Source organism: Castor canadensis, chromosome 17 (assembly GCF_047511655.1).
Source record: "Castor canadensis chromosome 17, mCasCan1.hap1v2, whole genome shotgun sequence".
NCBI lineage: Eukaryota > Metazoa > Chordata > Mammalia > Rodentia > Castoridae > Castor > Castor canadensis.
Genome location: NC_133402.1, coordinates 20588065 through 20660153, shown reverse-complemented (window position 1 = coordinate 20660153; position 72089 = coordinate 20588065). Strand labels below are relative to the sequence as shown.

General features: G+C 44.0%; 1 long non-coding RNA gene across 1 annotated transcript; it reads right to left on the bottom strand.

The window, feature by feature from the left end:
* Positions 1 to 35921: 35921 nt before the first annotated feature.
* On the bottom strand, positions 35922 to 59702 carry LOC141418531 (uncharacterized). The gene is made up of 3 exons (XR_012443159.1): positions 59162 to 59702; positions 58046 to 58288; positions 35922 to 36708 (listed from the first exon to the last, which is right to left on the bottom strand). It is a non-coding gene; the product is annotated as an uncharacterized lncRNA (long non-coding RNA).
* Positions 59703 to 72089: the final 12387 nt, after the last annotated feature.

Sequence of the window (72089 nt, the reverse complement as noted above, 5' to 3'; positions counted from 1 at the left end):
CCTTATTCTGAGACTCAGGTCAAGCCTTACCTCTACTGAAAGTTGCTCCCTGACTCTCCCAGGCAAGCTAGGTACATCTGTGTTCCCATAACACTGGGTGAAACCCCCCTACCCCCTTTTTTCAGTCTTATAAAGCTGTTGTATAATCTTGAAAGACTGTCCCACTGGATTATGGGCTCCCCCAAGTGTTCGCATCCCAATGCACAGTGCCTAATAGTGTTTGTTGGTAGAGTGATACAGTACGAATGTCCCCTCCAACATCCTGTAGAAATGTAACTGCTACTAGGATTATACTAAGAGGTGCACTCTGGGGTTGGTGGGGTAGCTCAAGCAATAAGAGCACCTGCCTAGCAAGTGTGAGACCCTGAGTTCAAACCCCAGTGCCACCAAAAAATAAAAAAGAGAGAGATGCACTCTTAAGAGGTGATTAGGTTTGGGGGGCACTGTCCTGGTGAGTATATTAAGGTTATTACAAAGGAGTGGGTATGTTATCATGCTAATGGATTGGTTATAAAAGGGGGGAATTCAGTTTCCTTTCCTTTCTCTCTAGCATCTTCAATGCCATGTGTCTTCTGCCATGTTATGATGCAGCAGGAAGGCTCTACCAGATGCTGGTTCCTTGATCTTCCCAGCCTCTAGAACAATAAGAAGGAAACTTTTTTAATAAATTATTCAGTCTGTGGTATTTTGTTATAGTCACAGCAAATGTACTAAGAAATAAAATATGTAAAAATCCTGTATGCTGGGTAGTCTGTGACAATCCTGTCAGGAAATGTCATCGGTTTGTAGCAACATATGTGATCTATACTAGAGGTAGAATACAGGGAGTGACACACTGGAGCTTCCAGGTCTTATGGGATAAGTACCTTGACTAACCTCAGGGCTACTGAATGAAAATGTCATGTCTTCCTTGTACCCTTGTGAAGACAATATCCTATGAACATCTCTACATTGAATTCAGCCCCCATCATCATTCCTTCTTAAAGCCAGGCCATCTCTCATTCGCCCAGCTCCAGTCATAAGACCAGAAGATATGAGGCTTTCCCTCCATGGAGGATAATAAGAAAGATAATGTCTGCCAATCAGCAATGGGAAATTGCCCAGGGAATAACTCCCTGCAAAAGATACGTGCAAGAGCATCTGTTAGCACCTGATTTGGATCTTAAAATGCCCCCAAAGGCCCATTAAGCATTGGTCACCAGCCTAGGAGCTATAGGAAGGTGGTGGAACCTTTGAGAGGGTGGGGCCTCGGAGAGGGAATTTAGGTCATTGAGAATAACCTCTTTGCTTCCTGGCCACTGTGAAATAAATAGACCTCTGCCATGTGCCTCCTGCCATGACGTACTGTGTTGCCACTGGGCCAAAGAGATATGTCCAAACAACCAGGGACTGAAACGTCTGAGACCATGAGCGAAAATAAATCTTTACTCAATAAGTTTATTTTCTCAGGTATTTTGTCATAACAATGGAAGGACAACTAATGAAACATCATTGCTATAAGCCTGGTAACGGTGGCATTCATGAAATCAGCCATTATCAGAGATCCATGGAATTGAATTTATGAACATCCCTTCTTCTCTCTGGTGCAAACAATTGCACCAGGCATTTACACCATCTCTGGGCTTCTGAGGAGCTGACAAAAGTGCTTTGAAAGAGACAAGTGATGCCCACTGAGCTTCCTGTCTGAAGATACCAACCTGTTATAACCCATGCTGAGCAAATAGCTATCATGCCCCAAAACATCCACAGAGCCTCCTGTGTGCTTGGAGACCATGTGTGCTGGTCAGCTTTCTAAAACTATAACAAAATACCCAAGATAATCAACTTAAAAGAGGAAAAGTTTGTTTTGGCTCACAACTTTGGAGATTTCAGTCCATGGTCAGTTAGCCCCATTGTTTTGGCCTATGGCAAGGCACCACATATGGCAGGAGGATGTGGAAAATGAAAACTTTCACCTTATGTCAGCTGGGAAGCAAAGACAGAGGAAGAAGAGACCCAGGTCATAGGTGTGCCCCCAATGACCTAACTTCCTTCCTCTAGACTCCACCTCTTAATGAGTCCATCACCCCCAATAGTGCCATGAGCTGGGGACCAAACCTTTAAACACATGGGCCTTTGGGGGACACTTGTCCAAACCATAGTACCAGGCTTAAGTTCTACCACTACAAGAACCATTCCCTGCATGAGCAAATAAAAATACCTTTGGCTGTCATTGAAAATCTGAATGTAATACTATTTTTCCCTGAGAGGATAAAAGCAATCTTAGTATATGACAGAGAATGGAAAAATAGGAGACAGAAATAGATATTGACAAGATTTCTTTCTTGCCATTTTTATTTGTGCAGAGATTTTTAAAGCAATACAAGGACGTAAATCATCCATGCAAGCCAAAATAGTGATTAACTCTATAATAATCCTAAATACGATTCTAAATGCTATACCATGTCAGCATTTATACCATTTTAAACAGGTACATTTTTTCCTTGATGAGGAGTAAATGATGTTTGTGGCGTATTAATTTTCATTCACTTAAACAAAAAGGCAAATTATCCTATATGTAAGTGTGTGTTTTTAATGTATTTCTGTGTTGTTTCTGTGAATTTGTTATCCAAATGCACTTAACTGGATTGTTTGCTTGTTAGTAAGTCAGTTTATTTTGCAGAGTTGGGGAAGGACCCCAGAGCCTCATGCGGGTGCCGTTTCACTGAGTTGCACCCCAGCCCTGAGCTATTCACTCTTAATGCTATAGAAGGGCTGGACAGTTCTCATTTTATCAATAAACTAAACCTGTAAGGCCTAGGATGGTGCTCCACAAATGTAACGTGGGTGCCACTTGACTGGGAGTTTTATTAAAATTCAGGTCCTTGGTCAGCAGGTCTGGTGGGGCCTGACAAACTGTTAGTTGAGACGGTCCATGCTTCTGGTCTGAGGACCCGACTGTGAGAATGAAGATTTGTAATCATCAAACCCACATAGCCAGCGTGTGGCTCAGCTGGAATGAGGATCCAAGTCCAAATCATCTATCATTCATCTACATGGCACAGACTTTGATAAGGTAGTCATAAAACTCGTCATCCAAACCAGGACTTTTTTCTTGCTGTTGTTTTGTTTGAGACAGGGTCTCATTATATGCAGTCTGGCCTGGAATGTGCTATGTATGTAGCCCAGGCTGGTCTGGAACTCATGATCCTCTTGCCGCCACCTCCCAAGTACTGGGATTACAGGCCTGCACTTCCACACCCATCCAGCAACTTTTATTTTTTTTAAATAAAAAGAAATTCCAATAATGATTACCAGGCATAAAGCAGACTATCTGAGGCAAACAGGCATTTGTGGTTACATTGAAGATTATCTTCAAATGAACAAAATATTTGTCATTATTTATTTTTTTTATTTAAAAAAATCTTTTGGGGAAATGTGCAGTGCTCAATCCAAGAGGAAGTTAGTCATGAATATTTTGCAGTTGCTGGAGATGTTTTGAAGTGGTAAATAAAGCATGGGTTGAGAGGGATAGATTTAATTTATGGAGTTGCTCAAAAGGCTATTGATAAGGTTCTCCAGGAAAGGATCATAAAAGATGAGTCAGGGGAGGATGGAAGGAATGTTTCCTGGTGATAGCAAACTGAGTTGGTGCCCAGAAACAAAAGTGGAGGATTAATAGGCACTTATCTACACTAGCTGGGGTGGGTGGCAAGCTGACTAGGAGGAAATCAGAAAGGATGAGCTGCAAGAAGCCAGGACTGTGCGCTCGCCTTAAACTGAGGAAATAAGTATGCGTGGAAGGGCAGCCTCAAGATATAGTAGCTTAGCAGCATGAATGGGACACTGTCACACGTGCCAGATGAGAAAGCACCTTGAAGAGGACCCTACTTTTCCACTCAAAGAAAAACTAGCTTCAAGGCAAATGTAATTAAAATGAAAATGCTTACGTTGTCAGTTTGGATGCTATTGGAGCAAAGTGGGTGACTGGGGAAATAGCACAGCAGAAATTGCAACCAGATAGCACCTTGTAAAGGAGAGGTTGCCTGGGTAGTGTCTTCATGCTACCTAGATTAACCAGGCTTTCCACCTGGATCTAGTCCTAGGAAGATGGGCACAGGCATCTGAGTTTGGGGTTGAATGCTCTCCTAAAGATGCTGCTGCCCAACTAAGATGAACTATCAATGAGCTGACTACCAAGAAGAATGTGGCCAGGCATCTTGGCTCACACCTGCAATCCTAGCTAATTGGGAGGCTGAGATCAGGAGGATCATGGTTTCAGGCCAGCCTGAGCGATTCCCATCTCCAAAATAACCAGAGCAAAATGGACTGGTGGAGTGGGTCAAGTGGTAGAGGGCCTGCTTTGCAAGCATGAGGCCCTGAGTTCAAACCCCAGTTCCACCAAAAATAAAGACACACACACAGAAAAATCCAACCCAAGCTACTTGCCAGCTCTTCAAGAGCACCCCCAAGAGTCCAATTACACCCCCATTCAGGGGTGACCACAGTCCTGCCCTCTTAAAGAATTGACTCCCTGTTTTCCCTTAAGTTTCACCATCTCTTGGTATCCCCCAATGACACGTGTTCATTTTCCGTGCTATTGAGCTTGTGTGTGAATGGGACCATGTATTCTTTTATGTCTGACTTCTTTCATTCGATATCCGTTGTTGCTTGAGGTTGTGCCCTTTCATTCTCCACACTGTAGAGCACATGTCAGAAAACACCAGGCCCAGGCACCTTGTCATAAATGAAGCTGAACTGGAGCATGATTAGATCTGTTTGTCTCCATATTGTCCATGGCTACTTACACACAACAGCTGAGTTCTGTGTGTGTGTGGTGTAGGGTCTTGGATATGCTTGTTGGCCCTTGTGAAAAGTTTGAGAAGCCCTGCTACACAATATTTTATCATACGACTATACCACAAGTGATTCCTACTCCCTTACTGATGAAGAGGTGGACGGTTTGCAACTTGAAGCTATCACAGACATCGCTGCTGTTAACATTCATGTGCATCACTCCTGGTATAGGATATGTGTCCAGAAGTGGAGCTGCCAGTCCTAGAACACACAAAGTTTTAAGGTTATAGATACTGCCACCTGGTTTCGCAAAGTGGTTTTACCACTTTCCACCTCTGCTAGTAAGTTATGAGTTACCATGCTCCACGACCTTACCAACATTACGTATGCTGCTTAGTGTTATCCTGGTGTACTTAGTTTTATCTCACTGTATTTGTTGGTGTTCCATCAAATAGATTGTCTCAGACTTAGGGGTTTAAAATGACACACAATATCTCACACAGTTTCTTTGGTTTAAAATCTAGGAGTGGTTTAGCTGGGAGGTTCTGACTCAGGATTTCTGGAGAGCTTGAAGTCAAATTATTTGCCAGGGCCACAGTCATCTGAAGGCTTCACTGAGTGAGGGATCTGCTTCCAGGCTTCCTGATGTGGCAGCTGGCTGGAGGCCTCAAGTCACTTGGCGTATAGTACTCACCAAAGGAGGACTTGTGACGGGACAGCAGACTTCCCCAGAGCCACTGCCACTGATCCAGAGACGGGGAGAAGGAGCAAGCGAGGTGGAGCCTGCAGTGTCGTTAATAACCAAAACTTGAGAGTGGCCTGTCATTGTGTCTTCCATGTTCTACAGATCACACAAACCAACCCTGGCCCACTGTGGGAGGGTATGAACATCACAGGTGAGGATCGTGGGGTCATCCTGAAGGCTGGCTACTACATTCACTGTATTTGATTTTTCATATGTAGAACATCTTTGAATTTGTATTGGCCAATACTCATTTGTGCGTATTTTGGTCATTTTTCTGTTGGGTTATATTTTTCTTATTAATTTGTAAGAAAATTTGTATTTACTTATTTATTATTTGTTCTTATTATTTTAAATTTATTCTTATTAATTTTTTGAGAGGCCAGGCTGCCTCCTGAATGCCAGGAGTATAGGCAATGTCCCACCACACCCAGCTCATAGGAGTTCTTTCTATATTCTGAATGTAATACTATTGTTGATTTGTGTTACAAACATCTTCTCTCCCCATGTGGCTTATCTTTTCACCTTCTTAGTAATGTCTTTTAATCAACAGAAGTTCTTAATTTGGAAGTAGCCAAATTTATGGCTAGAGATTGTATCTTATTTAAGAAATTTCTCTTTACCCTGAGGTCAAGAAGATATTCTTTCAGATTATCTTCTAAAAGCTTTATTATTTTGCCTTCTATAAATCAGGTCTGTATTCCTCCTGGAATAGATTTTGTGTAGGTATGATATGGGTATAATTTCATTTCTTCTCTATTCCAATACCCAGTTATCCCAACACCACTTAGGAAAAAGACTTGCACCCTTCAGGTTCTGATGAATCACCCGTGTGGTAAATCAATTGTTCACATATGTGTGTCTGTTTCAGGGATCCCTTTTTTGATCTATTACTCCATTTTTTTATGTTCTAATTCTAATACCATAACTTTATAATAGGTCATAATATTTTATACAGCAAGACCTCCAACCTTGTTTCCAAGAAGCAGAGAGAAGAGCAGTACAATTATTTACCTTAGAACAGCAGGTATGATGAGGCATGTAAGGTCTGTGCCCCTAAATCTTGGTATTGCTTTAAAATCTAAATTAAGTGCCACTTTGTTCATGACATCTCCTTCTGCAAATATCAAAGCTAAAACTACAATGCTATGCTCAGTTAGCTCAAGCACATGCTGCAATGGCTCTTGCAGCCCTCCAGCTCCAAGAATTGGAATCCTGTTTGTAATCAAAAGTGATCAAAGAAACATGAGTCCCTTGTCCATATATGGACAACACTCGTCCCTTCTCTCTCTCTGTCTCTCTGTCTCTCTCTCTCTGTCTCTCTCTCTGTCTCTCTCTGTCTCTCTGTCTCTCTCTCTCTCTGTCTCTGTCTCTCTCTCTCTCTCTTACACACACACACACACACACATACACACACACACCACTTATTGAGAAATCTGAACCAATTAGAGATATGAACATGAAAGTACATCTACTTTTCTCCAACCACTTAACTACATTTTCAAGTGCCTCTTTCTTTGTGATATAAGTAGTCAGTCCCACTAGGAAACTTAGTCCATACAATCCTATAATCCTATACATACAATTTAAAGGTCTTCTAGCTCAGCTAGGAGCTAGCTTGACACCCCCCCCCCCCCCCCCCCCGGTCAAAAGGACCTTCATCTCCTTCTCCAAGTGTTCCAAAATCCAGTGTGTGTACATGTATGTGTGCACACACACACACACACAGTGGGAAATATTTATACTGAGAAATAATTTACTTACTTGAAATTCAGGTTTAACTGAGTGGACTGAGGTTATGGCTCAGTGGTAGAGCACTTGACTGACATGTTTGGGACCTAAGGTTTAATCCCTGGCACCATTTATAAAACATAACTGAGAATCCTATAATTATGTGACCCTCTTTTGGGTTTCCCATTCCCCTCCAAGATGCTAGGCTGGAGGCAAGTGATCAGAAGCAGAGAAGCATCATGCTCTTCAACATGACAGTGCTGCTGTAGTTTTCTCTCAGTTCCTGTCTGCTGTACAGAAGCTTCAGTGCTAGCTCCCCTTAGGCACAGGCATGAGCATCCAGGAGGCCTGCAAGGTGGCACTTCTTTTCTAGGAAGAGTAGCCATGCCCAGAGCCCATGAGATCAAGAGCTTCCTCCCATCCCATCCAAAGTTCTTACCCCCAGAGAGTGAGATGCAGTTCTATCAAGGTTGGTCTCATGCCAGTTAGCAAGCTGTTAGCTTTCAGCATTCTGCTGTGTGATTGGGGGCTGGCATTTCTGCTTTTCCAGATCCTTCCTGTTAGGTTCTGGTTCTGGTTCTGGGGCATAGAAGGCAACCCAGGGGAAGAACCAGGAAGTAGCTCTTTCTGTTCGTGTGAGCATCCTCCTAGCAGAGCTTCCTGTCTCCCACAACAGTGCTTCATCTCACGGCAGCAGCTGGATCCACTTTGCTGCATCCTGTCACTGATGGAAACAGCTCCACTGTGTTCCTCAGAGAGTCAACTCCAGACCCCCTTAGAGATCTGAGTTCAGCACACAGGGCACCCCCTCCTAAGATTCCAAGTGTCAAACCAACTTCTCATTGGTTCCCCAAATCTAGAGGCTTAATATTCCCTTTAGCTGTTTTGTCTATGATAAATCAATATTCTCCTCTTGTCTTTTTAGTAACCTGGCTATCAATTTTATACCTACTTAATAATTCTTCATATTAAATTCTGTCCATTAAAGTAGCTGACATGGTTTCTTCCTCTGATTGATGGAGTAGCCTCTGAGCAAAGGTCTTCCCTGTTCTCATCTATTCAAACCAATAATATTATTTTTTTAAAAAGCTCAGGTATAATACTCAGAACTCTGAGCTCTCCCACCTTTTAGCATCAGACCTTAAACAAGATGCCTAAAATGTCTTGGTTTCCATTTGATCAACTGAAATGGAAAGAGACTCACCTTCAGAGGAGGCTCTGAACCTCAGTAAGGATGGCCAATGAGGCTTAATTACTCAGGTGTACCAACTTTGTATTCATTCACTTAATTCATCCACTCATAAAGTGTTTATTAAATGCAAATACAATCCCAGGTTGTGGGTAAACCCTAGCTCATCAGAAAAGGTGTATAGAATGCTTATCATTCATTGAGCATTTTCCTGTGTCATTATGCTGGCTATTCTGCATATATTATCTTTCTAGGCTCCTCCTAGCAGAGACCATTATCTCTCCACCCAAAGCTCATGCTTCTTCCTGTTAATGTGAGTTGTTGCTGGGAAGGGGCTTTGCCACTTCTTACCCTGGTTCATGCAGATTTCCCACATAGGGCTCCTTCATTCTCTTCCTCTTTCCTGTGCTTTGAAGCAGAAAAATCCCAAGACCCAACTGCAGCAACAGGTCACGGTGTGGCAAGCAGAGAGCTTGTGAGGGTATGTATATGCTGGTCTCTCTCCCTCTTCTCACTCAGCCACCAATGATTTAGTCATGGGGGCTCCACTCTGATGACTGCATCCTAATCACCTCCCAAAGACCCACTTCTAAACAAAGGGGCATTATATCTCCCCTTTTTTTAACATCTCATAGTGGGGATTTAACACCAACAAGAGTTCTGGAGGAGACCATCTATACTTAAAGAATTGGTTACTATACTAGTTTGGTAGCATTGCCATAACAAAATACACAGACTGGGTGGCTTCAACAATAGAGTTTATTTCTCACTGTTCTGGAGGCTGGAAGCCCAAGACAATGATGCCAGAAGGTCTGGTTTCTCCTGAGACCTTTCTTCCTAACTTGTACTTGACTATCTTCTCACTGTGTCCTCTGTGGACTGTATTCCTTGTGTGACCAAGTCTCCTCTTCCCATAAAAACATCAGTCGAATTGGATTCAGGCCCAGCCTAGTTTTACCTTTACCACTTCTTCAAAAGCCCTATCCCAAATACAATCATATTCTCAGGGAATAAAGGTTAGACCTTCAACACAAGAATTAGGGAAAACACAATGCATCCCAGAACAATTCTGTGTATGGTTGTATATGTCTTTCCTTCTTTCCCTCCTGCTTTCTCTCTATCTGCCTCCTCCCCCTTTCCTCTTTCTCTCCAGCTAGTAAATTAGCCTGAAATAATTTATACCAAGTAAGTAGGCATATGCAAAGTGAACTTCTAGAAATGTAATTTGATTGGGGATAAAATAAGCTCACCAAAGTAGATGCAATTTTGTAATCTGAGAGAACTCCAAATGCTGAAAAGACAGCTAAATTACACAGCTCCAGTGAGTGGGAGCCTCATGGTTCTGGTCATCTCAGCAGTTAAAATCAAGTCCTTCTTGAAATTCTTGTAAGCTCTAAGACTTCCTCCCTTGCATAGGAAAAGGCAACAGGGCTTCCAGTTAAAATCAGAACACAGTAGCGAGTTTGATGTTTAACTGCTCCCTCCTTACTTTCCAGGCAACTCTAGAAGAAATATATTCCTTTTACATTTAAATAAAACATTTTTTTAAAAAGAGAAAAGGATCCTTTTGTTCATGCTCAAGAAGAATGAACAGGTGTGTCTTCATCTCTTCCCTTGGGAAAGGAATCAAAAGCAAAGAAGTGGAGGTACTCCACGTGAAGTAGATGCTGCTCTCACACCCAGAAGGTTCAAGGGCTAGGAAACAAAGCTTGCCTGGAGGAAGTAATTCCAAGTGCTTTTCAGTGTTAATGCTTACTAGGCCATTTTCTTCTCTATAATCTGATCGATGCAATTAGGACACAAGAATAGCAAGGCTACTCTGCCTCAATGAGGATGTTTTCGGCAGCAAGTGATAGGTATTCATCTCAAATAGATTTAAATTAGAGAAATTAACCTTTCACATAACAAAAAGAGTGGGGATTGCGTAGCCAATTCAGCAGTCCAATATCCTCATAGAGAACTCAGATTTCCTTTAGCAAACTCCCCTCATGGTCCCAAATTGTCTGCCACAGTTTCAGTCACTACCAACATCACAGTAGACATTATGTCTTCCCTGTGTGTCTCGTTTTCAATGAGAAAAATCTTCCCAGATGCCTCTTAGTCAATGCCCCAGTGTCTCAAAGCCAGAATGTTGCACAGTCCCTTGCCTAAGTCAATCACTGACAAGAGAATGGGGCAAGATGACTACTTTGAACTCATCAGAGCAGATGTTCCTCAATTTACAATGGGATTATATCCTGATAAACACATCAGAAATTGAAAATATCATAAATCAAAAATGCATTTAATAACATCATAATTCAGCAACTCAGTACACTGTAGTCTGTCATGTTTACCTCATGAACACCTGGTCTCCCTGCCTGGCATTGTGAGATCATATACAGGTCACTATCCCAGAAAAATATCAAAATTTAAAATTCAAGGTATGATTTTTTCCAAATACATATTGTTTTTGCACCAAAAGTCAAAATATCCTGAGTGAAAACATCATAAGTTAAGGATAACCTGTATTTACTTCTGTGTTATGCAGAACAGGACTGTTTTTCCTGAACAATTGACTGCACAGAAATGACAAGAACCCCTAAAATAAAAGCAACCAACAGTATCTGGTATGTACTACAACTCAGGTACAAACTCATGCAAAACTTGAGTTTACTCATTAGCTCCTATTCCACTCATGGTAAGGGTAGAAAAATCTTAATGTCCAATTAAGATAACTTGGTCTCTTCTGGTTCTAGACAATCTCTCTGAATTTGGATCAATTTCTTTTGGATAAATATTTAACTCAATTCAAGTTTAGATTCTCTACTGGGACTGTTTCTGTCTTCTTCATGTTTGGTTTCTCATTCTTCTCAAGATGGTAGGGATGGGTCCACACACTCCTCATTATGGTGTCTTCTGATCTATGATACCTTCCGCAGGGATGTCCTTTGTCCAACCTGAGGTTCCAACTGACCTCTGAGCTGATTGTCACAGCAGGAGAGTTCATGGTCAGTTCTCCTACTTAGTGGTTCTCCTACATGGCTGAGCCAGCATCCTATGAAGGGCAAATCCAACCTTGATTTTCAGTGGGTGTGTAGATCCGTCTTGGACTTGAGTATGACCTCCAGTCAATCTCCCTGGCCCAGGCAATTCACCCTGCAGTGCTTGGTTACAGAGCCTTTTTGCCCTTACAATAAAAAAAAAAAAAAAAAACGGCTGGAACATTGGATTTCTTTCTATGTACTTTTTGGTGATGGAGGAGGTGCTGGAGTATTCCCAAGCACTGGGGAATTGACAGAGACTAAGAGCACATGCCTTCTGTGTGTAAGCACAGTACCCCACCAATGTTCTTCTAACACAAATTCAAACCTATGTGACTACCAATGGGATTCCTCTGTGTTGGCACAACCCCAAGGGCTGCAGTCCAAGTCCCATTGCTCTGTCATTTCCCACAAATGTGTCTAGCTATTTCTAATGTACTCCCCTCAACCCCACCCAGCAGAAACTGGGTCCAGAGGCAGGGAGCAAGCTGCATTTATCTAACCCCTGTCTTCTTCTTTTCCTCTACTTTTACACCAATCTCCTGGACCAAAAGGGATGGACTTGTTCTACCTCTCCTTTCTATGTACTCAGGACTCCCTGTATACCATACCCACTTTCTTTTCTTCCCTATGGTCTTCTTTGTCCTGGAAGGTATCCCACCCCTGCCCCCCTGGGGAAATGAATCATATGAGATAAACTTAACAGAGAAAGTAGTTTTCCTTAATAAAGAAAATTAACCCAGATCACCCATACAGGAAAAGCACTTGTACAAAGCAACGTTCAATGGTATGGTATCTTCTCAGTGCTATCCCCTCTCTTTCATTTCAATAATTTAAGCCAAATATGTGCTTTTTTATTTGGAAGAGGCAAAGTTTTGTTAAAAATAATTGCTTTCACAAACAGTGACACCCAACACGGAGTTCTTGTATGCCTGGTAGCAGTATATTGTGCTAATTAGTTTAGTGGATCATTATGATACATGTCCCTATTGTGTACCTGCTATGTGCCAAAATTTTACATCCATTAACTCAACTAATTTTAATCCTAATCCCTTACCCATATGGTAGATATTAGTATCTTCATCGTCTATCTTTTTTTTTCCTGAGACGGAATCTCACTATGTAGACCAGGCTGGCTTTGCATTCTCAATTCTCTTGCCTCTGCTTCACCATGCTGGGATTGCAGGCATGAGCCACTATACCTTACTCTTCATCTTACATTGTAATAAAGCTCAGAGTGGTTAAAGAACTTCCCCATGTTTCACAGTAGTAAATCTTCAAGTCCAGGTGTTCCTGACTCTCCAATCTGAGTCCTTCCCTCTCCAGGAGAGCCATGGGGATCAGCAGAGTATGGCTAGGAACCCAAACTATGCAATCTCACCAGCCTGGGGTTTAGTTCCAAACAGCCACCCACTGTGTGACCTTTACCAGGTTGGGTGATCTTCTTAATCCTCTATTTTTCTCCAACTAAAATGGAGTGACAATGGTTCACATCATATGGTTGTTGCTGAGATAGAATTGAAAGGAATAGGAGGTCTCAGCGGGCCCCAACCCCCTTGTTGGAGAAACCAGTACCAAACATCCCATGTAGATAAGATAAGCAATGCGGCAGGGCTCAGTTAGGGCATATAGAATGTGGGGAATGTGAGTGGGGGGTACATGCAAGATGTGAAGTACGTGCAAGATGTGAGGTACACGCAAGATGTGCTCTGCCTGCTTGCCCAATGTTGATAACGAAAATATGCATGCCACCGCGGTCTATATAAGATTTCCCCTAAAGAGGCTCAGGGTCGTGTTTTCCTAACCGGTCCTGCGTGTCCGTGTGGGAGCTCGACCCTGGCTAGCCAGCCCAATAAACTCTGCTTTGTTGATTGCATTCACGCCTGGCTCTCTGTCTCTCGGGGGAATAGGATTCCGGGTCCTAACATTTGGAGGCCCCAGCGAGATTTCATTTTCTCGAGAGACAGAACCTGCCTGCGAGAAAGCAGGGGCGATCCCAAGTCCTAGGCGTTGAGAGGGGATCCCAGACCCTCATTTGGAGGAACTTGAGTGTTCCATTTGGGCCGCGGCGGGGATTCGGCCAATCCCCCCGGAGATTCATTCTGGGAATCTCGCAAGGAGGACCACAGGGTCCTATTGGGAGAGGCTTTCCTCTCATTTGGGCTCGAGCATTTTAGGAACCCTGGCGCCAGGTGAAGAACTAATTGAGCTAGTCGACCGACCACCCGTCAAGTGGACGCCTTTCGGCCTGATATCCCAGTTGGACGGTGAGGAGGTTGAATGGGGTGCGCACCAGTGTGAGAGAAGGACCGGTCTGAGTGAGTGCTGGAGAGTGTTGTGTGTGTGTGGAATTATTGTTGCCTTTACCCTTTTTGTTCTATCTCTCTTGGTGTTTGAGTCTCCTTCCACAATGGGACAGGGACAAACAACCCCAAAGTCTCTGATCCTTTCTCACTTTCCAGAAGTTAAAGAAAGGGCCTTAAATGCGGGTCTGGTCATCAAGAAAGGTAAGTTCGACAACTTTTGTTCTGCAGAGTGGCCCACCTTTGGAGTCGGGTGGCCCATTCAAGGTTCCCTCTCCCTAGACCTGATCACTAAGGTTAAAGCAGTCATTTTTCAGCCAGACAATCGAGGCCATCCAGACCAAGTTCCTTACATTTTGGTTTGGGAGGATCTGGTGAGGAACCCTCCCCCTTGGTTAACAGTTTTTCTGACCCACCCCTCCAGTTCGGCCCCCGGGGCTAAAACCCCAGTCACGCCCGCCTTGGTCATAAAGGAGGAGGAAAAACTTCCTCTTCCCACCTTGACCGGTCCTCAAATTAGGGCATCTCCTTCACCATCTCCGGTCTTACCAGAGAGTTCCCCCCTTTACCCATCCCTCGCAGGGGCAGAGGAAGATCGGCCGCCTCCATACGTGACTCCCCCTGGCCAAGCCAGTGCCCCGGAGGAGGAAATTTCCTCATCCTCCTCAACAGGACTGGCAGCAGGAGGAGGAATGGGTCGAAGACTTCGCCCCCGAGGGATCCGGGAAAGGGAGGGGGAAGACGGGCCCCCCTCATCAACACAGGGGGAGGAAACTGTCCCTACACTTCCAGTCCGGATGGTGGGCCAAGGGGGACCGGGAGGAGGGCAACAGTTTCAGTACTGGCCCTTCTCCTCCAGTGATCTATATAACTGGAGGACGCAGAACCCGCCCTTTTCTGAAGACCCCAAGTGTCTCATAGATCTCCTGGAGTCCATCATGCATACACACCGTCCCACTTGGGATGACTGTCATCAGCTGCTCAATACTCTTTTTACGACGGAGGAACGAGAGCGCATCCTCAACGAAGCGAGGAAGAACGTCTTGGGGGATAATGGGAGACCCACAACTCTCCAACTGGCCATAGACGAGGCTTTTCCCCTACGCCGCCCTAATTGGGATTTCGGGACCACAGAAGGTAGGGAGCGTCTTCGGATCTACCGCCAGACTCTTATGGCCGGTCTCCGAGCGGCCGCCAGAAGGCCCACCAATTTTGCAAAAGTGAAAGCAGTCGTTCAAAGGGAAAACGAAAGCCCAGCCGGTTTCTTAGAGCGCCTCTATGAGGCATACCGTCAGTACACCCCTATTGACCCTGAGGCGGACCTCCACCGGTCTGCTGTGGTACTCTCATTCATTAATCAGGCAGCTCCAGACATTAGGAGAAAACTCAATAAACAGGAAAACTTAGGGGAGATGACTATAAGGGAAATGCTGCAGGTAGCGGAAAAGGTCTTTACCGCTAGGGAAACTCCAGAAGAAAGGGAGGAAAGACAGAGAAAGGAAGACAGGGAGGCCCAGGAGAAATTGAGAAAGGAGGACCGGGAGTTCCAGGCTAAGGAAAACCGAAAGCAACAGAGAGAAATGGCTCGTATTTTCCTAGCGGGTGTCCGGGACCAACCCAGGGGAGGGGGCCACGCCAGGACCCCGGATAAGGAACACTGTTTTTACTGTAAGGAAATGGGGCATTGGAAGAGAGAATGTCCTAAGTTAAAGGGAAGAAGAGGGTTTGGAAGGAGACCGGGGGAAAACAGGGAAAGGGAACGAGCAGTAGAGCAGGCCAGAGTCCTCCTAGCCGGAGAAGAGGACTGAAGGAGATGGGGCTCAGACCCCCTCCCCGAGTCCCGGGTAACAATGCATGTGGAGGGGAAGCCGATGGGGTTCATGGTGGATACCGGCGCCCAATATTCGGTTTTAAACAAGGCACATGGACCTTTGAACAAGGCACGAACAAGTGTTGTTCAGGGGGCCACCGGTACGCAGTTATGTACATGGACTACGAAAAGAAAGGTGAACTTAGGAAAACACCAGGTCACACACTCCTTCTTGGTCGTCCCTGAGAGCCCCGCTCCCCTGCTCGGACGGGACCTACTCACCAAAATAGGGGCCCATATCCATTTTGAACCAGATGGAATAATTGTGACTGATCGAGAAGGGAGCCCGATTCATGTCTTGTCCCTATCATTGGCTGACGAGCATCGTCTGTTTGAGAGTCAACAGGAACCAGGAGGGGACATGACTCATTGGGTAAAAAGATTTCCCACGGCCTGGGCGGAGACTGCAGGAACCGGCCTCGCCAAACACCTCCCGCCCGTAGTTATACAATTGAAGGCTTCTGCTCTCCCCATTCAGGTGAAACAGTATCCTATGCCTGAGGAGGCCCGAAGAGGCATAGCCCCTCATATCCACAGGCTAATAAAGGAAGGAGTACTGCGACCTTGTCAGTCTGCCTGGAATACTCCTCTGCTCCCCGTCCGAAAGCCGGGAAGCGGGGACTATAGGCCTGTGCAAGACCTACGAAAGGTAAATGAGCGGACGGAGGACATTCATCCCACCGTTCCGAATCCCTATACCTTGCTCAGCCACCTACCCCCCTCGCAAGTATGGTATACAACCCTTGATTTGAAAGATGCTTTCTTCAGCATTCCATTGTCAGAAATTAGTCAGCCGCTATTTGCTTTCGAATGGCAAGAAGATGGGGGCCAATCCGGACAGCTCACTTGGACCAGACTGCCGCAAGGATTTAAAAACTCTCCCACCCTGTTTAATGAGGCCCTGAGCCAGGACCTGGAACCTTTTCGTCGGAGCCACCCACGAGTCACTCTATTACAGTATGTTGATGACTTACTGTTAGCGGCAGAAACCCGAGAGGAGTGCATCAAGGCTACTGAACACCTGCTAACGGAATTAGGTGAGCTGGGGTATCGGGCAAGTGCCAAGAAAACTCACATCTGTAAAAGGTCAGTGACATATTTGGGTTATCGGATTGCAGATGGGGCAAGATGGCTGACTGATGCCATGAAACAGACTATTCTGGCTATCCCATCCCCGACATCCACTAGGGGGGTGAGAGAATTCCTGGGCTCCGCGGGGTTCTGTAGACTCTGGATTCCAGGATTTGCGGAAATAGCCAGACCCCTATATGAGGCCGCCAAAGAAGCTCCAGATTGGAGTTGGGGAGAGAGAGAACAACAGGCCTTTGATCAGCTAAAAGACGCTCTTTTGCAGGCCCCTGCCTTAGCCTTGCCAGATCCTACAAGACCATTCACTCTGTTTGTAGATGAGAAAAAGGGGGTAGCCAAAGGAGTCTTGACCCAACAGCTAGGTCCCTGGAAGAGACCAGTGGCATACTTTTCCAAGAAATTAGACGCAGTAGCGGCAGGATGGCCCCCCTGCCTCCGCATCATAGCGGCCATTGCCGTGCTGGTGAGAGAAGCCGATAAACTAACCTTTGGACAGGCCCTCTGGGTAACGGCCCCTCACCCGGTGGAGGGAATCCTTAAACAACCCCCTGGGAAATGGATGACGAATGCCAGGCTCACCCACTACCAGGGGCTCTTGTTGGATTCCCCTCGGATCACATTCACAGATCCCGTAATCCTGAACCCTGCCACCTTGTTGCCTAACCCGGAACTGCAGACACCTGTCCATAACTGCAAAGAATTCCTCTCCGAAGTTACACAGGTACGGGCTGACCTAAAGGATACCCCCCTGTCCGGCTGCAAATTAAACTGGTACACGGATGGAAGCAGTTTTTTCCAAGATGGAGCCCGAAAGGCAGGGGCAGCTGTAGTCGACCAAGAAGGAAATACGGTATGGAGCAGTGCCCTCCCACCCGGAACATCAGCCCAAAAAGCGGAATTAATTGCCTTGGCAGAGGCCCTGGAGAGGGCAAAAGGAAAGCGAGTCAATATCTACACCGATAGCCGCTATGCTTTCGGTACCATCCATGTCCACGGGGCCATCTATCGCGAAAGAGGATTCCGCACAGCAGAAGGAAAACATCTAAAGAACCTAGCTGAAGTCCAGCGTCTATTAATGGCAGTGGAAAAACCGAAGGCAGTGGCAGTGATGTATGTCCCAGGCCACCAGTCTGCCAAGACGCCGGAAGCTGTCGGTAACAACAGAGCAGATCAAGAAGCAAAGAGAGTAGCAATGGTGAGTCCTCCCATGGAGACAGGGCAACCTTCCACGGTTGCGGCGATAGACGTGCCGGTCCCAGAGCTCCCTCCGCTACCCCCCCGACCAGAATACTCCACAGAGGATTTCACTTGGATGAGAGCCCACTCCCCCTTTAGAGAAGGGGAAGACGGATGGAAAAGCGACTTGGAAGGCAAGTTAATTCTGCCTGAAAAACTCGGACGATTCCTGTTGGCTAACTTACATAAGTCCACCCATTTGGGGCGGAGAAAATTACTAGACTTGTTGACATCTGCGCAGCTCCGATTTCCGAACCAGACCATAGCAGTCCGCCAAATTGTGGAAGATTGTGCCAGCTGCACAATCATGAAACCAGGACGAAGGGAGGGGCACCATACAGGTACTCGGGAACGGGGGAGGGCTCCGGGAAGAAGTTGGGAAGTGGATTTTACTGAGGTAAAACCGGGAAAGTTTGGGTACAAATATTTGCTGGTATTCATAGATACCTTTTCAGGCTGGGTGGAGGCTTTTCCTACAAAGAAGGAGACGAGTCAGGTAGTGGCAAAGGCTTTGCTAGAGGAAATCATACCCAGATATGGGGTGCCCGAGGCAATTGGGTCAGATAACGGTCCGGCTTTTGTTAGTAAAGTCCTGCAGGGACTAGCCCAGACTATGGGGGCCAATTGGAAGCTACATTGTGAATATAACCCCCAGAGCTCAGGGCAAGTAGAAAGGATGAATAGGACACTAAAGGAGACTTTAGCCAAATTGGCCCTGGAGACTGGCGGTGATTGGGTGACGCTCCTTCCCTTGGCCATCTTCCGAGTCCGGAACTCCCCCTATGTCCATGGGCTAACTCCCTTTGAGATCCTGTATGGGGCTCCACCCCCCATCATTCAGAGGACCTTAAGCCCAGAACTAGGTGATCTGGCCCCAAATTACCTGACCATGTTGCAGGCTTTAGCTAAAGTGCAACAACGGATTTGGCCCTTAATTCAAGCATACCACGCTGTTAAGAGGGACCCGGCTCCGGAACATGGCATAGTCCCGGGTGACATGGTATGGGTTAAAAGGCATCAGTCCAAAACCCTAGAGCCTAGATGGAAAGGACCTTATGTTGTACTGTTTACTACCCCTACCGCCCTCAAGGTCGACGGGATTGCAGCATGGGTACACCATTCCCATGTAAGACGGGCTCACCCTCCGGAGAAAAAACAGGAAAATTGGTCCGCACGGAAGCATCCAACAAACCCACTCAAGCTCCGGCTGATACGGGATGCTCCGAAAAACGAGAACACTCCAGATGCTCCGCAGCCCTCCTAGAATGGGATTATCACCTGGGTCCACTACACCCACATCAGACCGGCAGATCCGGTAGCTATGAAGAAAGGCTTCCTGCCAACAAGAAGGGTGTCCCACCACAAGGAAAATTTTTTCAAACTCAAACTTCATACTGGACCTCGGTAACTTTATTCCTTTTTTTAACCCTGTCCACCACTTGCTGGGGGCATACAAATCCACATCAACCTTTTAACCTGACCTGGATGATTGTAGATGTGTCCACAGGAGACATTCTTAACCAGACCTCCAAGGTGACCCCTCCCAGCACCTGGTTCCCAGAATTATACTTTGACTTAAGGGCCTTATTCACTGGCAGGGGACAATGGGATTTGCGCCAAAGTTACTTCTATGTCTGCCCCGCTCCCCAACCCAACCACAGAAAAAAATGTGGAGGAATTGCAGACTATTATTGTAAGTCATGGGGTTGTGAGAGCTCAGGGGATATATGGTGGCCACCCCCCAAACAGGGGGACCTTATTCAATTAAGTAGAGTCTCTCAATCTGGCATTACATACCACCAACCTAGACCTATAAATAAGGGATGCCCAACTCCCCCCAATTGTAATCCCATTATGATAAATTTCACTGATTTAGGAAAAAAGGCAACGAATTGGGAATTGGGTAAATCCTGGGGAGTCAGACTCTACAAAACAAATCATCCAGGAGCCCTTTTTACTTTGCGGTGTGTGCAACAACCAGTCTCTACTCTAACAATAGGCCCTAATAAGGTACTTAGGCCACCCTATGTAAAGCCACCTCCCCGACCTCCCACAGCTCATCACCTTCCCTCAACCATAGCCCGGGCTAATGTTACAACTCCAAGACCATCAGAAACCAGCCCTCCCCTGGTGAGGCCCAGTCTCATGACCGCATCTAAAGACCCCCTCTGGGAGCTAGTGGGTGCTGCCTTCCTGACGTTAAACCACACCAACCCTAACATGACTAACTCCTGTTGGTTATGTTATGATGTGAGGCCCCCATTCTATGAGGCAATAGGGCTAAACACCACTCACGATACCTCATCTGAGGAAAACCCTACTCAATGTTCCTGGGGAGACCGTAAGAGAGGTCTGACCATACAGCAGGTAAGCGGCCAAGGAACCTGCTTAGGAAAAGTGCCAAAGAACAGACGGGACTTATGTACTGTTATTAACGCCAGTTCTACCTGGGAAAATGCTATTAAATGGGTAATTCCAAAGGACAATAGGTGGTGGCTATGCTCGCGGTCTGGACTCACCCCGTGCCTATCAACTAAGGTGTTTAACAGCTCTAAAGAATTCTGTGTTATAGTGACTGTGCTGCCCCGCATCCTCTATCATTCGGAAGAGAGTCTATATTCATACTGGAATACAAAAATGGTTGAAAAAAGGAAAAAGAGAGAACCTATTTCCACAGTAACTATTGCTACCCTACTCAGCCTAGGGTTAGCGGGAGCAGGAACCGGCATAGCTTCTTTGGCCACCCAGCAGAAAGGGATGTCTTCGCTGCGTGCAGCCATAGACGAAGATATAGAGAGAATAGAAACCTCCATTAGCCACCTAGAAAAATCCCTCACTTCCCTGTCTGAGGTAGTACTTCAAAACCGACGAGGTCTGGACTTGTTGTTCCTCCAAAAGGGGGGACTATGTGTTGCTCTAGGGGAAGAATGTTGTTTTTACGCTGACCATACCGGAGTTGTTCGTGACTCCATGTCTAAACTTCGAAAGAGCCTGGAACAAAGAAAACGAGAAAGAGAGGCCAGGGAAAGCTGGTTCGAGTCTTGGTTTAACCAGTCCCCATGGTTGGCTACCCTTTTATCTGCATTGGCAGGGCCAATAATAATCATCCTATTACTTGTTACCATAGGACCCTGGATTCTAAACCGACTTATGACTTTTGTCAAAAGTCGAATTAATACTATCCAACTTCTGGTCCTCCGCCAACAATATCAGGCTCTTCATACCCTTGAGAATGATTCCTCAATTTAGGCCGTAAGAAAAGGGGGGAATGAAAGGAATAGGAGGTCTCAGCGGGCCCCAACCCCCTTGTTGGAGAAACCAGTACCAAACATCCCATGTAGATAAGATAAGCAATGCGGCAGGGCTCAGTTAGGGCATATAGAATGTGGGGAATGTGAGCGGGGGGTACATGCAAGATGTGAAGTACGTGCAAGATGTGAGGTACGCGCAAGATGTGCTCTGCCTGCTTGCCCAATGTTGATAACGAAAATATGCATGCCACCGCGGTCTATATAAGATTTCCCCTAAAGAGGCTCAGGGTCGTGTTTTCCTAACCGGTCCTGCGTGTCCGTGTGGGAGCTCGACCCTGGCTAGCCAGCCCAATAAACTCTGCTTTGTTGATTGCATTCACACCTGGCTCTCTGTCTCTCGGGGGAATAGGATTCCGGGTCCTAACAGAATGAAAGAAAATACATATATATTAGAATTTGGGCAAAGAGTTCTTGAGAATTGATTTGGGCCATTATTATTGTTGTTTTCCTATAGTGTTGCCACTCTTTCTTATTATATTCAGTTTACTATAGCAAAGTACCTTAACCTGGAAATGTATTTCTTACAGTTCTGGAGTCTGGGAAGTCTAAGATCAAGACATTGGCAGATTCTGTACTGCTGAGGACTTGCTTTCTAGTTTGCAGTTGGCCATCTTTACACTGTGTCTTCACATGGCATGATGGGCAAAGGGTCTCTCAGAGATCTTTTTTTAATAAAGACACCAGTCCCATTCATGAGTGCTCACTCTCATATCTAATCACCTTCCACAGGTCCCCAACCTCAAATACCATCACTTTGAGGTCAAGATAACAATGAATGAATTCAGGGGGGCAGAAACGTTCAGTCCTTTGCACTCTCTAAAGGATCTTCACGTCACAGGGAACTAGCATTCATTTCTGTTGCAAAATTTTACGAATAAGAAGCGAAGCTTGAAAAGTTGAAGATAGATAGATAGATAGATGATAGATAGATAGCCAGCTAGCTAGAGATAGATAGATAGATAGATTTTTAAAAATTCACTGCTCTGTCACAGATAAATAACGCAAATTAGAAAATATGTGGCTTCCGATGGGATTCCTCTTCAACACGTTTTTTGGGAGGTTCTGATCTCCATAGGTGCTGTCTATACCTACAACTCGAATGTGTGGGAATTGGCACTCATTGGTATGAGCAAAGTAATAAAAGAAAAGTCTAGGAGTCAACTAAGAGGGAAGTGAAAGAAAACTACCAGACCATAATTATTTCATCTATCATCAGAAGGAACCAACTCATCATTTCAAAAAACAAATAAAAATTGGGCCATAATTAGGTCCAATTAATTCATCCTTCAAACATATTCTCCGTAGTGGACATCTGTTGTTTTGGCTGCTTCCTTTCTGGTAATTACAACCCAGTTTCCCCTTGGAGAAGCAGCCCTCCCCCAAATGACTGCCTTATAGTTTTCTGGGGGGTGACCCCGTCCCTAATTTCAGAAATGGGTCTCAATTGGCTTAAGCCAATCAGCTAATTGATTTCCCCACACCACACTTCAAGGACATACATGTAACCAGTTAGAACACACGAGACTGATGGAAGAGGTACCTAGGGAGAAAAGTGTTGCTTTTCCTCTACATATGTGGCAGCCACCTTGACTCCATGGTAGTCACAGCCTGAGAACCAAGCTGACCTGTAGAGAGCAATGAGGCAGATAACGGTTGCATTGTTTGAACCTGAAGATGGATTGCTTCCTGGATTTCTTGTCCCTATGAGCCAACACTGATCTAAGCGTTCAGGACATGTGTCATTCACATAACCCAGTGAGGAGGTAGGGTATCCTCCCATTCTAGAGGAAGCCTGGTTCTCAGACAAATTAAGAGAATTTTCTAGAATCACAGAAACCAAGATGTGCCCCCCAATTCTCTTAGATATGGAAACCCTTGCTCTTAATCATCCCTTATATATTCCTCACCACAGACTTCAACTTGGAGAGTTTAGGTAACATACCCCAAGTCACATAGAAGGGAGGGAAATGGTTGGAGCTGTGATTCTCGTTCAGAACCTTTTTCTCTTCTAAGCCTCTGTACTCTGTGCTGACTTTAAACCGGGCTAATTTGGGGGATCAGATCAATAAACAAGATTAATACATATGTTTAGGAATAAGTTTCCAAAACCTTGGTTCAATAAATTTCAGATGCCCAAACATCAAGTGTGTGTGTGTGTGTGTGTGTTGCTAGGGATCAAACTCAGGGCCTTGAGCATGCTAGGTAAGTGCTCTACCACTGAGCTGTGCCCCAACCCTCAGATACTTATAAATCTTTTTCTTAAATTCACCAACTGAAATGATAAAGGAAGAGAGGAAAGATCAGCATCATGATAACCTAACTATATACAGACAGATGTCAAGCTCAGTTTGTCCCCTGCTTAAAGGGTCTATTGGATACCACTAGCTCTCCTTTCTCTCCTTTCTGGGTATGAGGCTGAACTGCATTTCCCAGCCTCCCTTGCAGCTAGGTATTTCCATGTGATTGAGTTTTTGCCAATGGAATTCAGGTGGAAGAGAGGCGTGTCTCAGTCCTTGTAGTGAGATGGCTCCCCCATGTTCATCCCCCCTTGACCATGTAAGATGGTGTTAATGCCCTACCATATGGCAAAGCAACATGGTGGAAGAAACCTGGGACCCTGAAACACTGTGAATTAGAGACCCCAGTGATGTGACTCCTCACCACAGAACTGTCACACAAGAGAGCATAAACTACTTTGTTCTTTAAGCCATGTATTATTGGATATTTTTGTTATTGCACGTGTACATTTTTACACTAAAATAAGGGCCTAAAGGTCTTGGAGAAGAATTCCACAGGTGAGCTCAGGGAGAGTAACTGAACTCAGTTCTCTATCTCTGCACAAAGAAGGAGATTAGATGGAGAAGAAGAGGAAAAGCGGGAGGAGGAAGAGAAAGAGAAAAAAGGGAAAGAGAAGGAGGAGGGGAGGAAAAGAGAAAAGGAGGAGAAAAATAAGGAGGAAGAAGAGGTGCAGAAGACAAGAAGATTTTCATGCCTCTCTGTTAGTCTTTCAGCATGCACACTTACCACAGTGAATGAATCAGGGCTACGGCAAATCGCAGAGACCTTAAAGCACGGAGGAAGCATCTGTTTGAGACAGAAAGACAGTGCACCACTGTCTTAGGAGAGTTTCCTGAGTTCCTAGTGTGGTGAGCAGAGTCTTAGTGAGAACCAGAGGAGCCAGGAAACATGTTGTATGAAGACCAAAGATGAGGAGACCTGTGTCTGGTCTCCTCTCACTTTGGTGGGTGTCCTCATCAGTTCCGGTTGTTACAACATACCATAGACTGGGTGACTTTAACAATAAACATTTATTTCTCCCAGTTCTGGAAGCTAAGATCAAATTTCAGATAGATCTGGTGTGTGATAAGCACTGTCTTTCTGATTTGCATACAGCATTTTCTTGTATTCTTACATGCAAAGAGGGGAGAAAGAGAAAAGAGAAAAAGCAAATGCTCTTTCTCTCCCTCTCTGACTCTCTCTCAGCAATACTGGGATTTGAACTCATGGCTTTGTGGTTGCCAAGCAGGAGTTCCATGTCTCCAGCCCTTGGTGTCTCTTCTTATAAAACATTAATCCCATCAGGAGACTTCAACCTCATGACCTGACCACCTCCAAATACCATCATTAGAGACTAGGGCTTTGATGTATGAATTTGGGGTGTGGGGAACATAAGCGTACAATCCATACGATGAGGTTTCTTGAGAAAAAACAAAAGGCCAGTAACTCACTGATAGCCAAAGATTAGGACTTCTCTATCTGTCATGGTCAAAGCACTTAGAAACCATCTTTTGGAGAGCTGATGTCCCTACTAAAAATATTGAAGTCACAATCCCTCTGAGTACCTATTGTGAGCAAGGGTGGAGGGAAGAGCCACCTTATCCTCCGATGCTTAGAATACTGGGGAGCCAGCATGGTGTGGTGGTTAGGAGCACAGCTCAGAAGCCAGCTCCACCTCATACTTGCTCTGTGATGGGGACCCACCTTGTAGGCTAATTCAGGTCCTCATCTGTAAATAGGGCTGGTGACAATAGTACCTACACATATGATTATTCGAGGATGCAAGGTTCTTAGAATAGTGCCTGTCACACTGTAAGCACTGTGTAAATATTTGTTCAGTAAATGTGGTGCCACCTTTCAGGACAGGATTGTGATGATGGACATCAGAAACATTTACCCAGAAGTTCCACATCTAAGAATTTTTCCTGAAGAGATCATCAAGGATGGGTGTAAAGATTTATGTCAAACATGGCAGTACTAAATGACCATCCACAGGGGAGTGGCTATGTAAATGGTCCCAGAGGGCAATAATATTTTATGCAAAAGCTGGAATTGCTGAAGATCTTACATGGTGCAAAGCACACATTATGCAAGATTAGGCTTTCTACAGAAAACAAATGCAAAGCAGGATTCACATTGCTTAAAATTTGACACATAAAGCAAGATTTAATTAATATTTCATATCCTACTATTTCAAACTGTGCAATTCAAATTTGCATTAAATGTAACCTGACTATATATTTATTATGAAACACAAAAATTTATGATTCAGAAGAATAAGCAATGGCTGGGAAAGACATCCGTGATAAATCAGTTTTAAAAAGTGTGGCCCCTATTTTCATCAGATAGACATTTTTAAAATGCTGGAAAATATACATCAAAATTTAAAACATGTTTGCAGGATTACTAATAACTTGTTCCTTCTCTTTCTTTACCCATAGTTTTATGGGTACAGGAACATGTATTATTTTTTGTAATAAGATACCTAAAAGGAACTTTTAAGGAATAAATGTAACAATGATTCCAAATAACTTTGAAAAACGCTATGCAAACAAATAAAAGTAGAGAAAAGATAAGAGAATTCCAACCTATTAAGCAATATCTACAGCTTTAATGAACTAAATACTTGAATTTTCTCAAATATTTGACCTAGACAGGTCTGGATAGGAAACACTACTATGGCAACCATCTGTGCAATCCAGAGCCAATTAAATCTCTCAGAATACAGCAAAGAACACCTTAGAGGTCGAATTACACTGAATCGTGTGTTCAACATGCCTGTAGGTGTCCTGTTGAGATTTGAGGATATCTTTAAACAAAACAGAAGTCATGCCACTCAAAAAAGAACAAAGAAATGCAAAACTCCTTTGGTCAACTCCTAGCTCATTTTCTCTAAGCATTACTGGTACACTCCTTGTGAGGTGGAACAAAGTTTACTCAGCTATAATTCTCCATTCTTTTCCTCTTTTCCTAGGAAAAAGGCCCGGGGAGATGTGAGGAGAGGTGAGGACCTCAGGGAGGCAAGGGGACTGAAGGAGAGTCCTTCTGTCCCTTCTGTCCCATACTTGGTGGAGAGTGGTGTTAATTTGTAGCAGGAGAAAAGGGAAGTGTAGGTTGGCCAAGAATGGGTAAGTCTGCCTTAGGCCATGTCCCCAAGACTGGCCTAGAGCATGTTCCCTTCAGGAAGCACCTAATTGAGAACAGCCTTGGAAACCCCTTTTATGGTCAAGGTGGTAACTGCTATATCCTCATAAAGGACTGTTTGCCCAGAAGGAAAAATTCCAAAACTAGTGCATACACTGAGAGCTGGGGAACCTGTCTGCAGATAACCTTTTGGGACACCCCCACACACACACTTAAAGCTTCATACATATGGACTGGATCTCATGCATGTAATTATAACAGAATGCATTATGGGTAGGGACAACACAGTCCCAAATAACTTATATAGGCCAGCACTAGTAGCTCATTCCTGTAATTCTAGCTAGTGGGGAGGCAGAGATCAGGAGGCTCATGGTTGGAGGCCAGCCCAGGCCAATAGTTCATGAGACCCTATCTCAAAAATAGCTACACAAGCTAGGGCTGGTGAAGTGGCCCAAGTAGTAGAGCGCCTGCCTAGCAAGTGTGAATCCTTGAGTTCAAACCCCAGTACCACCTAAAAAAAAAACAAAAGATTATAGAACATCCTTCTGTGAATCAAAGCTGTCGATAATAAGATCCTTTCCAGCCCCCCTTCAGTCCTAGTTTCAGTCAGGAAAATTGGGCCCTTGAACTCTCTCACTGAGGCTCACTCTCGGTCTGTGGGAGTGTATTTCTGCTTGCAATAAATCTGCACTTTGCTCATTGCTTCTGTGTATTTTGTCCAATTCTTTGTTCAATTTTGGATCACTCACAGACCCCTGGAACAGTAACAAATTTTTATTTGTGGCCTAACACTTCTCCTTACACCAACCACTTTGCATCCACTTCAAGTTTTATTTATTAGTTATTCATTTTGGCATTACTAAGGTTTGAACTCAGAGCTTCCCACTTGCTAGGCAGGTGCTCTACCACTTGAGCCATGCCTCCAACCTTATTTATTCATTTTAAATGACCACTCTGTGTTGAGTGCACCCATGTGATCTTGTGTAACCATCACAAAAAGCCTGAGAGGTGAGCAGTGTCGTCTTTCTAATCTTATGGAGCTCTGAGGTACTGCAGAGAATAGAGGGCAAGAGCTTGCATGCACTCTGGCTTGAGTCCTGAATCCACCAGGCTTCTGAGCTGTGAAACCTTCAGCCAGTTACCTAAGCTCTCAGTGCTCCATCCTTGGATGTCCTCATCTGAGAAATGGGCACAAGAACAGCACCTACATCGTTTTCTTGCCAACAGCTCTTGAACAGTGCCTGGCCCAGAACAAATGCTCAATGTGTGTTGGGTATTATTGTGACAGATGATAAAACAGGCTCAGTCTGATGTCATAACTTGGCCACAGCTCCATGGCCAGTATTGAATCCAAGAATCGCCTGGATATCCCTGAGACTTTAGTATCTGTGGGTTTTTTATTAAATTTAAAACTTGTTTGGCCATTTTTCAAATACATTTAGTGTGTCTGCTCCACCATTTCTCACCTCGTCTTCAGGGACTCCAACTATATGTATATTAGGGCATTTCATATCAGTGTTGGCCACAGTTCACTGGGGCTCTGTTCTCTCCTTTATCAATTTTTTCCTCCCAATGTTTAGATACATCTTATTGCCTGTGTCTTCAAGGTCACTCTTCTGTTTCTCAATGTCTAACCTGCTGTTCGTGCTACCACTCTGCTTTTCACCTCTTGCAGTTTGACTTAGTCTTCTCATCTCTCTCATGAGCAGGCTCATACTTTCCTCTTCCTTGAGCATATATGAAGTATATTTCTTTTTCTTTATGGCATTGCTGAGGTTTAAACTCAGAACTTCACTCTTGCTTGGCAAGTGCTCTACTGTTTAAGCCATGTCCCTAACCCTTTTTGCTTTAGTTTATTTTTCAGGTAAGATCTCATGTTTTTTTTCCCAGGGCCAGCCTCTGACCTTGATCTTCCTACCTCCATCTCCTGTGCTGGGATTGCAGGCATGAACCTCCATGCCTGCCCCAAATGAAGTATATTTCTAATAGCTGTTTTAGTGTCCTTATCTACTAATTCTATCATCTAACATTTCTGCATCTGTTTCTTTTGATGTTTCACCTCATTATGCCTAATATTTTTCTACGTCTTCACATACCTGGAAATTCTGCCAAACACTGTGAATTTTACATTGTTGCATGCTGAAGTCTTTCATCCCTTTAAATATTTTCAAGTTTTGTTTAAGCATGCTGTTAAGTTACTGAAAACAATTTGAATTTTTAAGGATTGCTTTTAAGATTGGCAAGCAGGTATAGAGCAATTTTCATCTAGAGCTAATTTGGCCACTACTGAGGCAAAGTCCTCCTCAGGACTCTGCTGTTCCTTGTGTTAAAAGCTCTCTCCTTCTGGCTGGTGAGTAATTCCAGTGCTATGTGAGCTCTGTCTGATCCTTCTGTTTGGTATTTCTTGGCCTCCAGAAGTTTCTGTGCATGTATGTGTGGACCAAGACTCACTTGAAGATTTGCAGGGACCCCTGAAGATCTCCAAAGTCCTCTTTCTGTGCAGTTGACTCCTCTCTGCCTCAGTCTCCCCAACTCAACTCAATCTCAACTCAGGAGCTCCGTGGGGCTCTGTTTGTGCTTCTCCCTGCGTGGAGGCCCAAGTGATCAGGGGAGTTCCCTAAGCTACTCGCTTCTCTTAGGGTCTCTGTACTGTGCACATGCTGCTCAGTGTGCAAGCCCTCTGTCTCACATATGACTTGGTTAAGACAAGAGGGTAAATCCAGCCCCCTTCCTCTTAAGGTTGGAAACTAAGGAATCTCCAGAGACAGGATATGAACCCAGGTAGCCTAACTCCTTCCCAACCCATATAAATTCTTGTGTTTGCTCAAATGCCACCTCACCATTGTGAAATGTTTGCAAGCACTGCGGCCCCCACATGCACTCCCCATCTGTCTCCCCATGCTATGCCTTGGGTATGATCTGAATGTCCCCCAAGCATTTGTTGTGAAGGTTTGGTCTGAGAATGGCACTGTTGGGAGGTGGTAAGACCTTTAGGAGGTGAGGCCTAGTGGGTGGTCATTAGGGCACTGGGGGAATGTCCTCAGAAGGCAGTTCTCATGGGACTTCTTGGTAGCTCCCTCAAGAGGTTATCATGAAGGCCTGCATCTGCACCCCCACCCCGCCCCCAGTTCTGTCTACTTTCTGGCTTCCGTGTGGCTCCTCATGCCTACCCAAGTTCCTCTGTGATGTGCCTCCATCTGCCTTCCTCACCAAAGCCAAATGCAGCTTTCAGCCTTCAGGACTGGCTAAATAAATCTCTCCCTTTTCCATAAACAGCCCATGTCAGGTAGTGACACAAAGCTGACCTACACACCTTCCATGGAATGGAAGCCCCATAAGGGCAGGGAATTGGATATGCTCACTTTGATTTTTGATCTTTAAAATTGAAAATTTATTCCCATGACCTTGAACTGTACTTGAACAAGATCTTGAACTTATAAATCATTCAATACATAGTTGTTAAGTGAATCATATCATCCCACTCTCCATGTGTCAGGCAACTTGGGAGAGGACCTACTAAGTATCTGCTCTCTTGAAAGAATCCCTCGATGGCAAAACGAGGGCAAGGTCTCCATTAAAAGAGAACAAAGTCTGTCCTCCAGGTTGAGTGGCACTAGATATAGCCTTGAGTCTCTCATGAGTAACTGGATTGAGGTCTGTCCAGAATGTAGAGTTCCAGGACTCTAAAGCTATTCACTATGATGGCTTTTGGTTACATGATGGTCATGGAGCACTTAAAAGGTGGCTATTCTGAATTGGGATGCAGTGGTGTGAATAAAACACACCGGTCTTTTCAAATATCTGGTGTGAAAAAAGATAAAATCATTTTTATACTGATAAAATGTTCAAGTAACAATAGTTTCAACATATTGGATTAAGTAAACCGTTATCAAAATTATTGTCATTCGTGTCTTTTTATCTTTTTAACGTGGCTAGTAGAAAGTTTTAAATTATACATGGGCTCACTTTATATTTTTTTTTGAGACAGGGTCTCTCTGTGTAGCCCTGGTTGGCCTTGAACTTATGATCCTCCTGCCTCAGTCTCTCAAATGCTAGGATCATAGGCATGTGTCACCAGCCCTGGTTTCACATTGTATTTCTATTAGCCAGCACTCTCCCTAGAAGGAGAGAATATCCTAGAAAGACAGGGCAGGTCTGACAGGAAGAGAAACAGAGTGAAGGCAGAGTTGGTGAACGACAGGACACACAGAACCTCTTTTTTTATTTATTGTAGTAGGAACACTTAGCATGAGATACGCCATCTGAGAAAATTTCTAAGTGTACATTATTGTTGATTACAGATGTGATACTGTGTGGCAGATAGCTAGAACTTATGCATCGTGCTTGACTCTAGCTTAAGCCTATTGATTAATAACCCCCCTTTCCCTCTGCCCCTCGTGCCTAGCAACCACCATTCCACTCTGTTTGACTATTTTCGGTACCTCATCTAAGTGGAATCATGCTTGTTACTCTGACACCCTTCCCCACACACTCTTTCCCCACCCCTGTTCCCCAGGCAACTAAACATGAGTCACCCACCCATTGCCTGAGGGAGAAAGTTGTCACCATAAAACCAGAGAACAATGAATGGAAGCAAATTCTCAGTTTTTAGGATCAAAAGCCAAAGAAAAAGTCATAATCCAGACTAAGTAAAACCACCACAGGCTTTGTTCTTTTATAATAGCAAGAATGGACCCTGGGCCAGGCATTACGGTGCACACTTGTAATCCCAACCAGGTGAAAGTAGGAGGATCCAGACCCATGTCAGTCCCAGGCAAAGTTAGCATGAGACTCTAAGCTAAACAATAAACTAAAAACCAAAGGAGCTGGGTACCAGTAGCTCTCCCCTGTAATCCTAGTTACTCAGGAGGCCAAATCAGGAGGATCTTGATTTGAAGCCAGCCCCAGGCAAATAATTTGCAAGACCCTACCTCGAAAATACTCTATAAAAAAATCAGGGCTGGCAGGCGGCTCAAGTGGTAGAGCACAAGCCTAGCAAGCATAAAGCCCTGAGTCCGATCCCCAAAACCACCAAAAAAAAAATAGATAGATAGCTAGATAGATAGATATGAAAAAGAGCAAAGGGACTTGGGGGTATGGTTCAAGTGGTAGAACAGTTCCCTAACAAGGGCAAGTTTCCATCCTGGGGACATCCAACATAAAACAAATAATTTTTAAATAAAGAAGGACTGGTTGCTGATGGCCTACATGGGCGGTAGATACCTGGAGGACTGTGGTTCCAGGCCAGCTCCAGCAAAAAGTTCATGAGACCTCTGTCTCAGCAGAAAAAGCTGAGTGTTGTGGTGAGCACCTGTCATCCCAGCTACTGTGGGAAGCATACATAGTAGATCACAGTCCAGATCAGCCTAGGCAAAAAAAGGGAGATCCTATCTCAAAAATAACCAGAGCAGCCAGGTACTCATGGTTCACGCCTGTAATCCTAGCTACTCAGGAGGCAGAGCAGGAGGATTGCAGTTTGAGGCCAGTCAAGGCAAACAGTTAGCAAGACCCCATCTCAACCAATAGATGAATGTGGTGGCCTGCACCTGTCATCCCAGCTTCTGCAGGAAGCATAAATAGGAGGACCATGGTCCAGGCCAGCCTGGGCATAAATTTGAGACCCTATTTCAAAAATGACTAGAGCAAAAAATGCTAGAGGATTAGCTCAAGTGGTAGACTGCCTGCCTACCAAGCATGAAGTTCTGAGTTCAAACCCAAGTCCTGATCAAAAAAAAAAAAAATAGAAGGAGAAAGAGGAGAGAGGCTGGGACAAGAACAGAGCTGGTGACTAAGTCTGTCTGGTGAACATCGAGTCTCTGTGGGCCCCACAACTCCCTTGGGACACCTGTATGTGAGCCCTGGGTGGGGTTAGGGCTGAGAGAGGCCACAGGCTTGGTCCAGTAAAGGCAGAAGTAGCCACTAGGCTATGTTGCTTATTCATTGAGAAGAATGTTGGTCATGTATGTGCCCAACCTTGCCAGTGCTCTCCAAGGATGATCAGACCCTGCTTTCCTAGTGATGGGAGTCCTAGGGGAGTGTCAGGAAATGCCCCTCTGTAATGGCCCTTCCTTCCTTCACCAGACTCACCAGCACTCCCCTAATTAGCTGAGGCCTGAAAGTCTTCAGAAAATGCAGGTGCAGTTGGGATTGGATGCATGCATTTATTTGCACTTGGGATCTAAGGCTATTGTGATCATTAATTTTCAGTGTAAACTTGAGTAGATGGAAGGATGCCTAAAGATCTGACAAAGTATTCCTTCTGGGTGTGTCTGCTGAGGTGTTTCCAGAGAAGATTGACATGTGGGTCAGCTAATTGGATAGGGTAGACCCGCCCTCACTGTGGGTGAGCCCCATCCAATCAGCCTCAGGACCAGATGGAACAGAACAGTGTGTCCCAGCTGAGTGAGTTTCTGCTGCCGCTGCCTTTGGACGTCAGAATCCAGGTTCTTCAGCCTTTGGACTCTGGGACTTTCTCCAGTCTCGCACTGGGGACTGTATTTTTGGTCTCCCTGGTTCTTAGTCTTGTAGTTTCTCAGACTGAGCCACAATAGCAACTTCTCTGGCTCTCTGGTTTGCAGGCAGCCTATTGAAAGGTCCAACTCCGAAATTGTGCGAGCCAGTCACCTAACAAATGCCCTCATCCATGTCTACTCTATTGGTTCTCTTTCTCCGCCTTCATCTTCTCCTGAGTAGCACAGCTATGTATGAAATGTCCCGGTGAGATAAGCCTTTCAGCGGTAGATCTTGGGGATGGGGGAAGCTGTTTACTTAGCCTGGCTCTTCCTTGCCTGTCCATCCAAATAAGAGCCCAAACTTTACCAACCTGCCCACAGCCATCTCTCCAGGAAAGCACCACTGTGTGATACCTGACTGAACTGTCTAGCCCAGGTGTTACTCTTCCCTTAACAGAAGGGACCAGGCCCGGGTCCAGAAGGGCACTTGTACTCACATTGTATTTTTGTGACTGGTGACCCACAGGCATCACTGACCTGGAATATAACATGAATGACATCCCCTGAAGTCATGCACTGTAGCAGCCCTGCACTCTTTGGGGACCCTGGGACTCCTAGATCAATGCCCACTGCCTTCTTCTGCCATCAGCATTTGCTAATCAGTAACATATATTACTGATTAATATATATTAATCAAGTGATATATTGTAGTGGTTCTCAAACATGGGCATACATCTAAATCACAGATTAGGGCACCCCCCCCCCCCAGAAAAGGATTTTTATTTTAGTAGGACTGGGTTTCAACTCTGGGCTTCACGTTTGCAGACTAGGAGTTCTACTGCTTGAACCACACACCTCCAGACCCCCAGAGGACCTTGGTTTATTTGTTTGTTGTTTGTTTGTTTGTTTTTAGATAAAGTTTCACTGTGTAGCTCAGGCTGGCCTCAGACTCAAAATCCTCCTGCCTCAGCTCCCAAGTGCTGGGATTGTGCACTGCCCTTGGCCTGAAAGGGGCCACTTTGCCCAGAAAACTACAGTTCTCTCACCTCCTAGGGTCAGACTTTGGGCAATGACCCAGGGGCATGGAGCCAGCCTCTTGGCCTTAGGATGGGGCCTGCTCTGTGTGGTAATTTTGCTTCCCATCTTCTGTGCTTCCTCACTTTCAGTTTTCACCTTAGGATCTGCTGCTAGAGAACCGAGCTCACGTCATGCATTCCCTGTTCTACTGCGGGCAAGAGATTATTCCTTGCTGTCTCTGCTGGGTTAAAGGTAGACAGGAGGCCACGCTACTGAGACAAGAACCTGCTGTTGGGCCTCTCTGGCTCACCAAGGTCAAGGTAACGAAGCGAGCGCCCTCGCCTGGTCACGTTAGGATTAGTCCCACTCAGCTCTGATTTTCCCATGCAACAGAACAAGGATGGAACACCAGTCCTCTGCCCCCATTCCCCCATCTGCACACGTGATTTTTTAAAATAGTAAAGAGACTTTCAGAGCTTATAGAAGTACACCTGCCTCGTGTCCACCAATTCAAAGAGTGACTGGCCCTGGCAATGGACGAGGACCAAGTTGGTCTCCAGAGTTCCCAGGAATGTGAACGGACCTACAGCTGAGGCCAGGACAGGCCCATGGGACTCTGTCTGTCTCTCCCCCTCAGTTCTATGGCTCTGTTTCTTGGTTCTTTCCTTGCTCACCTCGCTCTAGTCCAGTTTGGAAGGCTGTTGGGCAGATGTGTACCTCTTGCAGCTCTGTCTCTGCTTGGGCGCATGAGGCCGTGTGGGAGGAAAGAAGTCCCTGGGAGCAGAGCAGCTGCACATTGGTTGAGAACATGTTACTGTGAAAAGCCCCCTTGGAAAGCGTTCTACCCATCAGCCTCCTTTAGCAAGTAAGAGAAGTGAGACCCAGAGAAGATTAGACCTGCCCAAAGGTGGTCATGCTGGGATTTAACCCAAATACAGAAGAGCAGGTGTACATGTGTGTTTTTCAAAAAAAATCAAAACACATATACGTATACAATCCACAGACCAGGAGTGGGGTCTGTTTGGCTTGTTTGATTTGGTTTGTTTGGCAGGGCTAGCAACTGAACACTGGACTCACATGTGATAGACAAGCGCTCCACCCCTGGGCAACACTCCCAGTCCACCAGGCATCTTAATTAATGAACATGAGCTTCAGTCTGCAGAATCAGAAAGAGCAGCGCTGATCACACTGAGTTCTCCTTATGTGTGAGGAAAGAAAGACAAAATGGAAGGAAGGATGAAAGGATGTAAGGAAGGAAGGAAGGAGAGGAGAGGAAAAGAGATGAAGAAAGAGAAAAGAAAGACAGGGAAAGACAGACAGAGAGAGAGAGAGAGAGAAAGAAAGAAAGAGAGAGAGAGAGAGAGAGAGAGAGAGAGAGAAAGAAAGAAAGAAAGAAAGAAAGAAAGAAAAAAAGGATAGCTTGACAGTCATTAGGAAAGACTGAAGTCACACACTCTGCTATGGTTTGAATGTGTCCCTCAAAAGTTCATGTGTTGAAAACTTAATCCCCAAAGTCATATGTTAATGGCACTTGGAGGAGTGGCTGTGAGCAGTGATGAGGACTAGATGACATTATGTGGATGGGCCCCCAGAGGGCATTAGTGGCTTTGTAAGAAGCTGGCTCCCTTTCTCTGTCTCACCACACGACAGCCTTCACCATGCAGCAAAAAGACCTCACCAGATGCCAAGTAGATGCTGACTCAAGGCTCTTGGACTTGTCAGGTGAATAAACATCCACACTTTACAAATTATGTAGTCTCAGGCATTTTACTATAGCAACAGCAAATGGACTAAGGCACACTTTCTGTGGGAATGAGAGATAACTGAAAATGGGTAAAATGTAAAGAAAAAGAAGAAAGAAACAGGGACTGGCAGAGTGGCTTAAGTGGTAGGTAGAACACTGGCCTAGCAAGTGTTAGGTCCTGAGTTCAAGTCCCAGTACCACTCCCCCCCCAAAAAAAGAGTAATCGGAGGAGGTGAATTTGATCAAAGCACATTATATACATGTATGGAAATATTGCCATGAAACCCCTTTGTACTCTACTGAAAATAAAGTGTTACACTTACACTTTCAGAGATATTCAGGACAGTCAGTCATCAACAAATATTTCTTAAGCTTCTACTACATTCCAGGCACTATCCATAGAATTAGAATAATACGGTAAACAAGGAGGATCCTAGCTCCCACATTCCAGAGGAGGCAGAAGGGAGTCAGAGAGGTGGACAGGGGCCTGTGAAGAAGGTTCTACATTTCACGCAAGAGGAAACACAGGCCATATGGCTGGCAAACAGCAATGTCAGGATTTGAACCCAGGCCCACATGACCCCCAAAGAGCAACAGCAGGGTAGGAAGAAGGAGCTGAATGCTCTTGCTGGTCCAGAAAACCCCAAAACCTCAGCCCCTGGGGATGTTCGCAGAGGTTTTAGTGTGTCACAGATCACAGGCCTGAAATGTCAGCTGGTTCTTCAGGGCAGTCAAGCCAAGGCTAATTGCAGGGTGGAGCTGGAATGAAGGGTCCAGTGCTGTGTTCCTAGGCCAGCTTTTCATCTGCAAAATGAAACAAAAAATACCTACTGAGTTTCATAACCAGTAAATCAGCTACCAGGTATAAAATTCTTTTAAACGTTCCCAACACATTTTTTCTTTATTCATATATGCATACATTGTTTGGGTCATGTCTCCCGCCTACCCCCCACTCTCCCCTCTCCCCGCCACCCCCCTTGCTTCCAGGCAGAACCTGTTCTGCCCTTTTCTCCGATTTTGTTGAAGAGTAGACATAAGTAATAATAAGAAAGACATGGCATTTTTGCTAGTTGAGATAAGGATAGCTATACAGAGAGATTCCTAGCATTGCTTCCATGCACAAATGTGGTACAACCCAAATTGATTCATCTTTACCTGACCTCTTCACTACTTCCTGATCACCTTTCCATATTGACCTCTGTTGCTTAAAGGTTTCTGTATTAGCTCCTCTGCAGTGGGGACATCAAACACTTTCAAGTTTTGGGTTTCCTACCTATCCCCATACTTCCCATATGTGCTCTCCCCTTAGTGTGTGACCCAAGTCCAACAACATTGCTGCATTTGCCCTAGATCTAAAGTCTGCATATGAGGAAGAACATATGATTTTTGGTTTTCTGAGCCTGGCTAACCTCGCTCAGGATGATGTTCTCAAGTTCCATCCATGTACTTGCGAATGATAAGATTTCGTTCTTCTTCATGGCTGAGTAAAATTCCATTGTGTATAAATACCACATTTTCTGAATCCATTCGTCAGTAGTGGGGCATCTTGGCTGTTTGTATAACTTGGCTATTGTGAATAGTGCCGCAATAAACATGGGTGTGCAGGTGCCTCTGGAGTAACCTGTGTTGCATTCCTTTGGGTATATCCCCAGGCAGGTCTATGTTTAGATTTTAAAGAAGCCTCCACTTTGTTTTTCAAAGTGGTTGCACTAACTTGCATTCCCACCAGCAGTGTAGGAGGGTTCCTTTTTTCCCCACATCCTCGCCAACACCTGTTGTTAGTGGTGTTGCTAATGATGGCTATTCTAACAGGGGTGAGGTGGGATCTTAGTGCGGTTTTGATTTGCATTTCCTTTATGGCCAGAGATGGTGAGCATTTTTTCATGTGTTTTTTGGCCATTTGAAATTCTTCTTTTGAGAAAGTTGTTTAGTTCACTTGCCCATTTCTTTATTGGTTCATTGATTTGGGGAGAGTTTAGTTTCTTAAGTTCCCTGTATATACTGGTTATCAGTCCTTTGACACATACATGGCAAATATTTTCTCCCACTCTGTGGGTGGTCTCTTCAGTTTACAGACCATTTCTTTTGTTGTGCAGAAGCTTTCTAATTTTATGTAGTCCCATTTGTCCATCCTTTCTCTTAGTTGCTGAGCTTCTGGGGTTCTGTTGAAGAAGCCCTTGCCTGTACCTATTGCTTCCAGAGTATTTCCTGCTCTTTCTCGTACTAACTTCAGAGTTTTGGGTCTGATATTAAGGTCCTTGATCCATTTTGAGTTGATACTAGTAAAGTGTGATAAACATGGATCTAGTTTCAGATTTTTGCAGGCAGATAACCACTTTTCCTAGCAATAGTTGTTGACAAGGCTGTCTTTTCTCCATCGTATGTCTTTGGCACCTTTGTCAAAAATAAGGTGGGCATAGCTGTGTGGATTCATATCCGGGTCCTCTATTCTGTTCCACTGGTCTTCATATCTGTTTTTGTGCCAGTACCATGCTGTTTTTATTGCTATTGCTTTGTAATATAGTTTGAAGTCAGGTATTGAGATACCTCCAGCATTGCTCTTTTGGCTGAGTATTGCCTTGGCTAGTCAAGGTCTCGTGTTTCCAAATGAACTTTAGGGTAGATTTTTCAATCTCTGTGATGAAAATCATTGGGATTTTAATGGGAATTGCATTAAACATGTAGATTGCTTTTGGTATTATATCCATTTTTACTTCATGAGCACAGGAGATCTCTCCACCTTCTGTAATCTTCTTCAATCTCTTTCTTCAGGGGTTTGTAGTTGTCCTTGTAGAGGTCATTCACATCCTTTGTTAAGTTTACTCCTGGGTATTTGATTTTTTTAAGGCTATTGTAAATGGAATTGTTTCCATATATTCTTTCTCAATTTGTTCATCCCAACGCACTTTTAACACCCAGAAATTGCTTTTACTTTCTTCAAAAGTAGAAGTAATAATAATTCTGTAGCATTGTCTTGTGCTGAAGTAACTCAGTATATTTGCCCTGGAGAGGGATCTGCATCTTCTTTGCCTAGGGATAAATTCTCAGTGCTGCTTGGAAGGGCACAGGGAGACCTGGGGAGGTGGCTGTGCACAACCAGTGCAGTTTTGGAAATGAGTTTGGAGCCTGAAATAGGGAAACATTGAATTTTGGGGTTAGCCTGACCTCTAGTGGTAAAACATAAATAGCAGGAAGCTGGCAGATGCTCAATGGGTAACAAAAGGATGCTTTATTTTCTAGATGCTGGATCTAGTGTTGGTCTGCAGAGAACTTGAGTACCTTGGTCCTCACAGGTTGTAGGTGAAGGGTGGGTCCTCTTGTTTAGCCACATGGCGCATGTCATATTCAGAGAGATAATCTAGCTTATAAAGCCCTTCACCCTCATCCCTGGAACAATGTAAATACAATGGTTATGCCACCATTTTTTCACACCCAGAAACTGCAGTTCTAAAGGGCCAAGAGCAAAGTCATATTCAGGTATCTAATTAATGCATATTTATCATTATCTGTTAGGCTCTGGAGAAAGACAGAAAGCAAAGCACACAAGACCCCTGCCCTCAAGGAAATTGGAAACATTATAATAAGTTAGTATAAGACCACTGACCCCTGCTTCCCATACAAATGATCTTTTCGTTATCATTCGCTGGTAAATGGATGGAATTGGAGAACATCATTCTGAGTGAGGTTAGCCTGGCCCAAAAGACCAAAAATCGTATGTTCTTCCTCATATGTGGACATTAGATCAAGGGCAAACACAACAAGGGGATTGGACTTTGAGCACATGATAAAGCGAGAGCACACAAGGGAGGGGTGAGGATAGGTAAGACACCTAAAAAATTAGCTAGCATTTGTTGCCCTTAATGCAGAGAAACTAAAGCAGATACCTTAAAAGCAACTGAGGCCAATAGGAAAAGGGACCAGGAACTAGAGAAAAGGTTAGATCAAAAAGAATTAACCTAGAAGGTAACACCCACGCACAGGAAATCAATGTGAGTCAATGCCCTGTATAGCTATCCTTATCTCAACCAGCAAAAACCCTTGTTCCTTCCTATTATTGCTTATACTCTCTCTACAACAAAATTAGAAATAAGGGGAAAATAGTTTCTGCTGGGTATTGAGGGGGTGGGGGGGAGAGGGAGGAGGTGGAGTGGGTGGTAAGGGAGGGGGTGGGGGCAAGGGGGAGAAATGACCCAAGCTTTGTATGCACATATGAATAATAAAAGAAAAAAAATGGAAAAAAAACAAAAAACAAATGATCTTTTCCCTAGGACACTAGATAAGACAGATCATTTAAAAGAGGCAGTCCTCCCATCTAGACAAGAAACGCAGCAAGAACAGGGAGACTACCACTTGATTTCCTTGCACTCCATCCACAGAGCCCTGCTGACAGCCAGAACGACGTCCTTTTCTTTTGGATGTGGAGTGGGTAAAAGTTTATACTTCATGAACACGCCTACTATTGATTACCTACCACTTAATTAATGTGCCCCTGCCCAATAATGGAGTTAACTTCAGACAATCTCCAATTTACAATGGTTCAACTTACAAATTTTTCAACTTTAGTACAAAAAGGATACACATTCAGTAGAAACTGTACTTCAAATTTGGAATTTGGATATTTTCTCAGGCTAACACACTATATGCACTGTGATCCTCTCTCCTGTGCACAGCTCCCCTCCGCTCCCAAGGATAAATAACCCAGACTCTGCAGTGTATTGTGTTGCTAAGCGCTGGTGTTTGGCAGGCTAGGTGTGCTAAATGTATTTTTAACTTATGATGTTTTCCCCTTATGATGGGTTTATCAGGACCTCACCAAATTCTGCATGATATCATAGGTCAACTCATTTCTCTTTTACATATATGCTATCATTTAATTATCAAAACACTCAGAGGGGGCAGGCTTTGTGATATCATCCTGTTACAGATGAGGAAATAGACTTTAGGAGGTTAAGCAATTTGTCCAGGAGATGGTAAAGCCAGGACGGATCCAGTCTATCTGGCTCCAACTCCACCTCATCCCTGACTTGTGGGCATTGTAGTTTACTCTATAAAATTCCATCTATCCCTTTAGTAAAAGATCATTGGTTCCTGAGACAAGGATTTGAGTGTGAATAATATATTTGGAAAGTGATCTCAGGAGGCACTAAGAAAGGAATGAGGAAGTGTAAGAGTCTCCTATGGCTGCTGTAACAAAATACCACACCCTGAATGGTTTCCATAACAGAAAGGTTCTCACGGTTCTCTAGTCTGGAAACACAAGATCAAGGCGTCAGCAGGGTTGGTCTCTTTTGATGCTGTGGGCTTGCAGATGGCGGCTGTCTTGCACCCTTTCACACGGCTGTCCATCTGTGCACCAGCCTGACATCTCTCTGTTGGTTTAATCTCATCTTATGGGAAATCAGTCACCCTAATCACGTCTTCAAAGACCTATTTCCAAACATAATCTTATTCAGAGGTACTGTGTGTGAATTTTAGGGAACACAACTCAGTCCATAACAGGAAGTAAGATGGGGAGAGAAAAGTAAAGGAAGATCATGTCACTGCTATGAGTTACTGAACCCACCAGGGAGTCTGGAGACCACTTAAAACACTCTCAGAGTTATCCCACACCCTGAGAATAGAGTGGGGTGTCTGTCTTTCAACTCTCATCCACACTGCCAATGGCTGCCCCCTAAGGGCTTTAACTCCTCAACACTCCAGGTCCAAGAGAAAGTGCCCAATCTGAGAGATGCAGCCACCTCCATTCCCTCCATCTGATTTTCATTTTCCCTGGCTCCAATACAACTCAACCCCTGGTCTCAAAATTATTTTTGTGCCATTGCCTATGTTAACAAATGACAAGGTTAAGTCAGAGCACTTCCATCAGAGCCTGCCTGGCTACCGGCTTTTTGCTCCACCTCACACCCCACACAGGAGTCATCTCATTATAACATCTGTTGGCTCAACTTGGTGAGAGTTGGGATTCTGGCTGAAAGTGGCAGAAACTTAGTAGAAATTAACTTAAAATAAAGAGGCAGGGGTGTGATAGGCTCAAGTAACTGGATATGCCAGGCACTTTTGGATCCAGTGCTTCTAAACCTCTTAGCTCAGTTTCTCTATGTTGACCTTTATTTATTTATTTTTTGGGTGGGATGGGGCTTCACACTTGCTAAGCAGGCACTCTGACACTTGAGACACACCTCCAGTTCATTTTTCTCTGGTTATTTTGGAGACGGAGGTCTCACAAACTATTTGCCCCACTGGCCTCAAACGGACATCCTCTCTATCTCAGCCTCCTGAGTGGCTAGGATTACAGGCATGAGCCACTGGTGCCCAACTTTTAGATTCTTTTTTTTTTTTTTTTTTGGCAGTACTCTGTTGGCTTCTTTCGAAGGCAGGCTCACACTATGAAGTGTCACAGGTGACCTGAAGCAGCTCCAGGTCTACCTTCTGTGAGTACTTCTATAGGATAATTTTGGAGATGAGTAACCAAAATACCTGACTCAACAAGGATCCAGAGACAAGGTGTAGAGTGGGTTGGACTTTCATTTTAGTTGATTCAAAGGCTCCAAGGTGACTCCTTTCTGTCCCTGTCACAGCATCATGCATCATCCCCAGTTTGTCTCTTAACATGCATCAAAGCATCTTTTCCAGAAACCCTAGCAAGACTTTCTTTGCATTTCCTTTGCCCCAACTGGCTTGGATCTGCCCATCTTTGAACCAATCACTGCCAAGGGGAACAGATTATTATGATTGACTTAAGCTGATTATTTGGGGGAAATAAATGTTATGTCCACCAAGAGATGTGTCTTGTGTATTTCAAATTCTTTCCCTTGCAAGCCACAGTAAGAAATGGAGTTAACATCATGACTTAGTACATATTCATATACATTAATTAATAATTAATGTACAGTCATGTGTCATTTAGTGGCAAGGATATGTTCTGAGCAATGCATCGTTAGACAATTTCAGTGCTGTGTGAACATCACGGAGTATACTTACACAAACTAAGACGGCTACAGTATAAATTGTATATACCACTGTATATTGGTGATGTCATTGACAAAAGCATCATTATGTAATGTATGTCTACATTTATACATATACGTAGCCATATAAAGTTTCCCAAAATAACACTGTCCTTCAATACACGATGTTCCCTGTTATTTCTACTCTATAGTGTATTTTGATTTTTTATTTTTGATTATAACTACCAAATTGTTTAGCAACCTACCATATGAAAACACTGCATTAAGACAATTACTTTAGAAAGGGGGTTTCTTCTCTAAACTTTTCAGAAAAAAACCCAAAAACTCAAGCTTAATTTTTACTGGCTCCAACTGAGTCATGAGTCTATACCTGAATTACAGTAACTCCGATTGGCCAAGTTAGGGTCAGATGCTTAAATGAATCCTCAAGCCAGGGAATAGTGTCTAGCAGCCCTGAAGTTACATGAACTGAGAGTTGGTAAGAAATAACTCTTCACCAAAAAAACTGGAAGTGTGTGCTGCTTAAGGAAAAAAATGAACTTCCACTGGGACCTCACCCCACTTTAGGGCTGGTAGAGACCGTAGATAGATGGAAATGAGATCTGAATTCAACAGACTGAGCCTCTGAATCAGAACTCCAGGTTTCTAGTCTTCTGACACTGGACTTCAGAGGCTTTTGCCTCTTCCCTTTGCCTAAATTTCATGTGGGCCACCCATATACAGTTAAAATACGACCTGGTTTGGTATTCCCCTCTCTGTATCTCAAGAATTAGAGTCCTACTCTTAAACCCCAATGTGGGTATTTGGGGCCATATCACCAGTTGTCAAAGGATTCACCCATCAACCTACCTGTCCAGGTCTTCAGATGTGACTTCCCAATTCCCTGTCAACCTGCCCCCACCTGCCTGAGCGACCTGGCAGAGAGGCCTTCTTTTGATAGGATGTTAGTATGCAAGTCATCTAGACCAATTCAAACAATTCCTTCTTCCACTAGAACATAACCTTAGCCAAGAAGTTTCCCAGGACATTACCCCACATGTTTAGCACTGTGTTTTGTTTCCTGGCTCTCAGTGTGTCAAATTGTTTGGGTCCCTTACCCAACCCCTTTCTTTTTCTTCCTCGGCACACAACTGGACTACATTTCCCAGACTGCCTCGAAGTTAGAAGCAGCCATGTGACTGAATCTTACCAATAGAATTAAAGATAAATGAAGCACCACTTCCAGGACAGATCCAGTGAAATATCCTATGTGTGAATTTCAATTCTCTTTCCCCATCTACCAGCTGATTGGAAGAAGTTCAAGGTCCTACAGGGAACAAGACAGTCAGTTCAAACTGTCATAACAAGAAACCATAGACTGGGTGGTTTAAACAACAGAAATTTATTTTCTCACGATGCTAGAGGTTGGAAATACAAGATCGGGGTGCCAGAATAGTTTGGTTCTGGTGAGAGCCCTCTTCCTGGCTGAGAGACAGCCATGCTCTCACATGGAAAGGAGGGAGAGGGGGAGAAAGTATGAGCTCTGGTACCTCCTCTTAGAAGGGCACTAATCCTATCTTGAGGGTCCCACCTTCATCTAAACCTATTTAGATCCCAAAGGCTAAAAGTCAAAGTACCACCACATTGGGGATTAAGACTTTGATGTATGCATGGGGACACAATTCAGTCCAGAGCAAGGTCCGTGAATAGCTGCGTGAATTATGGTGTACGATTTCTATTGTATGGAACATTAAGCACCCCTTGTTACAGCAGCCAATGGTATTTATCTTAACCAACACATCAATCCAATCCCAGCTCCTAGAGCCAAGTCCACCAAGCTAAAAACTCAAAATACTCAAAGGACATACAGTAAGGGCCTGCTGTGTCTACTGTAGCCCTTCCTGCACTCTGTGCCCACACAGAATCCCAAGTCCCTTCACAGTGCAGCTGCAGCTACACTCCCCTGTCTAAAACCTCTCATGGCTGCCCCTTGTTCTTGGATGTCGTGACAAGGATAGACAAGTGAACCACTGTACTGGGAGTGCAGCTGTGCGGTCAGCTGAGTCCTTTCTGTCCTACCAGAAAGAAGGATCCAAGGTGCTCAGTGTACTTGGATAGCCACATTTGCAATCTTGCCCTGACCTACAGTAATTCTCCTCACTGTCACAATACAGTCCCAACAGACCTTGATTTTCTGGACATCCCACAGAATATCACTCAGGTCCACTACATTGATGACACCTTCCCAATCAGACCTGGTAAGCAGGAAATGGTAAATATTTGAGATTCTAGAGTGCCACAAGTAATAGATAAATCCTACAAAGATTCTGGAGACTGCCACATTGGTAAAGTCTTCCTTCTGGCCTAGGGGACACCCTCTAGAAGATAAAGGAAATAATTTTGCACATTCACTTCCTATCATTAAGAGAAACATAGCACTTGGAGTTTGGCATTCACACCATTCTTGGGAATTGAATGTATTATCCTCCTGCCCCAGGCTTCAGAGTGCTAGGATTATAGGCATGTACCACCATGCCTGGCTGGGCTGCTGCTTCTTGCTAACTCTAAAAGTTATTGGTTTCAAATTAGGCCCAGAGCAAAACAGTTTTGGGTAGGTTTTAGCTACAATAGAAATGGCCCTGTCAATGGACCATATTGTATGGCAGATCTCATGGTGTAGAAATTTTCACGGCATTCAATATTGTATGGACTCTTCACAAGCACCAATAGCCTGGTTAAGGATAAGTACAGATTTTGTGGCTGTGGTTCATGGCTTAGATGGGTGGCCAGGAATCTTGAAGGATAGATTTGCAAGAGAGGCACAAAGTGTATGTATTGTCACATGTCACACCATGCCCACCAGACAGCATCCGCTGAATGAAAGCCTTAAACAACTGAGTGGACATGAAGACTTGTCCACTGAAGTCAGCCAGCTGTGTACTCAACTGTAACTGTGCTGGCACAGTGAGTTCTTGAAGAAAGTAACTCAGGTGGCAGAGATGGAGACCTGGAAAGGGCCCAACAACATGGGCTCCCTCTCACCAAGGCTGATCCAGCTACTGTGCTGCTGAACATTGGGCCTGTCATCATCATGAATTGACACTGAACCCTCAGTATCTGCCATCCTGGAGGTCCCAACCCATCCACTGTGACAGGTTGACTACACTGAGCCACTTCTACCCCGGAGGAGCCAGTGATTTGTCCCACTGGGATCCATATCAGTTCCAAGTGTGGATTTGTTTACCTTTCCTCTCCATAGAACCTTGGCCAACACCACTCTCAGAACACTCACAGAGAACCTTATTTTTTTCTTGGGCCAACGAACTCATTTTATGAAGAACAAGGTGATCATGGCCATACTATTCTACATCACACAAGAAGCTGCCCGCTCAATAGAAAACTGAAGTGGCCCCTTAAAGACATGCCTGGGAATGACATCATGCAGACTGGAGTGCTGCCCATCCCTAAGAACCAAAGGGTGTCAACAGCCCCTCCACCCTCAGCCCCAATAACTACTTAGGGACCCTGTGTCTTCTGCAACCGAAAGCCCAGCTGATCTAAGTGACAAGGTTCCTATTAGGTGCCCCAGTAATTACTTCACTAACCTAAAGCCTGGCTGCCACCTGGTCATTTCAGGCTCCCTGTGCCATCAGTTTAGCAGGCAAAAGAAAGAGTTACTATCTTAGCAGAACTAATTGGCTCTCGTTATCCACAAGACACAGGGCTGCTTCTACATAATGAAGACAGAAAGGAGGGTGTCTGCATTCAGAGGATTTACTATGATGTTTCTTGGTGTTCTCAGGCTATTTTGACTACGAAAAGACAAATACAGTCACCCAGCCTGCTGCAGGCATGCAAACCAGAGTCTCAGGGACAAAATCTGGGTGAAAGAACCAGGCAAGCAAAATTGATCACCAAGAAAGCACACAGAAAGAGGCCCAGAGTCATCAGTCATTAGGGAAATGCAAATTAAAACCATGATGACAGCACTTCACACTCACTAGAGTGGCCACAATCAAAAAAAGGACACGTGTAAGGGTGTGTTGGAAAGCGTGTGAAGAAATTAGAGTAGAACCTGTTGTTGGAGGGAATGTACAATGGTGTAGCTGTTTTGGGTAAAACTTTGGCAGTCTCTCAAAAAGTTAAACAGAGTACCAAACAACCCAGAAATTCTATTCCTAGCTATATACCCAAGAACAATGAACCCATATATCCACACCAAAACTTGCATACAGATATTCATAGCCACCAAATGGCCCTGAGTTCAAACCCCAGTACCACTAAAAAAGGGGAAGTGAATTTTATGGTTTATGAAATGCATCTCAACAAAAAGGAATTCAATTTCCAGCCAAAAGTTGAGGAGAATTAAGAACAGAGAATGAAGATAAATTACAGCCTAGGGACCAATTGAAGCAACAGGCGTGTAGCTAATCTCACTAACCCTTTGTGGGGAGGTAGTTATTGCAATAATGACCCACAACCTGGAAGGCTCAGTGACAGGCACGGTGAACAACAATGTAAGGCATGAGGGAGTCTAATTGACAGTTATCATGATAGCTTTCATCTGCAACAGCCATGGCCTGCCTGAACCCTCTTGCTGGCTACTGGAGCCCATGTAGAGCACCTGCAAGGAAGGCTAGGCATGTCCCCAGCAAGTACAATGAGACCTGATGGGTCAGTACCCCATCTCCTCTTCCTTGGTTGGGATGACTCAGAGCCACGTTCTGCACTCTCTCCATGGTTTCCCCAGTAGGGTTAAGCCCAGGCTGTCTCCAGTGTGACCCATGACCTGCTCCATAAAACCCTCTTCCTTGGCTTCCTTATCTCAGATTTCTGGTCCCCTACTAAGGCTTCCTAGGATAGACTGATAAATAGACTACTGTTCTCTTGGCTTGGTTTTAGGGTCTGAACCCCACTGCTAGCAGATCCTTTCCAACAGGGTTTCCCCCAGTGGCCACCAATAAATTCAAATTTATCCTTGCAACAATCTAAATGGTAAAACAAAAAAATATATTGTTTCTCCTTAATTACTTTATGGTCCTAGAAGGAGTTAAAGATCTCTGAGTGCACGTGGCATGTTCAAGTAGAAGGAGCAGCTCTTGGGTTTTTCAGAATTTCATTGGTCCCCAACACAGTTCCAACAGCTGCCAATTTCCTCTAGACCACCCTTCCATATAAGAAGCCACCAGTCTCTTGAAAGAATCTTGGTGTCCCATTGAGGTGGTGGCATGAGAGTTTGCAGAATTTCTCTTTTGGGAAGAATACCTCAAGATGTCTCTAATACTGACAAATGTTTCTCAATAAAGGTAACATTCATTCTCTCATCCAAGTACTAACCAGGACCAACCCTGATTAGCTCCTGAGATCCGATGAGATTGGGTGTGTTCAGGGTGGTATGGTCATAGACGTGGCAACACCCCTTTTCTATTCTTCACCTTTTCTTTCAGAACGCTCCCTCAAGATCTAATAGCACACATGAATGTTCAGCTAGGAACTACACTTCCCTGTCTCTCCTGCAGAGAATTGTGTCTAGGTAGCTTGGTTCTTAACAATGGAAAAAAATGTGACTAGAAATAATGGGTGTAATTTCTGGCTTTCTTTCTTAAAAAGGCAAACATAATGTAATATGCCACATCAGTAAAATAAAGGGTGAAAGCCCATATAATCATCTCAAGTGGTGCAGAAAAAAGCATTTGACAAAATTGAACTCCCTTTTATGAAACCACTCAACAAACTTGGAATAGAAAGAAACGTCCTCAACGTGAGAAAAGGCATTTATGAAAACCACTCCTAACATTGTGAGATCTCAGCCTTTTGGCTAAGATCAAGTGTAGTAACATTATGATCAATAGAAAGAGACTGAAAGTTTCCCCCTAAGATCAGGTATAAGCAAGGATGCTGATTTTTACCACTTCTACTCACCATAGTACTGGAAATTTTCACCAGAGCAATTAAAATCAAAACAGCAGTAAAAATAAATAAAAGGCATCCAACTTAAAAATGAAGGGGTAAAATTGTCTTTCATTATAAATGACATGATCTATCTATAGAAAACCCTAAAGAATTCACACACAAGAAAATCTATTAGTATTCATAATTTCTGCAAGATTTCAGGATATCAGCACAATGCATACACAAAATGATCAGATGTATTTCTGTAGGCTAGTGCTGAGTGATCAAAAAATGCAACTAAGTAAACAATTCCATTTATAATAGCATCAAATTGAATAATATATCCAGGAATTTAACCAAGGATTCATAAGACCCATACACTAAAAACTAGAAAACACTGGCAAAAGAAATCAAATAAGACCTAATAAATAAATAAAAAGACATCCCAGATCTAAGGGTTGAAAGGCTTACTATTATTAGTACAACCTTTCTACTGAAAGCAATAGGCTCGGTGCAATCCCTATCAAAATCTCAACCTTCTGAACAAAAGAAGAAAAATTGATTCTAAAATTCATATGGAATTAAAGGGACCCTGAGTAGCCAAAATATCCTCCAAAGAGAATTCACACTTTTTAGTTTTAAAACTTACTCAAAGCTACAATAATCAAAACAGCATGGTACTGGCATAAGGATAAATATACAGAGCAAAGTAACAAAATTGAGAGACCAGAAATGAATCCATACTTCATGATGCTCAACAGGGTTCCAAGACTATTCAACAAAGGGAGAAAAGGCTCTGCAGTAAATGACCCTGGGACAGCTGGCCGTCCACATGCCTCAGCGTGAACTTGGATCCCTGCCTAATGCAACACAAAAAATCAAGATGGGTCAAAGACATCAGTAAAAGAGCTAAAATCATAGAACTCTTCGAAGAAATCATAGGAGGAAATCATGACTTTGGATTTGACAATGGATTCTTAGACATGCTATCTAAAGCACAAAGGAAAAACTAAGTAGATAAATTAGACTTCATCAAAATTAAAATCTTTTGTGCATCACTATCAAGAAAGTGAAGACAGGACGGGCGCTGGTGGCTCTCACCTGTAATCCTTGCTACTTAGGAGACAGAGATCGGTATGATCGGGATTCGAAGCCAGCTCCAGGCAAATAGCTCCACAAGACCCTATCTCAAAAAAACCCTTCACAAAAAAGGGCTGGTGGAGTGGCTCAAGGTGTAGGCCCTGAGTCCCACCAAAAAAACAAAAAAAAAGAAAGAAAGAAAATGAAGACAGGAGCAAGCATGGTGGTACACACCTGTAATCCTAGCACTCACAATGCAGAGGCAAGAACCCCTTTCCCATATAGCACATGGCCACCATGAAACACAACAGAACAGAAAATAACCCATGTTGTTGAGGACATGGAGAATCAGAACTCTCACAGGTGCTGACAGGAATATAAAATGGCACAGACACGATGGGAAATAGTTTGGGATTTCTCAGAGTTACAGAGAGCCCAACAAAGAGTATGTGGCATAGCTCAGTCTTGTCTCCCAAAGCCACTCTGAACTGAAGAGGTGAGACTCAGGTTGTGGATAATATTTCACAACTCCAAGCACCATGGTGATTCTCCTGCATCACTGGATACGGGAGCCATTAGCCACCTGAGACTACGTGAGTAGACATTTAAATTTAAATGTAAATTTAATTAAAATTTTAAAACCCATACCTGGACCACACTAGGCATATTTAAAGAACTCACCAGCCACAGATGGTTGATGGCTACTGTGTTGGAGAGTGCAAATATGGACTGCTTCTGTCATTACAGAAAGTCCTGTTCTGGCCTCAAGTGTGGGCAAGGGAGCGTTCCTGAAATGGACACAAAGACTCTTCTACAGGCTGTCTTCTCTTAGGTGTGTTGCCCATTGACAGTGCTCCTGTATTAGTCCTTACTTCTGCACACACCACCCACCAGGTCTTACTGACCCTCCTGAGCAAGCTTTTATTTCCCCATCTGCTGGTGGGCTGATGTAGCTGGCAGTTTGGGAACACAGTAACAATTGACATAGAAGTTAATCTTTTTTCCTGTACGCTCCCATATCACCATTAGAACAATGCCTAATAATTTTTCAATAATGATGTGCTGAATAAATAATTAATGATCATGGCTTAAAGTTTCTCCAGCACATAATGTGTGCCAGGATGTATTAGTTTTTTGTTTTCTGTTGCTATAACAAAATTTCTGCGGCTGGATATGAAATAAAGAAAAGCGGTATCTTGCTCATAGTTTGGTGCCATTCAAAGAGCATGGCACCAACATGTGCTTGGCGCTGGTGAGAACCTCATCGGATGGCACCATCGTGGCAGAGGTACCTGCAGAAGAGCTCAGATGGCAAGATGGAAAGACAAAAATACTGTGTGCCTCTGTGTTTGCCAGGGCCTGCATCAGTCCAAAGCAGCCTCTGTGAGACTGAGTTCTGCAACCCTGACCCCTACATCCCATGGGAAGACTCACTCTTTTATAACAAACCCTCTCAAGAGAACTAAGCAGGGCTCCCCAAGAACTACAAGGAGAACGACCCAAAGGATGCACAACTTCTTAAGCTTCCAACACAGGCTCTGTGCCAACTCCACACGGCCACGCTAGTAAGGTTAGATTCACTGTGGTCTTAGATGCAGAAACAAAAAGCTACAAGAGGTTAAGAAACACTAAGCCTCAAGTTTAGGAGTCCTGATCCTGGGTCAGAGCCCTAGCAGGGCTGCGTGACGATGGACAAGAGCATTTTAGTGAAGGAGCAAAGAAAGCTGCTGCGCGCACCCCAGAAGTGGGGGGGGGCAATGGGATGTAGGGGTCAGGGTTGCAGAACTCAGTCTCACAGAGGCTGCTTTGGACTGATGCAGGCCCTGGTAGACACAGGCACACAGTATTTTTGTTTAGGAGCATGGGGTGGATGGTGGGGACATGGACATCTCTGGCAGGGAGGGGAGTACTGCTAAGTCAGCCCTAAATGGCTGGGGAGGGTTTTGTGGCAGTGGAAGTCAAGGGTTCATGAACTTCAGGGCTGGGCTAGTTCAGACCTACCTGGGAATGACTCCAGTTCTGAGCATTTTCAACCGAGCACTTTCCTTGAAAGACTAGGAATTAGGATACGGTGCGATGTTGTGACAGTCTCTCTGCTGTGTGGAATGCGCCTGTATTGGACGTTCCCTGCACCTGTGAGAGAGCCTCAGGCTCACGTGACCACGGCAGATTAAGGACTGCTGATGGATCAGGGCCAAGGGACTCATGCACACTGCAGCCCTTGTCAGGTAGCTGCACACGCCCTCTGTGCCTGCATGGAGGCTGCTGACCCTCTGACTAAATGCAGAAGCTGTAGGCTTTGATACTGCCTTGTATCCATCCACAACAGAGCAGCTCCACTGGGTGCTATTTTGTACCCCAAGGGCCATGAGGCAATGTCTGGAGACACTTTTGGTTGTCACAACTAGGGGAAGGAATGTTTCCAGATGGATAGAGGCCAAACCTCTTTCAATGCTGCGGACAGCAAAAGACTGCCCAGCCTCAAATGTCCACAAGGGCCGGCTGTGACTCGTGCCTAAGGTCCTGCGTTCCATCCCAGCTCAGCAAAAAAAAAAAGAGTCCACAGCACTAAGACCAAAAAACTGTATTCATTAAAGCCTGTTGTCTCCTCCCAAGTGTGAAAACCAACCAAAACTTGCAACAGTGCTGTGCAGTCGCTTAACACAGACCTTGACCTTGGACCTTGGTGGGGGGTGGGGGCGAGACCGTGCTACAAGGGCAAGAACGCTGAGGATTTTGGGTGTCTCTTCTTCCTGCTGGAGGAGAATGCTAACTGGTAATCACAAGTGATTGGTTCCAGGATCCCACCTGCGCATGTAAAATGGCATAGCATTTGCATAGTTCCTGTACACATGCGCAATGTATACTTTTTTAAAGCGCCTCTTGATGACTCGTGGTACGTAATGCTACATCAATAATTGTAACAGTGCATTGTTTAGGAAATCATGCCAAGGGGAAATAAAGCCTTGGATATGATTGGTAGACGATTTTTGTCCTATTTTGTTTTGTTTTGCAGAACTGGGCTTTGCACTCATGGTCTTCTTGCTAGAAAGGACTTTACCACTTGAACCATTGCCCCAGCTCTTTTTCCTTTAGGGGTTTTTGTGGATCCGGGGTTTGAACTCAGGGCTTCATGTTTGCAAAGCAGGCACTCTGCCACAGGCCTCCAGTCCATTTTTCTCTGGTTATTTTGAAGATGAGGGATTTTTTTTTTTTTTTACAGTACTGGGGTTTAAACTCAGGATTTCATGCTTGCTAGGCAGGCAATGTACCACTTAAGCCCCGCCTTTTTTATTTGTGGCGGCACTGGGGTTTGAACTCAGGGTCTCACGCTTGCTAAGAAGGTGCTCTATCACTTGAGCCACTCCACCAGCCCTTTTTTTGAGATGGTTTTTTTCAAGATAGAGGTGCCTGAACTATTTTGCCTAGGGCTGGATTCGAACCAGGATCCTCCTGATCTCTGCGTGCCCGGCTGCTTCAGATTATTTTCCAGATAGGATTTCTGCTTTTGCCTAGGACTGTCCTCAGGTAGACCTCTGCTGCTGGGATCACGGGTATGTCCCACCACCTATCTTGTTCTTTGAGATGAGGTCTCCCGAACTTTTTGCCTGAGTTGGTCTCAAAAATTCAATCCTCCTGTCTCCCCCACTCAAGTATAGGTGGGATTGAGGTAGGAAAAGTTCGAAAAAATACCATGCTTTGGCTCAGGAACCACCCTCACCTGGCCTGGAGCCACCCATGCCCTGTCCCACTCATTGATTATTGGACGGGAGTCACCTGGTTCTCCCCCTCCCATAGGTTATGGTAGGTTTTAAAAGCACCTGAAGAGCAGAAACAATCACTCTTGGCTTTCGGCTTCCACCTGGGCCCTACCATGCTCCCCTTTGTATTTTCCTTTCCCAACTTTTAATAAACTCCATTTACCCCCACGTGTCCTGCCATGGATTCTTCCCTGCTGGACACAAAGAATTTGGAAGTCTTCTGATCACAGACTGCACTAGCACCATTAACAGGATTACAGGCATGTGGCACCACACCTGGCCCAATGCAATTTTTATCGCAATATTTTGAAGCCACAGCTAGTTGAATCCATGGGTGTGGAGCCAGAGGATATGAAGGTGAACAGAACAGAGCAGAGGAATTGCCCTCCAACAGGAAAGAGCAAGAGGAGCCAGAGGAAGGTGTTAGAATCTAGTGGAAGCAGTTTCACAGGAATCCACTAGGGGGCAGCCATCAGCAGCCTCCCTTATAAAGGTTGCTTAAAATCAACACAAAATAAAACAAGATCTGCTGCCAGTCACCATGCTCTCCTAAAGGAAAATGGAAAGAGCCTGGGTAGGAGAGACACATGGGCTAAGACTGCTGGTTTTCCACTTCCCTGTAACACACACACACACACACACACACACACACACACACACACACATGACATCCAGATAAACAGCACATCCTGTTTCTACAAGGAAATGCCACACCTTTAGTCCTTTTTGCTGTGGTTATTTTGGAGATAAGGTCTCACTTTTTGCCTAGGTCAGCCTAGGTCATCTCTTCCCGATGTTGCTGTGATGACAGGCATACACCACCATGCCCAGCTTTCTTCCATTGAGATGGGGTCTCCCTAACTTACTTGCTGGCACTGGACTGGATCCATGATCCTCCCAATCTCTGCCTCCCAAGTATCTAGAGTTACAGATGTGAGCTATGGTGCCAATTTACAAGGAAATTTTTCAAGAAAAAAAAAATGTAGTCACTTTCAACATATTTGTATGGAAAGTCATTTCTTTGTTTTGTTGGTTTGGGATTTGAACTCAGGGCCTCCCACTTGATAGGGAGGCCCTCTACCACTTAAGCCATGCCCCCAGCCCATGGGAAGTTATTTTTAAGTGGTTTAATAAGGGGATTTTTTTTTTGTTTTTAAACATATAGAGTGGAATATTTATAATTGAACATGCTCATGGAACAAAATTTGAAAAATACCAAAGAATACACCACGGAGCCAGGCTGTGGCTCACACCTGTAAACACCTGCAATCTTTGTTACTCAGGAGGCAGAGATCAGGAGGATCGTGGTTCAGAGCCAGCCTGGGCAGATAGTTTATGAGACCCTATCTCGGAAAAAATCCATCACATAAAAGGGCTGGTGAAGTAGCTCAAGGTGAATTCAAACCCCAGTACTGCACAAAAAAAACCACCACAGAAAGCTGGTCTCTATCACACATCCATAAAATTAGCAAAAATGAAAAGAACAATATTTTAGGGCTAGGGCTGGGGCTCAGTGGTACCATGTGTGCCCAGCATGCACAAGGCTCTGGGTTCAATCTCCAGCATGCTAAAAAGAAAAAAAAAAGTACAGTTTTTGTAGTATTGAGCCTTAAGAACCATTATTGCTGGTGGGATTGGTATGGCCACTTTGCAAAACAGGGTGACACTGTTAAAGTGAGAGGTCACTCACCCCAGGACCCCTCCGTTCCTTTCTTCACACCAGGTTTCTCCCAGACCCATTGCTCATGATGCTCCTGAGACATCCATACGACCTGCAGTAGCATGTGTGAGCAAACTGTGGTATATTTACTCAGTGGATTCCGTGTCAAGTTTGAAGTCAGGGCCATGCCCTTGCTAGGCCAGCGCTCTACCACTTAAACCACACCGACAGCCATTTTTGCTTTAGGTTCTTGTTTTTTTTGCAGTACTGGGGTTTGAACTCAGGGCCTAACCTTGAGCTACTCCTACCAGCCCTTTTTTGTGATATGTTTTTTTGAGATAGGTTCTCAAACTATTTGCCAGGCTGGCTCTGAACCGTGATCCCCCTGATCTCTGCCTCCTGAGTAGCTACGATTACATGCGTGAGCCACCAGTGCCCGGCTTATCTTTCAGATAGGTGCTCATGCTTTTGGCCTGGGTTGACCTTGGATTGCAATCCTCCTACTTATGGCTCCCAGATAGTTAGGATTATAGACCTGAACCACTATGCCTGGCTTATTTGATTGAGACAGGGTTTCACTAATTTTTGTCCCAGCTGGCCTCAAACCGAGATCCTCCTAGCTCTGCCTCCTGAATAGCTGGGATTACCGATGTGAGCCCCAGGATGATGTCGCTCACTGTCAACTGTTTTTGATCTCAGAACTCCCATTCTTAGAAACTATCGAGCACTCCACAGAGCCTTGGTTTGAGCAGGTATAGCTATATGTTTTTAACAAATGGGAAATTTAAAATGAGAAACTTTTGAAATACTAATCAGCTCATCTAAAAATAATACATCTATAACATGCTAATGTAAATATTATTATGAAAAATAATTTATTTTCCCAAACAAAAGTAGTGAGAAGAATGGCGTTACTTCACAATTTTGTAAATCTCTTTAATGCCTGCCTTCCTGGAAGACATTCTTACATTTATTTCTGGTCAGTCTGTTGTAAAATCACGGGTACTTGTAGTTTCTAGAAAGTTCCACATACCTCTCATTAGATAATGGGGAAAGAGACCAAAAAAAGTCTTAATATTTATATATACTATGTGTGGGTACTTAGTACTATGAAAATAATTGTGACAATGAGTGAGCTGCACCGCTTCACACACACACACACAGAGTATGTATGTACAACGTCACAGAGCTCTCAGAAACAGCATATGAACCAAAGTAAAATGCAAAAGAACACATTAAACACTGTTTCATGGAGTCAGAGTTTCAGGTTTTCCAAGATGAAAAGAATTGTGAAGGTGACCTGGCACTGGTGGCTCACACCTGTGTGTTACCCAGCACCCAGGAGGCAGGGATCAGTGGGATTGTGATTCAAGACCAGCTTTGAACTGGGAGAAAAAAAAATACCTCAAAAAAAATCCCAAACACACAAAAAAATGGGCCGGTGGAGTGGCTCAAGAGGCCATGAGTTCAAACCCCAGTACCAAAAAATAAAATAATAATAATTTTTTAAAGTTTTTTTTAAAGGTAAAACGGGAGAAAGTATTGAGATAGAAAAAGGAATGGGCCGGCACTGGTGGCTCGCGCCTGTAATCCTGGCTACTCCGGAGGCAGAGATCAGGAGGCTCGCGGTTCGAAGCCAGCCTGGGCAAATAGTTCCACAAGATCATATTTTGAAAAACCTTTCACAAAAAAGGGCTGGTGGAATGGCTCAAGGTGTAGGCCCTGAGTTCAAGCCCCAGTACCACAAAAAAAAAAAAAAAAAGAAGAAGAAGAAGAAGAAAGTTCTTAGGAGCAAATGTAACAGCAGCACAACACTAATACAATGAACACTGCAGTATGTTTAGAAGTAACTAAGGGGACAGGGGCAGCTCAAGGGTGAGCATGTGCCTTGCATGCATGAGACCCTGCGTTCAATCCCCAGCACCAAAAAAAATTTTAAGGGGGATGAAGAGGAGGAGGAGAAGCAGGGAAACCAAGTGGGAAGAAATTCCATATTCATGGGTCAGAATGCTTAACATTATTAAAATAACAATATTCCCCAAACAGATCAACAAGCTTGATGCAATCTCCTTCAAAATTCCAGTTGGCCTTTTGGCAGAAGTTAAGCTTATGTTAAAATTCACGCTGAAAACACAGAGCCCCCAAAAGCCAAAGCAATCTTGAAAAGGAAGCCTTGCTGGTTGAATACTTACTATAAAGCTATGATGACCAAGACACTGCAGGACTGGCTTGAGGCAGACCTGTGCGTCCATGGAATCAATTTGATAGGTCAGAAATAAAGCTCACATTTATGCTAATTGTCTTTGACAGGGCCAAGTCTGTCCAATGAGGAAAGAACAGACTTTTCAACAAATGGGTCCCTATCTCATTAAAAAAAAAAAAAACAAACTTAACTGAAAACGAATGACAGATGTAAACATAAAAACGAAAACTATGGCTGAGGATGTGACTTGAGTGGTGGAGCATCTGCCTAGCAAGCTGGAGTCCCTGAGTTCAAACCCCAGTACTGGCAGAAGAAAGAGAAGCAGGGAAGGAGAAAAGGAGGAGGAGAAGAAAAGCCAAAAACTATAAAACTGCAGTCTCAGTATGATACGAAAAGGAAAATACAAATACATTGAATCTCACTAAAATGAAAAATATTTGGAAATTATATGTCTGACAAGGAACCTGTATCCAGACTACAGACTATATAAAGAACATTTATAACTCAGCAGCAAGAGACAAATAAGCCAGTTGTTAAATATTCAAATGATCTGAACAGACATTTCTCCAAAGAAGAAATGCAAGTTACCAATGCTCACCATCATTAGTCACCAGGGAAATGCCAATCAGAGCCACCCACGAGGACGGCTGTCATCACACAGAAGGACAAGGACTCAGGGAAGCTGGAGCCCTCACGCCCTGCTGATGGAACGCCAAATGGCGCAGCTATTACACAAAGCAGTCTAGTGACTCCTCAAGGAACTGAAGAGAGGGCTGGGGGCATGGTTCAAGTGTAGAGGGCCAGCCTAGCAATTGCAAGGCCCTGAGTTCAAATCTCAGTACTGCAAAAAAGATAAGTTAATGAAATAGAATTAAATAAGTTAATTAAATAGAATTCCACTAGTAAATATACATCCCAAATTCAAAGACATATCTGTACAAACACTAGTACATGCATGTTGATGGCAGCATTACTCGTTAATAACTAAAAAGTGGAAACAACCCACGTGTTCATCACTTGATAAATGGAAAATCTAACATTCCGTACACAGGAATATTAGTCAGTCATTAAAAAGTTGGCATATTATACAGCATCAAGTAATAATACATGCTAAAACGTAAATGAACTTTGAAAACATTAAACTAAGTGAAAAGCACCAAAGACCACACATTGTACGATTCTATTTATATGAAATGTCCAGAATAGGCAACTTCATTGAGGCAGGAAGTAGGGTATTGGTTGTCTAGGGCTGAGGTGGGGGTGAGGGGTGAGAACGCAGGAATGGAGATTGACTACGAGTGGGTACAGCCTTCCTCTGGGGAGTCATGACAGTATTGTGCAATTAGGTAGTGGTGATGGCTGCATGACTTGAATGTTAATGAAATCACTGGATTGTACATGTGAATAAGAATGCGTATTGTGACGATGAGATGCTATGTTAGAGAAAAGAAAAACAATACGTAATGCAAAGCAAAAACATGGAAAGGTCTCTGACATTATTAATGACTAGGCAAGTTTATGTTCATGCCACAATGAGTTACTTCTACAAAGGTCACAATAGCTAAAAAGAAAAAAGTGAAAGGACAATACTAACTACTGACAAGGATGCAGACCAAGAAGTCTCGCTCATTGCTTGTGCTACCAGCTTCCCACAATGGTGACAAAATAACTGAGGTAATCAATTTAAAAGAAAGAAAGGTTGGTGTTGACTCACAGTTTCAGAAGGTTCACTCCATGGTTGCTTGGCCCTGTTGCTTTGAGCCCATGGCAGCACAGGACATAACCGTGGGAGTGTAGGAAGCAGAGAGAGGAAGGAGCCAGGGTCCCAGGGTTCCTTCAAGGCCACACCCCCAATGACCTAACTTCCTTCCATGAGGCCCCGCCTCCTGAAGGTTCTGCCACCTCCCTATAGCCCAAAGATCTGGAGACCAAGCCTATAGTACATGAGCCAGAGGCAGGGTTCACTCATAGAATGTGGGCCTCCCCTTCTCTTGATGGTCCCTTCCAGGATTCACACCCTCATTTCCCAGAGGCCACATTTGTGTTTTCCCAGCCTTCTGGTTCTTCAACTCAGTAAGACCAGCTTTTCTTTACTTTCTTTTTTCTTTTATTTGTGTATGTCTTGGGGTTTGAACTCAGGGACTTGTGCTTGCTAGGCAGCCACTCTACCACTTTACCACTCCTCCTGCCCTGTTTTGCTTTAGTTATTTTTCAGATAGGGTCTCATGGTTTTGTGTAGGGCTGGCCTAGGGCTGGCCTAGGACTGATCTGCCTATTTATGCTTCCGTGCCTGGGATGACAGGCACATGTACCACCACTCCTGGCTTGTTGGTTGGGATGGGGATGACAACTTTTTGTCCCAGCTGGTCTCAAACCACAATCCTGATTTCCACCTCCCCAGTAGCTGGGATTATAGGTGTGAATTCATGCCTAGTCAAGACCAGGTTTTCTAGCAATTTAAGCCCGGCTCCTTGCCTCTTGGCAAGGATTTGCTTTACCCTCAAACATGGAACATTCATGCAGTTCTGTTCATTTCTCCCAAGTAACAATCCTCGTCTCAGACCTGCCTGTTTGTGGTCATTCCCGGAGTCTTCAGGTAATTCTGTTACTTTTCATCTGCACGGAATCGATCAGAGAAGAGTTTCTCCATGTGACTGGAAGTGGAATTCTTCCTCACTCTTTTATTTTTGGTGGTACTGGGGTTTATACTCAGGGCCTCATACTTGCTAGGTAGGAACTTACCACTTGAGACACTCTGCCAGCCCTTTTTTGTGTTGGGTATTTTTGAGGTAGGGTCTCACAAACTTAGTTGCCTGGGCTGGCTTCAAACCACAATCCTCCTGATCTCTGCCTCCTGAGTAGTTAAGATTACAGGCATGAGCCACCAGTGTCCAGCCCCCCTCATTCTTTTTTTTTGGGGGTGTACAGTGGGGGACAGTACTAGGATTTGAACTCAGGGCCTCAGGCTTGCTAGGCAGTTGCTCTACTACTTGAGCCAGTCCACCAGCCCTCTCCCTCACTCTTTAATTGCTACATTTCACCTTCAGGACTAGCCTGCAACAGAAGTATTATGGCTTATTATTAGTAAAATACTATTGTGTGATTTGTTTCAGAGCACTGGGTAACAGGGAGCCATTCGAGCATGTTGGGAGGGAGCCTGTCCTTTGGTCTTTTCAGTGCTTAAATGGGGCACTTGACCTCAGTTCTCCTTTGTAAATCTGAGTGACAATGGTTCTAGCCTTGCAGGGCGTGGGGGTGGAGGGCTGAAGTTCAACAGAGCAGCACTGTGGGGCTGTGTTTTCCAGGGCAGGTGGTCGGCCCAGGTGTTGGTCCTTGCATGACCTGTGAATAGGTCCCATTGTGACCAGCTCTATTTGACAGTGAGGACCCTGGGGCCTCAGTGAGCTTATGTATCTAGCTCATTAGCCTTCGTGGAGTGCATAGCAGAGCTGGGATTGGAACCGTGACTTTGTGGCATCTGCCTGGGTACACATAACCACATATAACCTACAATGTCATGTTTTGTTTTGTTTTTTGTGGGGGGAGCGGAGGTTGTTTGCTTCATTGGTTGGTTGGTTTTGGTCTTTTGGGACAGGGTCTTGCTCTATAGCCCATGTTGCCCTCAAACTCACTTGGCAATCCAGGCTGGCCTGGAACATGATCCTCCTGCCTCTACTTCCTGACAGCTGGCACCCTGCCATGTGGTGGTTTTTCAGAATCCCGGGCATCCTGCAAAGACCTGCTCAGTCAGAATCTCCAGCCTCTGTATTTAGAAAAGGCTCCAGATCTTGGCACGCAGTCTTTGCTGAAATCGGAGTCCACCCTTGCCCTCCCAATCATCCCTTTCCTGACTCACTGGAAGGATTGCTCCTTCAATCCCCCCGGGCCCTCCCCCAAGTCACAGGTGGAGTTACTAGGATGGCCTCTGACCCATTCCTGACAGATCTGTATCAGCAGCCTGCATGACAGGTGGAACTGGCTTCAGGAAGCAGCAGCTGCTTTGGGTAACCATCCCCAACGTCTGAGCTGACTGTGGCTCTTGGGCCTGAGGTCAAGAAGCGTGAGTCACCTAACCCCTGCCTCCCAAATAACCACCTTCTGGCAACTCCACGCTATCCTGGGCTACTGCAAGTTCCAAGAGCATCCCAGTGGTTCTCAAAGGTCACTACAGCTCAGCTGTAACTCAAAGGTTTTAGGAACCCATGGTGCCCATCATGGAGTGTCCTGGACATTAAAATTTGGGATGTCCTCCATTTTCATTCCTGTCTGAGGATTCTGGTGAATGTAAATGTGTTCATGTGGCTCTCATGGCCCTACATGATCTGGGCCCTGCTTACCTCACACTCAGCCCTGTCACTCCCTGCATTAACTGCACTTCAGCCACACTGGCCTTTTTCCTGTCCCCGAGTCATGTCTCAGGGCCTTTGCACTTCCCATTCACCTTACCTAGGATGTTCTTCCTCTAGAACTTCACACACTAACTCTTACTATTCAAATGTTACCTCCTCAGAGTTCTTCCTAACAACCAAAATGCTAAATTCCCCTTGCCTGCCCCCCTTTCTCTCCATCCCAAATCCAGCTCCTTCCTGTGCTTTCTCATTCTAGACTTACTGTCTACCTCTTGCTTGTCTGATAGCTTATTGTGTCTCCCACAAGGTTGGAAACTCCAAGTTTGCTGTGGTGTGCACCGCTGTGTCCCACCTAGACCCACACCAGGAAAATCAGTTATTCAACAGGTGTCCATAAGCCAAAAAAAATGCCTTGGGGAATCAGCACTTTCTTCCCTTCCCCTATGCCTCTGGCCTACTGCTCTCCGGGAGTGAAGCTGGCAAATGCAGACCCCACCAGCAGCCCCTAACCAGGAGACTGAGCCTGTAGTGGGGTTCGAACCCTGGCTCCATCACTCCCAGCGGTGGTCTTGGGCTCATCTCTGAGGCATATAGCAGTCCCCAACCTAAGCCTCAGTGTTCCTCCTCTGTAAAATGGGAAGAAGAATCAGACCTTCCTCCTGGAGTCAAGATACAGTCATCCCTTGGTATCTGCACAAGGGTGGTTTGGGGATCCCCCTCAGGTACCCACATCTGTGGCTGCCCCAATGGTATAGTATTTAAATAGCGCCTACCCACATCTGCGTATATTCTTCTAATCAATTCTAGCTGACTTGTGCTATCATAGAATGTAAGTGCTGTACAAAAATCTGTACACGGTCAATACAGACGCAATGTTTTTTCCTAAAATTTTCCATCCACAGTGGGTGGAATCTTGGGTGTGGAACCTATGGATGAGGAGCGACACCCTAGCACACATGGGCATGGAGCACAGTCCAGGCCTACAGGACCAGAGATCAGGATTCTGAGCTGGAAGTGGGGGGGCAGAGGAGTTTGTGGGGACATCACACACAAGCAAAGCTTCCCTAGGGCACACCCTCCAAGGCAGCTGGATGAAGAGAGGGAATCTCCAGGCCTCCAATTTGCTTCCATCGCAAAGCTTGTCAAGCTGGAGAGGCCAGGCAGAAACATTCTAGGCTCCCCAGCACCCAGCTCCTGCCTCATGTCCTGGGGAGGCATATCTGGGGCAGACAACGTTAAGTCCTCTGCAAAGTTAATCTAAACGCAGACAAGACACAAACCAGAGAGCAGAGATAACTGAGAATGACCTTGATGTGGTCTGTTGGCAGAGGGCCAGCGTCAGCCCTCTTGGGCCTTCCCAAGGCCCCTCCATAGGACGCAGGACGCCTCAGCTGCGGGCCTCCAAAGGGAGGCAGTAAAATGGAGTCAGTGGTTAGGAGACTGCAACGCTCAGTGGGATCCACCCTGTTTAAATTACGGCTACTGGGTGCCCTTGAGCATGTGACTTCCCCTTTCGGAACCTCAGTGCCTTCTGTACCAAACGGTGCTACATTGGGACCTATTCATAGGGTCATTGGGAAGGTTTAAGAATAAATTTGATTAGCATGCTTGGCATAAGGTGTGGTGAGAACAAGGCAAGAAAATGGATACCTTCTTATTGATATGTGATGTTTATCCAAGTTGGAAACTTCAAAGAAACATCTCTAGGACTGAGTTTAGGACTTGAATGTCCCAAACAACATTTATATGGTGCTTGTGCACCTGCATAGTTGTTACATTACTGTAACAATCTTTTGAAAAGGTACAGCTTTGTTTGGGGAGTGGGGGTAGTGTTTGTCCTTTTTGTTTATTTTTCTTGGGGTGCTGGGGATCAAAGCGAGGGTAAGTGCTCTACCTCCAAGTTACAGCCCCAGCCCTGTCTTTTTATAAACATCATTTTAATGTCATTTTTGCCCATAACAAAATTGATCACCTTAACCATTTTGAGCATGCAGTAATACCAAGTCTATGTGCATTGTTGTGCAAAAAAATCTCAGGAACATTCTCATATTGCAAAACCAAAACTCCACACCCCTTGAACTCCATCGTCCTACTCCTGTCTTCCTGTCCTCCAGCCCCTGGTAGCCACTGGTCTTTGTTTCTAAGGAAGTGCTATTTTTACGCTATTTTAAAAATGAAAAACTCAGGACTAGCTACATATTTTGTGGAACACAGGACAAAGTGCAAATGCAAAGTTCTGTGTTCAAAATGTACAAAGAATGTCAAGATTGGGGGGGCGGGGCTCGTGTGGCAGAGTTTGCACTAGCAAGCTGGAGGCCCTGGGTTCCATCTCCAGTTTTAAAAATAAAAAGCCAAGATGGTGGCAGCACAGTATGAACACATGCATGGAGCCCTTCTAAGTACAGTCACACAGAACACATGCCACAGGGCCTAGAGGAAACTAAGGGCCAGAGAAGTGAAGTCACTTTCCCAAGGTCATACAGCAACTGCTGGAACCTTGAAATTACAGGACCTCTCGACTTTTTTGTGAATGTTCTGCCTTCCGGGGCTTTGATTTGACAACTACTGATTTCCCAATGCTCAGTGGCACTTGTCACATAGCTCATGTTTGGGGGGTGAATGACTAGTCACCCCACTCATCAGAGCTGAGCTGCCTCAGCTCTGGCGTCAGTAACATTCCCATTCTCGCTCTTCCTTCCGGTTAACCCAGGATCCTGGGACTTCCGGGAAAAGCAACAAGCTGTGTTTGTCTATGTACAATCGCCCATGCACTGACATTTTTACGAGGCCTCGCCTCCAGGACATTCCTACTCTTTGAGTCCCACTTATACAGGGTGGGGCGAAATTAGGAGACACTGGATAACCTGAGTCACTGGTGTCATGTCTTACTACAGGTCCCGTCTCTGATCTCAACGGAAGAAACTAGAATCATATTATTAAAGTATAAGCAAAAATGGAATCTTAGTTATGGTAGCAACTGTAAAAGTAATGCCTCAATAGATTAGTTTAAATTAATCTAGACCAATATAATTAGACTCACCTAATCTGACATAGACTTAAGAAGCCAGCCCAATTCTTATTTCTTCCAAAGAAACTATATTTCTCTGAATGTTTGTGAGAGTCTTTGCTGGTAGTCAAGAGAGGGGAACAGGAAACTCAGGCTCACATAGATGGGTTAGTCATATTTCTGATGTCACATATTTTGTCATCATTGTCTGTGCGTGGCTTCATTTTAGCTTAATTATTCAGGCTTTCTTTGTTTATTTTTAGTGAAATAATGAATGTCTGTGAACCTCCTCATCTACCCCAAAACAAGATCATTACCAACCTATATCTCCTGGGGGCTTCACCAGCTTATCATCTATCTCAAACATAATCACTATCTGAATTTTATGTTTAAGACATCTTTTTACAGACATGGTGGCACACACCTATAACTTCCTACTTGGGAGGCTGAGATCAGGAGGATTGCAGTTTGAGGCCATCTGGGCAAAAAGTTTGTGAAACCCCATCTCAACCTATAGCTGTCATCCCAGCTATTCAGGAAGCATAAATAGGAGCATCAAAGTCCAAGCTAGCCCCAGGATAAATGCAAGACCCTGTTCAAAAAAATATCTACAAGCAAGAAGGAATGGGGGTGTGGCTTGACTAGTAGAGCACCTGCCTGGCAAGCACAAGGTCCAGTACCTCCAAAAAAAAGGCAGTATTAGTTATCTTTCCTGCTAGATAATATATCACTATCTGGATAGACCATAATATATTTATCCATTCTTCTATTGAGAGGCAATGTGGCTTATTTCAGCCTTTTGGTATTAAAAAGAGAGTTTCTGGGCTGAGGGTGTGGTTCCAGGGCCTAGCAAGCTCAAGGCCAAGAGTTCAAACCCGTAGCACCAAAAAAAATAATAATAATAATAACAGTAAAGAGAGCATCTACGAAATTTTTGAGTGAGTACTCCAGTTAAATTTTATCTTGACAGAGTGGGCAGAATGACTCAAGTGGTAGAAGGCCTGCCTAGCAAGCTCGAGACCTTGAGTTCAAACCTTAGTACCGCCAAAAAACAAACAAACAAAAAACTTACTTTACTGGTATCACCAAGAGTAGAATTACTGATTTATAGGTTATAATAACACCCAAATTTGCTAGAGAATGCTAAATTGTATCCCAAATGATTGTTCTAACATACACCCACCAGTGTTGGGTAAGGGATTCCTCTGATCTCCATTTCCCATGGATGGAATTGTCAAACTTCTTACTTTTGCTAGTAATGAATGGTGGGGAAATAACCGATTGTTTGCATCAATTTTAAAAAAAATCTGCTCATTTGATGACAATTTATGGCTTTGCTTTCAACATATCCAACATTCTTTAAAATGCTAAAAAGGCAAAACACGACATAGTCTACCATAATGCTGCAAAAATATTCTAAAAGTTAAAAATCATCCTATCTGACATAAACCACCATAAAAGATAGTTAGAAAACCAACATTTTGGTAAATGTCATCAATTCAGTTAGTCATTTTTATCAACATGAAATCATTGAAGAATAATCTAGAAAAGAGGTCAGTAAACTTTTTCTGTGAAAGTCTAGATTGTAAATGTTACTCATACCATATTTTTTTTTCTTCAATCCTTTTTTTAAAATGTAAGAATCAAACAGAGTCTGGTGGGGCACACTTGTAATCCTAGCAGTAGGGAGGCTGAGGCAGGAGGATTTCAAGTTCAAGGTCAACCTGGGCTACATAGAAAGTCCGGTCTCCAAAAAAAAACACCACACACATTCTTAGCTCATGGGCCATACAAAAGCAGAAAGTGGGCTCGTTTTAGATCGTGAACCATTATTTGCAGTTCCTTGATCTTGAATAACAAAATCCACATAAAATTCCAAAATTGGTGCCTTTGGTAGAATTGTATGGGTTACCTGGTTTTTTGTTTTTGTTTTCTTTGTGGCTCTGGGGCTCAAACCCAGGGACTCGCACATGCTAGACAGCTCTCTACCACTAAGCTATATCCCCAGTCTCCTGGTTAATTTTTGGGAAAGTAATTTTCTATAAATTATTATGGTTTCAATGCAAAAAGCAATGGATTATTTGAGAACAAAAATCAATGAGAAATCAACAGACTTCTCGAGAAGGTACTGAGATATGTGGAAAATAAAATGAAAATAAAAACCCATACCTCATACAATACATGAAAATCAATTCTAGCTAGCTAGAAAAGTTCAATGTGCAAAGCAAACTAGAAAGCATTTAGAAGACAGCAGGTTATCATATGACAGAGTTTGGGGAAGGATTTTTAAACAAAGCATAAAATACGTTAAACCACAAGGACAGTCTGCTTAAATTTGGCAATGCTATATTTGTAAAATTTCTACTCATCAAAGCATATCTAGACAAGCAACTCAAAATTTGTGAAGGAATGATGAACTTACAAAAAACACCATTTTGATCAGAGCATGAGTCCGAGGACAGCCAGGCTACGTGGTGAGACTCTGTGGAGTCTCACCAAGGGCTGTGGAAGTAGCTCAGTGGAACAGCCCTTGCTTCCCTAATATGGATGCTCTCTGGATTTGATCCCCAGCATCACAAAAGAAATCACCATTTTGCAACTATTTTAGTAACCATTGATTTAGGTAGAAATCTTCAGTGGATGCTAAAAGTAGTCAACAAACAATCTAAGATGAGTAAGATATTTAAAGCCTCAAAGTATCTCCCTCCAAATTACTTATTAGTTACATGAATTACCTATTATTTACAAAGGGGGAAAGTATGTTGTAGAAGATAAAACTAGCAAATACAACCTTATTTAAAAAATCTAAGGCTGAGTTGGGTGAGGTGGCTCATGCCTGTAATCCTAGCTACTTGGGAGGAAGAGAATTGTGGTTCAAGGCCAGCCCAGGCAAAAAGTTTGAGAGACCCCATCTCAATCAATGACTGGTTGTGGTGGCATGTGCTGTCATTTCCAGAGATATAGAGAAGCACAAATAGGAGGCTTACAGTCCAGGTTGGCTGCACAAGAAGTGAATGAGACACTATCTCAAAAATAACCAATGCAAAAAGGGCTGGCGGAGTGGCTCAAATGGTAAAGTGCCTGCCTAATAAGTGCAAGGCTCTGAATTCAATCCCAGTACTGCCAAAAAAAAAAAAAATTAAGACTAGGAGTGTTGTTTAGTGGTAGAATGCTTGCCTTGCATGAGCAAGGCTCTGGGTTCAATCCCCTGAGAAGAGTTTTTCACTAAAATTGTTTAATCTGCATCTAACTTTGAGGCAATACTAAACAACCACCAATTAAGAGACAGAACATCTGTATTTATTATTATTATTTAATATACATATATAATGTACACGTTAATATATATACATTATATATAAATACATATATATAAATATATACATATATATAAATACATACATATATATACTGTTCTGGGCTCTTCAAAAATATCAAAAGACAAAGAAAAGCTAAGAAAATGTTACAGATGAAAGGAAATTTAAGAGACATGACAACTAATGGCACCGTGAGATACAGGACTGGACCAAAGGTCAGAAAAAAGAAATGAATGGCGTCAGAGGGTAGCAGATGTGAATCTGAAGCAGTTCAATGTCAATGTTACATTTCAAGATTTTGATTAAGGGTCTACATGGATACTTTTAGGAATGAAGGCATGATATCTGCAAAGTCTTCTCCAATGCTCCAAAAATAGAGTTTTATGGACTATATAATGTAGATACACCTGTATCTATTTTATACAGAGAAAAATGATCAAAGGAATGGACAAAATAATAACACTTGGTGAATCTAATTAAAGGGTGAATAGAAATTCCTTGTGAAGTTATAACAAAAAAATAATTTTGTTTTGGCCATAGGGAAGGTTAAACTCAGGGCCTTGTGTTTGCTAGGCAGGCACTCTATCAATTGAGCCCCACTCCCAGCCCCCAAAACTTTTTTGGTTTTTTTTTGCCTTGCTCCAGATAGAACTACAAGTGCTAGGCAAGTAAGCACTGTTACTGACCTACATCCCCAGCCATTTTTTAAAAATTTCTGATGATATTCCAATCTGAAAAAGCTACATACTGTAGAGTTCTAACTCTATGACATTCTGGAAAAGGCCAAAGTATGAAAACAGAAATCTCACAAGTTGGAGGGATTTGGGGTGGGGAGGTAGGGAAAGGTAAACAGGTCTGTAATGGTGTATTCCCTCACCACACACTCATCAAACCCATAGAATGGGGCCAGGAACACAGGTCAGTGGTACAGCTCCTATTATCTGGCTTCAGATCTCCTGTACCAAAACAAACAAACAAACCAAAAAATACTCCATAGAATGTACAACACAAAGACAGAATTGTAATGTAACTATGAACTTTTTTTTTTTTTTTTGGTACTGGGGCTTGAACTCAGAGCCTATACCTTGAGCCAGCCCTTTTTTCGTGAAGGGTTTTTTTGAGATAGGGTCTGGTGGAACTATTTGCCTGCTCTGGCTTCAAACCAGATCCCCCTGATCTCTGCTTCCTGAGTAGCTACGATTACAGGGTGAGCCTCGGGAGCCGGGAGTAACTATGGACTTTACTTAATAATGACATTGCATCATCCATTGTAACAAATATACTACTCTAAAGCAAAATGGTAAAAAGAGCGGAAAATGTATGAAGGGGGAGGGGTACATGGGAACCCTTTGCTTTCCACTTGCATTTCTTTCTGCAAACCTGGACTGCTCTAGAAAACAAAGTTGATTGATTTTAAAAAGTGAACGACATAAAGACAGTCAAAATCCAGGGTACTGAGAAAGATATCTGTAACACATACAAGTGTCCAGAATACAATTGTCTCTGGGTAGTCATTGGTCCCAGGACTCTCCACTGATATCAAAACTCAAAGATAAGCTGAGTACCAGTGACTTGTGCCTGTAATCCTAGCTACTTGGAAAGCAGAGATCAGGAGGAGGGAGGTTCGAAGCCAGCCTAGGCAAATAGTTCAAGAGACTCTATCTTGAAAAATACCAAACACAGAAAAGCGATGAGAGCACTTGCCTAGAAACTATGAGGCCCTGAACTCAAACCCCAGTATCGCCAAAAAAGACCCACAAAAAAACAAAGATACTTAAGTCCCTTTTACTAAATGGTGTAGCATTTGCATATAACCTTATGTGCACTCTCTTGAATACTTTAAATTATCTCTGCATTACTTATAATACTTAATACAAATATAAATGCTACTGAACAATTGGGGGGTGCTGTTTTGTTTTTAAGAAAGGGTCTCACTATATAGCTCAGGCTGGCCTTGAACTTGTGATCCTCCTGCTCCGTCACCAGGGTGCTGAGATTATAGGCATGTGCCACCATGGCCTGCTGCAAACAGTTGTTATACTGTATTGTTCAGCGAATAATAACAAGGAAAACTACCTGTACAAGTTCAGTAGAAATGAGTATCTTTCCCAATTTTTTCTGTGCAGTTTGGTCAAATTTACAAATTCAGAACCCTTGGCTATGGAGCCACCTGTGTGAAGATACTTCCCATAACATCTCAACAGAAAAGTGAGCAAAGGACACAAATAGTCATTTTACATAAGGGAACCCCAAAAGGCCAAGAAATAGAAGCAAAAATACTCGACCAAGCTACGCATTGGTGGTTCACATCTATAATCCTAGCTACTCAGGAGGCAGAGATCAGGAGGATTACAGTTCAAAGCCAGCTGGGGCAAATAGTTCGGAAGACCCAATCTTGAAAAAAACCCATCACATAAAAAAGGCTAGTGGCTCAAGGTGAAGGTCCTGAGTTCAAACCCTAGTCCCGAAAAAAAAAATACTTGACCAATAGAGGAATTGAATTTAAGCAGTATGAAACAGGCTGGAAAACAAAGGGAAAAAAGAAAAAAGAAATAGGCTGTGCACTGGTAGCTCACACCTATAATCCTAGCTACTAGTGAGACTGAGATTGGGAGGATCTTGGTTTGAGGCCAGCTTATCCAAATAGTTTTCAAGACTCCATCTCCAAAATAAACAGAGAAAAATGAAATGGAGGTGTGACTCAAGTGGTAGAGTGCCTGTTTTGGAAGCTCAAAGCCCTGCATTTAAGCCCCAATCCCCCACCACCACACACACACAAAATTAAAAGAGTAAGAAGTGACTATAGACTCATGCTCATTAGATTGACAAAAACTAAGACTGGCCATTCCAATTCTTGACAGAGTTGTGAAGCAACAGGAATGGGCACAGCTGGTAGAAGTGTCAGTTGGCACAATTATCTCATTCATTCTCCTAGGTAATTCCCAGTGTAATGCACGTCCTTATTGTGGAAACAAACAGAAAATATGCACAAGAACATTGCTCATCATAGCAAGGTTGAAAGATCCCCAAATCAGGATTCCCTCAAATGTTCATTGAAAACATTTGATGAATAAATTGTAAATTGATATAATCCCACATAAACTACTTTACAACCAGGAAAATCAACAAGCTACAACAATTTATGATGTGGATGATTCTCTCAAACATGTCAAATGAAAGAAATACATCAGAGAAGACATACAGTAGGAATCTATTTATCCATATCAAGTCCAAAAGCAGCTGAAACAAAAAATACTGTTAGGAAAACATTTACACATGGAAAAACTCAAAAGAGTTGCGTGTGGTGGTACACACCTGTAATCTCAGGACTCAGGAGGCTGAGGCAGGAAGATCACGAGTTCTTGGCCAGCATGAAATGACCAAGTGAGTTTGTAAGCCAGTCGGGGTTACATAGTGAGACCCTGACTCAAAGAAACTAAAAAAGCAAAATGTCAAGGCTGTGGTATTTTCTGAGCATGTGAGAGAAGGAAAGACTCAAAGGTTTTTGGTTGGAGGGAAGGAGAGGTAGTTCATGGTGATCTATACTTAACCTAGGCGGTAAGTGCATAGAAACACCTTCCTAAAACATACACATCTTACATTAAAACACAGCCAGGCACCAGTGGCTCACACCTGTCATCTCAGCTCCTCAGGAGGCAGAAGTCAGGAGGATCAAGGTTCAAAACCACCCCAGGCAAACAGTTTCCTGAGACCCTATCTTGAAAAACTCTTCACAAAAATAGGGCTGGTGGAGTGGTTCAAGGTGAAGGCCCTGAGTTTAAGCCTCAATACCACAAAAACCCATAATAGATATATTTTTTCTTTATTAACAATATATTTTCCAATTAAAAGTAGGATAAAATGATCTTTGTTCTGTAATATACTCTGTGTGCCAAAAAATTCAAATAGATTACAAAGTTTTATTTAAATTTATAAAGCCTAAGGCTCAAGTGATGGAGCACCTGCCTA